The 72089-nt window shown below is 42.6% G+C and overlaps 3 protein-coding genes across 12 annotated transcripts in view; all 3 read left to right on the top strand.

Annotated features, from left to right (window-relative positions):
* The first annotated feature begins 34530 nt into the window (after positions 1–34530).
* On the top strand, positions 34531–39924 carry LOC127906355 (putative protein FAM47C). Of its 3 annotated transcripts, XM_052458184.1 has the most exons (3): positions 34531–34937; positions 37992–38679; positions 38817–39924. In XM_052458184.1, the coding sequence occupies exons 2-3, from the start codon at positions 38019–38021 to the stop codon at positions 39401–39403; spliced, it is 1248 nt and encodes a 415-aa protein (XP_052314144.1). In that variant the 5' UTR covers positions 34531–34937; positions 37992–38018; the 3' UTR covers positions 39404–39924. The 3 variants fall into 3 exon arrangements, with proteins under 3 accessions (XP_052314144.1, XP_052314143.1, XP_052314142.1); XM_052458183.1 differs by having other exon boundaries at positions 37992–39924; XM_052458182.1 differs by having other exon boundaries at positions 34920–35038; positions 37992–39924.
* A 516-nt stretch (positions 39925–40440) lies between these two features.
* On the top strand, positions 40441–62401 carry sh3bp2 (SH3-domain binding protein 2). Of its 5 annotated transcripts, none has more exons than XM_035782884.2 (13): positions 40441–40557; positions 45655–45794; positions 46208–46310; positions 49847–49964; positions 53863–53930; positions 54207–54292; positions 54397–54468; positions 54728–55412; positions 55577–55697; positions 60658–60713; positions 60922–60997; positions 61339–61398; positions 61531–62401. In XM_035782884.2, the coding sequence occupies exons 2-13, from the start codon at positions 45659–45661 to the stop codon at positions 61666–61668; spliced, it is 1719 nt and encodes a 572-aa protein (XP_035638777.1). In that variant the 5' UTR covers positions 40441–40557; positions 45655–45658; the 3' UTR covers positions 61669–62401. The 5 variants fall into 5 exon arrangements, with proteins under 5 accessions (XP_035638777.1, XP_035638775.1, XP_035638774.1 ...); XM_035782882.2 differs by lacking the exon at positions 40441–40557 and adding an exon at positions 40571–41487 and having other exon boundaries at positions 55580–55697; XM_035782881.2 differs by lacking the exon at positions 40441–40557 and adding an exon at positions 40571–41487.
* A 5702-nt stretch (positions 62402–68103) lies between these two features.
* Positions 68104–72089, top strand: part of LOC118391458 (very low-density lipoprotein receptor-like) — a 41219-nt gene continuing 37233 nt past the window's right edge. For 2 of the 4 annotated variants that reach the window (XM_035782876.2, XM_035782880.2), the window contains exon 1: positions 68105–68446. In XM_035782876.2, coding sequence (XP_035638769.1) covers positions 68380–68446 — 67 coding nt within the window. In that variant the 5' untranslated portion in view covers positions 68105–68379. Of the gene's footprint in view, positions 68447–72089 lie in introns of all 4 variants that reach the window. The other 2 variants (XM_035782879.2, XM_035782878.2) reach the window with 2 other exon arrangements.

The raw sequence follows: 72089 nt of genomic DNA, 5'->3' as shown, positions 1-72089 counted from the left end.
TGCAGAGAAGAATGGTAGAAACTCTCCAAATGCAGGGATAGTTAAGGGGTCTGAAGATTTTCTGAATGCAAGGTACATTCTTTTTAACTCTGTGTCTTCCCTACGCAAGGCAATCAAACAAGCAAAGCGTCAGTATAGAGACAAAGAAGAGTCGCAATTCAATGACTCAAACACTAGACTTATGTGGCAGGGTCTACAGTAAATCATGGATTACTAAAAGAAAACCAACCCCGTCACAGATATCGACGTCTTGCCCCGCCCTGTGCAACTGGGTCCTGGACTTTCTGATGGGCCGCCCCCAGGTGGTGAGGGTAGGAAACAACATCTCCACCCCTCTGATCCACAACACTGGGGCCCCACAAGGGTGTGTTCTCAGCCCACAAGGTTGCGTTCTGTCTCTTGTGCTCCCTGTTCACCCATGACTGCGTGGCCATGCACACCTCCAACTCAATCATCAAGTTTGCAGACGACACTACAGTGGTACGCTTTGTTAACAACAATGACGAGGCGGCCTATAGGGAGGAGGTGAGGGTCCTCGGAGAGTGGTGTCTCACTCAACGTCAACGTCAACAAAACAAAGGAGATGATCGTGGACTTCAGGAAACAGCAGAGGGAGCACCCCCCATCCACATCGACAGGACACTAGTGGAGAAGGTGGAAAGTTTTAAGTTCCTCGGCGTACACATCACGGACAAACTGAAATGGTCCACCCACACAGACAACATGGTGAAGAAGGCGCAACAGCACTAGTCACTTTTTAAATAATGCCACTTTAATAATGTAAACATATCCCACATTACTCATCTCATATGTCTATACTGTATTCTATACCATCTACTGCATCTTACGTCCATCTTACATCCATATATATTCATATATACATATTCTAATTCATCCCCTTACATTTGTGTATAGTCATTGGTAGTCATTGTGAATTTGTTAGATTACTTGTTAGATATTACTGCACTGCCGGAACTAGAAGCACAAGCATTTCGCTACACTCACATGAACATCTGCTAACCATGTGAATGTGACCAATACATTTAGATTTGATTTGTACAAAACATTAGGAATACATTGCTAATATTTAGTTGCACCTCCCCCTTTTCCACTCAAAACAGCCTCAATTAGTCGGGGCATGAACTCTACAAGGTGTCGAAGCGTTCCACAGGCATGCTGGCCCATGTCGATTCCAAAGCTTTCCACAGTTGTGTCTGTCAAGTTGGCTGGATGTCCTTTAGGTGGTGGACCATTCTTGGTACACACGGGAAACTGTTGAGCATGAAAACCCCAGCTGTAGTTCTTGACACACTCAAACCGGTGCACCTGGCACCGACTACCATACCCCGTTCAAAGGCACTTAAATATTTTGTCTTGCCCATTCACTCGCTGAATGTCACACACACACAATCCTTGTTTCAATTGTCTCAAGGCTTAAAAAACCTTCTTTAACCTGTCTCCTCCCCTTCATCTACACACATTGAAGCGAATTTAACAAGTGACATCAATAATTGATCATAGCTTTCACCTTGAATCACCTGGTCAGTCTACGTCATGGAAAGAGCAGGTGTTGTAATGTTTTGTACACATAGTCTATGGGGGTCTTCACAGGGTTATTCATAAGGGAAAGTCTGTAGCAACCGTACACAGTACAACCACATCTACTAGTAGCTAGCTCTCTTAGAGACCTAGCTCACTCTGCCACGTGCTCCACTCTGCTGCTGGCTCTGGACATTTTTACTGAGACTGTGGGAGAAGGGGAAGAAACTCTGTGTTCAAGGCCTGGGGTCTAAGAAGATGAGTTATAAAACATTATAGCCACCTCAAAAGAGTATTTAAGGTTTATGTGAAAGTAGTGCATACATTAGTTTGTTTATGTGTTTGTGTGCATGCATGTGTATGTGTATGTGTGCATACGTGCACATAAATGTGTATATTATAAAATCTCAACATCGCTAGAGGCTGAAGTGGGTTTTTTTTCTAAGAAAAATAGGTGACTGCTGCAATAAAAAAATCAAACACAGCTACTGTGCTTTACCATTTTGTATGTCCACAATAAGCTATCCCCCACAGACATTCTTCTCAAAGCTCATCCCTTAATACTGACCAGATGGCTGAAGAGGATTTATATTTATGTATGTGGCCACTGGTCGTGCAGTCTCTGCCCCACCACCGCCACAAGGCTACTAATACTACACCATCATTTTATAGAGACACTCCAGGCATGGAATTGTTTTTTGTCTATTTGCATTGTTATACACTGAGAGTACAAAACATTAAGAACACCTTCCTCATATTGAGATGCACGTAGGGCTGTTACGGTTACCATAGATGGTGATTAGTAGCCTACCAAACTTGCTAAGTGCCTGGTACTCAGCAACCTATTTATTGACCCTCTAATCACTGACATCAATGCTAATGTAATCAAAAATAAAATAATTAGTTAGCGCCCATGAGCTCAGGTTGCGCAACATTTCTATAGGTTATGCAATTGCGTGAGAAAACAGAGTTTTGATGGCCTCTATTACAAAGAGGAGAATCCCATCAGCTTTTTATAGGCCTACTATATTTATTTCACAACTTTCCTAATATTAAATACATTGCTTCTCTTTACAACAAGAGTATAACCTTCCTCGCTGGCATGAAAATAAACCACGGGAAAAGTGTACTCCATTCGCTATTTAAGTGCATAAATGACATGTCTTTTTTTTGCTTGCCCCTGTTATGAGATAGGTGCATGATAATGGTCCATTTACATATATTATTTAGTATATGTAAAGATAAGATTAAATCAAAAAGAGTCTGATGGGTGACAGTAATCTGATGAGTGACACTTGTGAATGATATATTATCACTTGTGGATGATTCCCAGTGTAACATAGACAGTGGGAGTTGAGAAGCAGGTCGTAAGTTTAATACAACAAAGACCATGGAACGATGCAAGTAGCATCTTGACATGAAACACAGAAGTGATACTTGGGAAGGAACCTTGGGAGTGCCAGATAAAGGGGAGGTAATAAGTGAGGTAATGGAGTACAGATGTGACTCATGATGAAGCGGAGGTTTGCGTAATGATGGTTGCCAGGTGTGCGTAATGATGGTTGCCAGGACCGGTTGTTAGTAACCCGGCGATGTTGAACGCTGGAGGTGGGGAGTGGGAGTAGATGTGACATGCAACTTGCAACTTGTGTGCAGTAAGGCAAGAAACAGCGCGTCTTTTTTTTTGACTTTTCCAAATCATAGTCACACACCTCATGTAGCCTAGCCCATAGGCCTAAATGCTTTGATAAGGTTTGTATCACAACTAAAGTGTCCAAATAACTTCTTAAAATTAAGCACATTAATCCGCTTTCCAACAGGGTGTTGGAGCCTAACTGGCATACATACCCAATGGGTGAGTTTCAAGTTTGGGGAAGATAATTTTTGTCACGACTTCCGCCGAAGTCGGTTCCTCTCCTTATTCGGGCGGTGTTCAGCGGTAGACCTTACCGACCTTCTAGCCATCTGTCACGATTCCTACCGAAGGTGGCTCCCCTTCCTGTTCGGGTGGAGCTCGACGCTCGTCGTCACCGGCCTACTAGCAGCCACTGATCCTTTTTTCCCCTTTCTGTTTATTGGTTTCACCTGTTTGTGTTTTAGGCTGATTAGTCGGGCTTTATTTACCAGTAGGCCCACCTGCTCTTTGTGCGGGATTGTTTTGTGTAATTTGTGTGCACGTCTGTGGGTTACGTGTTTCCCATTTCGTGGGTTTTGCTGGACAGTTTAAGTCCCTGTGTTTGGGGCGTTTGTTTTGTTGTGCGCCCTGTGTTTTCGTGGGGTTGGCTTATGTTCGCCGTTTTGTGCATTAAATATAGCACTACCCTGAACTCTCTGCTTCCTGCGTCTGACTTCTCACCCACTACACCCAGTACGTTACACCATCACTGATCCATTTTTCATTTTCCATTGGTTTTGTCTTGTCTTCCTTCACACCTGGTTCCAATCCCATCAATTACATGTTGTGTATTTAACCCTCTGTTTCCCATCATGTCCTTGTCGGAGATTGTTTGATTGTATGTTTTGTGTATTATGTGTTGGTGCGCGATGGGTTCTTGTGCCCACTTTTATTTATTTGCAATTTTGGTTTTAGAGTTTTGTGAAGTCTTATTAAGCGACTCAATTTGACCAAGTTCGATTGGCCTGCGCCTGAATTCGCTGCCACCTACACACACGACATTACAATTTTCACCATAAAAATGTGCCTTTATAATTAAAGCATTACATGCATAATCCCATTTTGAAGGTCACTTTTGAGAATGGTGTTTTCCCACTAATTGATTGCATTTTTGAACATTTGCTCTTAGCTTACTGCCATGTGGGCATTGTTGAGCTTAGAATGTGAAGAAATAGCCTAATAGTTTATCAACATTTTAAGCTAAATGTTCGGATCTGGTGTGTAAGCCTCATTGCTTTTAAAATGTATTTTATTTATGCTAGTGGATAATTTGGGATCTATCACATCCCACAACTGTCCCAGACTATGTTTGAAATATTTATTTCTCACACAGAATATGTGAACTTTTGTACTATGGGGTATAGTAGATTGACATAGGCTAGTGTTTTTGCTGCTCGTTAGGTCTACTCATGTTGTTGGCTGACTAAAAGTAAATGTGGACCGTTTTCCAACATCTTCAATACGCGCCGCAGAATTCAACAAAGACGCGCACGGTTGCATCCCCATTGTGTCGGTCTTCACTTGTAGCCTGTGGGAAGGACCAGATCCCATGATGGGCATTGGCCACTAAAAATGAAGATATCGGAGAGAGCCATGTGAGTGAGAGGCGCTTCGGAGCATGCAGCCGGAAGAATGGAATAATAATAATTATATTCAGCCCAAGCACACAACTAGGAAATCCAAGGCAGGTAGCCTAGTGGTTAGAGCGTTGGACCAGTATTCGAAAGGTTGCTAGATCAAATCCCTGAGCTGAGGAGGTAGAAATTTGTCTCCCTGAACAATGCAGTCAACCCACTTTTTCTAGGCCGTCATTGCAAATAAGAATTTCTTCTTAACTGACTTGCCTAGATAAACAAAGGTTCAATAAAATTTAAAAAATGTTTTTATCAAGAGCTCGTCAAATTGGGGATGAGACACTGATGAGGTGTGTGCAGCTTGTGCCAAAAACAAAGCAGCGAACATGCCTTCCATGCAACTTTTTTCAAATCATCATTAGTCACATCATGTAACCTCAGAATGTATTAAAAATCAAAACATATAGACCAACATTTCATCACAAATAAAGTTACATAAATAACTCTGCTCAACACAGAATAGCCACGTGCGCACTCCCTCAAATCGTTTGGAGAAAATATCCATATCCAATATATATAATATTTGTATTTGTCACGCCTTGGTCTTAGTATTTTGTGTTTTCTTTCATTATTTGTTCAGGCCAGGGTGTGACATGGGGGTTATTGTAATTTCGTATTGGGGTTTGTAGTATTTGGGATCGCGGCTGAGTAGGGGTGTTGTATAGGCTTGGCTGCCTGAGGCGGTTCTCAATCAGAGTCAGGTGATTCTCGTTGTCTCTGATTGGGAACCGTATTTAGGTAGCCGGGGTTTCACTGTGTATTTCGTGGGTAATTGTTCCTGTCTCTGGGTAGTTTCACCAGATAGGCTGTAATTAGGTTTTCACGTTCCGTTTGTTGTTTTGCTTTTGTATAAGTTATTTCATGTATCGCTCTTCATTTATTAAAGACATGAGTAACCACCACGCTGCATTTCGGTCCGACTCTCTTTCTACAAACGAAGACTGACGTTACAGTATTTTATTCAGCTTTGTTCAATTGTATTCTTATAATGCCAAGGAATTCTAAGTTAATCTTGTCTGCTAAATGAACTAGTGTAGCCCACAGCCATACGGCATAGCCAGATCAGGACCTAACATAAGGACAACTCAGAGTATGCTTTGCATATCTTCTGAAAATAGATTTTCTTCATATCATGTTTCTTTATACCTGTCTAAAATAAACTATGGATTTATTGTGATGGTGTAGGCTATATTACATGCATTTATAAGACTTGTAAGATGTAGAAGTTCCAAAGTTCTGCATCAGTAGCTTGTAGGTGGAAGCCAGGAGATGCTAAATGTGTTTATGTTAATTAACGGTCAATTACTGTGAGACCGGCAGTTATTTGCTTGACAATCACTGGCTGACAAAATTTCATGACCGCCACAGCCCTAGTTGCAATCCCCCTTTTGCCCTCCAAACAGCCTTGATTTGTCGGTGCATGGACTCCACAAAGTGGCGAAAGTGTTCCACAGGGATGCTGGCCCATGTTGACTCCAATGCTTCCCACAGTTGTGTCAAGTTGTCTGGATGTCTTTTGGGTGGTAGACCATTCTTTATATCATTTTTATTTATTTAACTAGGCAAGAACAAATTCTTATTTACAATGACGGCCTACCCCAGCCAAACCCTAACCTGGACGACGCTGGGCCAATTGTGCGCCGCCCTATGGGACTCCCAATCACAGCCGGTTTTGATACATCCTGGAATCAAACCAGGGTCTGTAGCAACACCTCTATTTTTTACTTTTATTTTAATTTTACCTTTATTTAACTAGGCAAGTCAGTTAAGAACAAATTCTTATTTTCAATGACGGCCTAGGAACAGTGGGTTAACTGCCTGTTCAGGGGCAGAACGACAGATTTGTACCTTGTCAGCTCGGGGGTTTGAACTTGCAACCTTCCGGTTACTAGTCCAACACTAACCACTAGGCTACCCTGCCGCAGTGACTTAGACTGAGATGCAGTGCCTTAGACTGCTGCGACACTCAGGAATCCTTGATACACACGGGAAACTGTTGAGCAAACCCAGCCACCTTGCAGTTCTTGACACAAACCGGTGCGCCCGGCACCTACCACCATACCCCGTTTGAGCCTATTCACCCTCTGAATGGCACACATACGCAATCCATGTGTCAATTGTCTCAAGGCTTAAAAATCTCTCTTTATCCCGTTTACTCCCCTTCATCTACACTGATTTAAGTGGATTTAACAAGTGACATCAATAAGGGATCTTAGCTCCTCCTTGATTCAGTCTATTGGTCAGTCTATGTCATGGAAAGAGCAGGTGTTCTTAATGTTTTCTACACTCACTATATACTGAGATGTATTTTGACCGGAAGACAAAGAACAGTGTAAGTCAAAATAAATGAGTGTGGTGCAGGCATGCATGTCCCAATGCATATCTCATATCTCGTTTTAACAACTAGCTTTAAAGGCTTGGTTGAGAGCTATTGTACTGAAACGGAAAGCCCATGAGATCCAGTATTGTGCCCCAAACAGAACAAAATAAAACATAACAAAACTGAGAAAACCAGAGTATGTATATAGTTACTTGAAATAAAACCAAAAGGTTTCTATCACTAGGTTGACATTGATGAAGTGAGTTGGTCTTCAGCATCTCAAACACAAATGAGAAGACAGGAACAAACAAGTCTGCTGAAATGTAAGCAAGAAAGTCAGTAACCTATCTACAGGCTGTGGCCATTTAGCTCAGGCTACTCTTTCCTTTGTTGCATCGTCCTCTCCCTCATCCTGTCATAGCCACTGGAGAGGGATTGACCAATGTGGTAATGGTGAGATGCATGGTCTCAGCTACTTCACCACAGACCCCGATGAGACTGCAGATGAGACTGCAGATGAGACTGCATTTGAAACATAGACATAGTTAGAGGATGCAACATTTTATCTGTCACATTATGATGGGCAGCGCCATTGAGGCCATCTCCATATTGAAGTAGTCAATTTCCTTCCTCTACTACTTCTGTGAGTTTGTAAACAAACTGAATGGGTGCGTACTGCCACCTGGAGTGTGTTGGTTGAACAGGTAAAAAGTCAAGGTTGGCAATTTACTGCCACCTACAGTTATGTAACGTTGGCTCACGAATAAAATGAATTGTCTGATCCCTCCTGATAACCTGAATAGAATTTTGTGATCCTTTCTTAACCCATAGGAAGTCCAACCTAGTTGACTGCTTAAAAATGGTGAAAGTCCTTCATGGCGCTCACCATGCTAAAATGGGATTTTGGACACGAGAGTCCTCTATCTATCTCTATGATTTGAACTGTAGGGCGACCCAGCCCCCGAAGTGACTCTTATCAACACGCTATGCAAAAGGTTTTATTGTCTTCTGAGGAATTCAGCATTCACTGTGTTACTCTTACCAACCACTATTGTCAAACCTCTGAGAAGCAGAGGTTATGTTGTCTTTACAGGTCTCTAGGTATGATATCTGATTGGAGGTTAACTGTACAGTGATGCTATTGGTCAACAACTGAGATTTGGAATAAAAACACTCAGATGTTATAATTTATGATGTTGTTACATGTATTGTCTCTTTCTCTTTTTTGTTTATAAACTGAGCTGGTGAGTAATGTTTTTTGTCTCTCTCAACCTCTCTGATCATGCTTAGATTAATGCTGTGTATTGCTTGTTAATGCTTTGTACGTCAGGATTTCGTTAATGAAGCCCTTTATCTACCTCCCCAGAGTCAGAAGAACATACCATTTTTATGTATTGAAGGAAGCTGCTAACTGGCGTTAGCGCAATGACTGGAAGTCTATGGGTCAAATACATCATGTTAAATATTTTGTCTGGTACAATAAAACCAACAGAATTGTCTCAAAAGAGCAAACTCTAAACTAAATCAAGCACACATTTAATACAGTATTTTGCCCAGGTCTGAGAGGCAGAAAGGAGGTCTGGGCAGGAAGTTCCATTTGTACGTATGTATGTATGTATGCCCTTACATGGGCAACCCTGGAGAAAGCCCAGAACAGTGACCTGGCATGACAGAAAAATGTGTGGGGAAATGTTGATGCTGTTGTGGATTTTCCTTTCTAAACATGTTGTTTAGAGTCTTGTCCTGGACAGTAATTCTATATTTTTCAGGACATCCTCCATATTTTGCCCTTTACCTCAAACTTTGTAGTGCACATTCATGTGCAGCCTATGATCCTTTCCATAAGCATATGCTTATTCGTACTCTGTCACCTTAGTCTTCTAATGGGTGTTGATAGTAGGCTACTGTGCATTACAGATGCTATTTGAGTGCTTCATTCTTTATTTGAGTGCCCAGCTATATCTGTCTGTCTGTCTGTACCTTACTGTGCCAGAGTACGTGAGTGTCTCACCTCCACCAAACTTGTTCCAAATGACACCTAGAAAGGTCCTCTCAAGTGTTTCAGTTATAGAAACTGCCAAACCCACATAACGTAGTCCAACTGCCAACAATAATATTTTGATAACATACATGCTAGAATGGTTTAGATTGCAGATAAATCATATTTTTATGTAAACAAGTGATTTGATTGGACATGATGTCAGCTTCCTGACTGTGTAGTCATATAGAACTCCATACAGAGTCACTGGAAATAATATTTGATACGTGAATATATCAACATTTTATAAAATAGGGAATACTACATTTGACCATAATAACTGATATGATTGAGAAGAAACCGTACCAGTGTGTTTCAGCTGTAATATATTCATTGATATATTTCTGTGCATCTATTTATTAATCTTGTTAATACATTCCTCATTAAATTCCATATTGTGACATGTACATTTCTGTTTTATAAGTATATTATTTAATTCTACTAATGTCTTGTCATCCTAAAGTGATGACCCAAAGCATTGCAAGACTTTGTAGAAGGTCCTAATAAATACAATATGCAATTCACCGTTTTTTGGTACGCTGTTACAGTCATAAAAACTAAACTTAGAATGTTAAAGTTCAAGTATTGGAACTTCTGTCCTTTCTTTGGATTTTATAGTTTATGTTGTATTTTATTTGATGCTATACTGGTTTCACAAAGTAACTATTTTCAATGGCACTGGTTTCCAACAGCATTTTATTCCATTTCCTGACAAGTTTGCGGATCTCATAAAACGTCTGTTTCAGAGTGTTTATTAGACTTGAGAGTGGGAGGAAAGAGATGGGGTTTTAAAAACTACAAAAAAACAGCTGTACAATACAGATTCATTCCCTATTCTATACACTCCATCTTAACTGTTTATATACTGTGGAGTGAGGGTCCTGGTGATTATTTATTGCAGCCCAAAAACTCAATGAAATAGAATTGCAAGCCCCGGGCCACCATTTCACCCCCTCCTTAAAGGGGCAATCTGCATTTGCTACATCCATTTTTGGATTTATAAATTAATGATTTATACCCATTGATTCTTGAAGAATATAGCACATAAATGCCTCATGAGCTTAGATGACCTGCCATACCCCATCAGAACCCAAAATATAAGCTTGCTTTACTCCGATGTTCGTAAACAATGTAAATGTAAACTAACATTGTATAGCCTCAAATGGTTAGTCATTGCATCCATAGCTCTTTCTATTAATTTGAGAGGGTGGTTACATTTCTCCAGGCCCATCCCTCAGATTTTTACCAAAACATAGCCGGGAGTCCGCTTTGTTATAGTTTCAACTGAGGATTGCCCCAGGAAAAAACATTTTCGGTCACTTTTCATGCACTGTACACAAACAACCATAGAAATGACCCTAAACATGATATATATTTGACAATACAGTGCCACCAAGCAAAAATACGATAGAACATTGAACATGGTCTGTATCTATGTGGTGACAGTAGCTTTAGAACCAATACATCCATGCTGATTGCAAGCTCTGACATGGATTTTAGCTATTACTAGGTCTGTACCATCAGATGTCAACGTTCTTCCCTGTTGCATGCAATGTGCATAGTAGAGTGTATGACAATTAGGCTGGATGCCATTATTATTTAGTCCCTCTAGAGAGCAGTGTTTGTCCATGCTGTGTGGCTTGGGATTGTTTAGCCCTTCAAAAGAGAACAGTGTGTGTTCATGTTGTGTGGCTTGGGATTGTTTAGATCCTCTAGAGAGCAGTGTTTGTCCATGTTGTGTGGCTTGGGATTGTTTAGCTCCTCTAGAGAGCAGTGTGTGTTCATGTTGTGTGGCTTGGGATTGTTTAGCCCCTCTAGAGAGCAGTGTGTGTTCATGCTGTGTGGCTTGGGCTTGTTTAGCTCCTCTAGAGAGCAGTGTGTGTTCATGCTGTGTGGCTTGGGATTGTTTAGCCCCTCTAGAGAGCAGTGTGTGTTCATGTTGTGTGGCTTGGGCTTGTTTAGCTCCTCTAGAGAGCAGTGTGTGTTCATGTTGTGTGGCTTGGGATTGTTTAGCTCCTCTAGAGAGCAGTGTGTGTCCATGTTGTGTGGCTTGGGATTGTTTAGATCCTCTAGAGAGCAGTGTGTGTTCATGCTGTGTGGCTTGGGATTGTTTAGCCCCTCTAGAGAGCAGTGTGTGTTCATGTTGTGTGGCTTGGGATTGTTTAGCTCCTCTAGAGAGCAGTGTGTGTTCATGTTGTGTGGCATGGGATTGTTTAGCTCCTCTAGAGAGTAGTGTGTGTCCATGTTGTGTGGCTTGGGATTGTTAAACCCCTCTAGAGAGCAGTGTGTGTTCATGTTGTGTGGCTTGGGATTGTTTAGATCCTCTAGAGAGCAGTATGTGTCCATGTTGTGTGGTTTGGGATTGTTAAGCCCCTCTAGAGAGCAGTGTGTGTCCATGTTGTGTGGTTTGGGATTGTTAAGCCCCTCTAGAGAGCAGTGTGTGTTCATGTTGTGTGGCTTGGGATTGTTAAGCCCCTCTAGAGAGCAGTGTGTGTCCATGTTGTGTGGTTTGGGATTGTTAAGCCCCTCTAGAGAGCAGTGTGTGTTCATGTTGTGTGGCTTTGGATTGTTTAGATCCTCTAGAGAGCAGTGTGTGTCCATGTTGTGTGGCTTGGGATTGTTAAGCCCCTCTAGAGAGCAGTGTGTGTCCATGTTGTGTGGCTTGGGATTGTTAAACCCCTCTAGAGAGCAGTGTGTGTTCATGTTGTGTGGCTTGGGATTGTTTAGCTCCTCTAGAGAGCAGTGTGTGTCCATGTTGTGTGGCTTGGGATTGTTAAGCCCCTCTAGAGAGCAGTGTGTGTTCATGTTGTGTGGCTTGGGAATGTTTAGCCCCTCTAGAGAGCAGTGTGTGTTCATGTTGTGTGGCTTGGGATTGTTTAGATCCTCTAGAGAGCAGTGTGTGTTCATGTTGTGTGGCTTAGGATTGTTTAGCTCCTCTAGAGAGCAGTGTGTGTTCATGTTGTGTGGCTTGGGATTGTTTAGCTCCTCTAGAGAGCAGTGTGTGTCCATGTTGTGTGGCTTGGGATTGTTAAGCCCCTCTAGAGAGCAGTGTGTGTTCATGTTGTGTGGTTTGGGATTGTTAAGCCCCTCTAGAGAGCAGTGTGTGTTCATGTTGTGTAGCTTGGGATTGTTTAGCTCCTCCAGAGAGCAGTGTGTGTTCATGTTGTGTGGCTTGGGATTGTTTAGATCCTCTAGAGAGCAGTGTGTGTTCATGTTGTGTGGCTTGGGATTGTTTAGATCCTCTAGAGAGCAGTGTGTGTTCATGTTGTGTGGCTTGGGATTGTTTAACTCCTCTAGAGAGCAGTGTGTGTTCATGTTGTGTGGCTTGGGATTGTTTAGATCCTCTAGAGAGCAGTGTGTGTTCATGTTGTGTGGCTTGGGGTTGTTTAGCTCCTCTAGAGAGCAGTGTGTGTTCATGTTGTGTGGCATGGGATTGTTTAGCTCCTCTAGAGAGCAGTGTGTGTCCATGTTGTGTGGCTTGGGATTGTTAAACCCCTCTAGAGAGCAGTGTGTGTTCATGTTGTTTGGCTTGGGATTGTTTAGATCCTCTAGAGAGCAGTGTGTGTCCATGTTGTGTGGTTTGGGATTGTTAAGCCCCTCTAGAGAGCAGTGTGTGTTCATGTTGTGTGGCTTGGGATTGTTTAGATCCTCTAGAGAGCAGTGTGTGTTCATGTTGTGTGGCTTAGGATTGTTTAGCTCCTCTAGAGAGCAGTGTGTGTTCATGTTGTGTGGCTTGGGATTGTTTAGCTCCTCTAGAGAGCAGTGTGTGTCCATGTTGTGTTGCTTGGGATTGTTAAGCCCCTCTAGAGAGCAGTGTGTGTTCATGTTGTGTGGTTTGGGATTGTTAAGCCCCTCTAGAGAGCAGTGTGTGTTCATGTTGTGTGGCTTGGGATTGTTTAGCTCCTCTAGAGAGCAGTGTGTGTTCATGTTGTGTGGCATGGGATTGTTTAGCTCCTCTAGAGAGTAGTGTGTGTCCATGTTGTGTGGCTTGGGATTGTTAAACCCCTCTAGAGAGCAGTGTGTGTTCATGTTGTGTGGCTTGGGATTGTTTAGATCCTCTAGAGAGCAGTATGTGTCCATGTTGTGTGGTTTGGGATTGTTAAGCCCCTCTAGAGAGCAGTGTGTGTTCATGTTGTGTGGCTTGGGATTGTTAAGCCCCTCTAGAGAGCAGTGTGTGTCCATGTTGTGTGGCTTGGGATTGTTTAGATCCTCTAGAGAGCAGTGTGTGTCCATGTTGTGTGGTTTGGGATTGTTAAGCCCCTCTAGAGAGCAGTGTGTGTTCATGTTGTGTGGCTTGGGATTGTTAAGCCCCTCTAGAGAGCAGTGTGTGTCCATGTTGTGTGGTTTGGGATTGTTAAGCCCCTCTAGAGAGCAGTGTGTGTTCATGTTGTGTGGCTTTGGATTGTTTAGATCCTCTAGAGAGCAGTGTGTGTCCATGTTGTGTGGCTTGGGATTGTTAAGCCCCTCTAGAGAGCAGTGTGTGTCCATGTTGTGTGGCTTGGGATTGTTAAACCCCTCTAGAGAGCAGTGTGTGTTCATGTTGTGTGGCTTGGGATTGTTTAGCTCCTCTAGAGAGCAGTGTGTGTCCATGTTGTGTGGCTTGGGATTGTTAAGCCCCTCTAGAGAGCAGTGTGTGTTCATGTTGTGTGGCTTGGGAATGTTTAGCCCCTCTAGAGAGCAGTGTGTGTTCATGTTGTGTGGCTTGGGATTGTTTAGATCCTCTAGAGAGCAGTGTGTGTTCATGTTGTGTGGCTTAGGATTGTTTAGCTCCTCTAGAGAGCAGTGTGTGTTCATGTTGTGTGGCTTGGGATTGTTTAGCTCCTCTAGAGAGCAGTGTGTGTCCATGTTGTGTGGCTTGGGATTGTTAAGCCCCTCTAGAGAGCAGTGTGTGTTCATGTTGTGTGGTTTGGGATTGTTAAGCCCCTCTAGAGAGCAGTGTGTGTTCATGTTGTGTAGCTTGGGATTGTTTAGCTCCTCCAGAGAGCAGTGTGTGTTCATGTTGTGTGGCTTGGGATTGTTTAGATCCTCTAGAGAGCAGTGTGTGTTCATGTTGTGTGGCTTGGGATTGTTTAGATCCTCTAGAGAGCAGTGTGTGTTCATGTTGTGTGGCTTGGGATTGTTTAACTCCTCTAGAGAGCAGTGTGTGTTCATGTTGTGTGGCTTGGGATTGTTTAGATCCTCTAGAGAGCAGTGTGTGTTCATGTTGTGTGGCTTGGGATTGTTTAGCTCCTCTAGAGAGCAGTGTGTGTTCATGTTGTGTGGCATGGGATTGTTTAGCTCCTCTAGAGAGCAGTGTGTGTCCATGTTGTGTGGCTTGGGATTGTTAAACCCCTCTAGAGAGCAGTGTGTGTTCATGTTGTTTGGCTTGGGATTGTTTAGATCCTCTAGAGAGCAGTGTGTGTCCATGTTGTGTGGTTTGGGATTGTTAAGCCCCTCTAGAGAGCAGTGTGTGTTCATGTTGTGTGGCTTGGGATTGTTTAGATCCTCTAGAGAGCAGTGTGTGTTCATGTTGTGTGGCTTAGGATTGTTTAGCTCCTCTAGAGAGCAGTGTGTGTTCATGTTGTGTGGCTTGGGATTGTTTAGCTCCTCTAGAGAGCAGTGTGTGTCCATGTTGTGTGGCTTGGGATTGTTAAGCCCCTCTAGAGAGCAGTGTGTGTTCATGTTGTGTGGTTTGGGATTGTTAAGCCCCTCTAGAGAGCAGTGTGTGTTCATGTTGTGTAGCTTGGGATTGTTTAGCTCCTCCAGAGAGCAGTGTGTGTTCATGTTGTGTGGCTTGGGATTGTTTAGATCCTCTAGAGAGCAGTGTGTGTTCATGTTGTGTGGCTTGGGATTGTTTAACTCCTCTAGAGAGCAGTGTGTGTTCATGTTGTGTGGCTTGGGATTGTTTAGATCCTCTAGAGAGCAGTGTGTGTTCATGTTGTGTGGCTTGGGATTGTTTAGCTCCTCTAGAGAGCAGTGTGTGTTCATGTTGTGTGGCATGGGATTGTTTAGCTCCTCTAGAGAGCAGTGTGTGTCCATGTTGTGTGGCTTGGGATTGTTAAACCCCTCTAGAGAGCAGTGTGTGTTCATGTTGTTTGGCTTGGGATTGTTTAGATCCTCTAGAGAGCAGTGTGTGTCCATGTTGTGTGGTTTGGGATTGTTAAGCCCCTCTAGAGAGCAGTGTGTGTTCATGTTGTGTGGCTTGGGATTGTTAAGCCCCTCTAGAGAGCAGTGTGTGTCCATGTTGTGTGGCTTGGGATTGTTTAGCCCCTCTAGAGAGCAGTGTGTGTTCATGTTGTGTGGCTTGGGATTGTTTAGATCCTCTAGAGAGCAGTGTTTGTCCATGTTGTGTGGCTTGGGATTGTTTAGCTCCTCTAGAGAGCAGTGTGTGTCCATGTTGTGTGGTTTGGGATTGTTAAGCCCCTCTAGAGAGCAGTGTGTGTTCATGTTGTGTGGCTTGGGATTGTTAAGCCCCTCTAGAGAGCAGTGTGTGTCCATGTTGTGTGGCTTGGGATTGTTTAGCCCCTCTAGAGAGCAGTGTGTGTTCATGTTGTGTGGCTTGGGATTGTTTAGATCCTCTAGAGAGCAGTGTTTGTCCATGTTATGTGGCTTGGGATTGTTAAGCCCCTCTAGAGAGCAGTGTGTGTTCATGTTGTGTGGCTTGGGATTGTTTAGATCCTCTAGAGAGCAGTATGTGTCCATGTTGTGTGGCTTGGGATTGTTAAGCCCCTCTAGAGAGCAGTGTGTGTTCATGTTGTGTTGCTTGGGATTGTTTAGATCCTCTAGAGAGCAGTGTGTGTCCATGTTGTGTGGCTTGGGATTGTTTAGCCCCTCTAGAGAGCAGTGTGTGTTCATGTTGTGTGGCTTGGGATTGTTTAGATCCTCTAGAGAGCAGTGTTTGTCCATGTTATGTGGCTTGGGATTGTTAAGCCCCTCTAGAGAGCAGTGTGTGTTCATGTTGTGTGGCTTGGGATTGTTTAGATCCTCTAGAGAGCAGTATGTGTCCATGTTGTGTGGCTTGGGATTGTTAAGCCCCTCTAGAGAGCAGTGTGTGTTCATGTTGTGTGGCTTGGGATTGTTTAGATCCTCTAGAGAGCAGTGTGTGTCCATGTTGTGTGGCTTGGGCTTGTTTAGCTCCTCTAGAGAGCAGTGTGTGTTCATGTTGTGTGGCTTGGGCTTGTTTAGCTCCTCCAGAGAGCAGTGTTTGTCCATGTTGTGTGGCTTGGGATTGTTTAACTCCTCTTGAGAGCAGTGTGTGTTCATGTTGTGTGGCTTGGGATTGTTAAGCCCCTCTAGAGAGCAGTGTGTGTCCATGTTGTGTGGCTTGGGATTGTTAAGCCCCTCTAGAGAGCAGTGTGTGTTCATGTTGTGTTGTTTGGGATTGTTAAGCCCCTCTAGAGAGCAGTGTGTGTTCATGTTGTGTGGCTTTGGATTGTTTAGATCCTCTAGAGAGCAGTGTGTGTCCATGTTGTGTGGCTTGGGATTGTTAAGCCCCTCTAGAGAGCAGTGTGTGTGCATGTTGTATGGCTTGGGATTGTTAAACCCCTCTAGAGAGCAGTGTGTGTTCATGTTGTGTGGCTTGGGATTGTTTAGCTCCTCTAGAGAGCAGTGTGTGTCCATGTTGTGTGGCTTGGGATTGTTAAGCCCCTCTAGAGAGCAGTGTGTGTTCATGTTGTGTGGCTTGGGAATGTTTAGCCCCTCTAGAGAGCAGTGTGTGTTCATGTTGTGTGGCTTGGGATTGTTTAGATCCTCTAGAGAGCAGTGTGTGTTCATGTTGTGTGGCTTGGGATTGTTTAGCTCCTCTAGAGAGCAGTGTGTGTCCATGTTGTGTGGCTTGGGATTGTTAAGCCCCTCTAGAGAGCAGTGTGTGTCCATGTTGTGTGGCTTGGGATTGTTAAGCCCCTCTAGAGAGCAGTGTGTGTCCATGTTGTGTGGCTTGGGATTGTTTAGATCCTCTAGAGAGCAGTGTTTGTCCATGTTGTGTGGCTTGGGATTGTTTAGCTCCTCTAGAGAGCAGTGTGTGTTCATGTTGTGTAGCTTGGGATTGTTTAGCCCCTCTAGAGAGCAGTGTGTGTTCATGTTGTGTGGCTTGGGATTGTTAAGCCCCTCTAGAGAGCAGTGTGTGTCCATGTTGTGTGGCTTGGGATTGTTTAGCCCATCTAGAGAGCAGTGTGTGTTCATGTTGTGTGGCTTGGGATTGTTTAGATCCTCTAGAGAGCAGTGTTTGTCCATGTTGTGTAGCTTGGGATTGTTTAGCTCCTCTAGAGAGCAGTGTGTGTCCATGTTGTGTGGCTTGGGATTGTTAAGCCCCTCTAGAGAGCAGTGTGTGTTCATGTTGTGCGGCTTGGGCTTGTTTAGCTCCTCTAGAGAGCAGTGTGTGTTCATGTTGTGTGGCTTGGGCTTGTTTAGCTCCTCCAGAGAGCAGTGTTTGTCCATGTTGTGTGGCTTGGGATTGTTTAGATCCTCTAGAGAGCAGTGTGTGTTCATGTTGTGTGGCTTGGGATTGTTTAACTCCTCTAGAGAGCAGTGTGTGTTCATGTTGTGTGGCTTGGGATTGTTTAGCTCCTCTAGAGAGAAGTGTGTGTCCATGTTGTGTGGCTTGGGATTGTTAAGCCCCTCTAGAGAGCAGTGTGTGTTCATGTTGTGTGGCTTTGGGATTGTTAAGCCCCTCTAGAGAGCAGTGTGTGTTCATGTTGTGTGGCTTGGGATTGTTAAGCCCCTCTAGAGAGCAGTGTGTGTGCATGTTGTGTGGCTTGGGATTGTTAAACCCCTCTAGAGAGCAGTGTGTCCATGTTGTGTGGCTTGGGATTGTTTAGATCCTCTAGAGAGCAGTGTGTGTTCATGTTGTGTGGCTTGGGATTGTTTAGATCCTCTAGAGAGCAGTGTGTGTTCATGTCGTGTGGCTTGGGATTGTTTAGCCCCTCTAGAGAGCAGTGTGTGTCCATGTTGTGTGGCTTGGGATTGTTAAACCCCTCTAGAGAGCAGTGTGTGTTCATGTCATGTGGCTTGGGATTGTTTAGATCCTCTAGAGAGCAGTGTGTGTTCATGTTGTGTGGTTTGGGATTGTTTAGATCCTCTAGAGAGCAGTGTGTGTTCATGTCGTGTGGCTTGGGATTGTTTAGATCCTCTAGAGAGCAGTGTGTGTTCATGTTGTGTGGCTTGGGATTGTTTAACTCCTCTAGAGAGCAGTGTGTGTTCATGTTGTGTGGCTTGGGATTGTTTAGCTCCTCTAGAGAGAAGTGTGTGTCCATGTTGTGTGGCTTGGGATTGTTAAGCCCCTCTAGAGAGCAGTGTGTGTTCATGTTGTGTGGCTTTGGGATTGTTAAGCCCCTCTAGAGAGCAGTGTGTGTTCATGTTGTGTGGCTTGGGATTGTTAAGCCCCTCTAGAGAGCAGTGTGTGTGCATGTTGTGTGGCTTGGGATTGTTAAACCCCTCTAGAGAGCAGTGTGTGTCCATGTTGTGTGGCTTGGGATTGTTTAGATCCTCTAGAGAGCAGTGTGTGTTCATGTTGTGTGGCTTGGGATTGTTTAGATCCTCTAGAGAGCAGTGTGTGTTCATGTCGTGTGGCTTGGGATTGTTTAGCCCCTCTAGAGAGCAGTGTGTGTCCATGTTGTGTGGCTTGGGATTGTTAAACCCCTCTAGAGAGCAGTGTGTGTTCATGTCATGTGGCTTGGGATTGTTTAGATCCTCTAGAGAGCAGTGTGTGTTCATGTTGTGTGGTTTGGGATTGTTTAGATCCTCTAGAGAGCAGTGTGTGTTCATGTCGTGTGGCTTGGGATTGTTTAGATCCTCTAGAGAGCAGTGTGTGTTCATGTTGTGTGGCTTGGGATTGTTAAGCCCCTCTAGAGAGCAGTGTGTGTTCATGTCGTGTGGCTTGGGATTGTTTAGCCCCTCTAGAGAGCAGTGTTTTTTTATTTTTTTTATTTCACCTTTATTTAACCAGGTAGGCTAGTTGAGAACAAGTTCTCATTTGCAACTGCGACCTGGCCAAGATTGCATAGCAGTGTGAACAGACAACACAGAGTTACACATGGTGTAAACAATTAGCAAGTCAATAACACAGTAGAAAAAAATGGGCAGTCTATATACAATGTTGTGCAAAAGGCATGAGGAGGTAGCTCCTCTAATACAAGTTTTGCAGATTAACACTGGAGTGATAAATGATCAGATGGGCATGTACAGGTAGAGATATTTGTGTGCAAAAGAGCAGAAAAGTAAATAAATAAAAACAGTATAAAAACAGTATGGGAATGAGGTAGGTGAAAAAGGGTGAGCTATTTACCCTCTAGACTATGTACAGCTGCAGTTGTGTGGCTTCGGTTAGCTAACCCCTCGGATAGCTGATGTTTGAAGTTGGTGAGGGCTTGGGATTGTTTAGATCGTTCCAGTCACAGGCAGCAGAGTACTGGAATGAAAGGTGGCCAAATGAGGTGATTGGCTTTAGGGATGATCAGTGAGACACCTGCTGGAGCATGTCGTGTGGATGGGTGTTTGCCATCTAGTGACCAGTGAACTGAGATAAGGCGGAGCTTTACCTAGCATGGACTTGTAAATGACCTGGAGCCAGTGGGTCTGGTTCATGTCATGTGGTGAGGGCCAGCCTCTAGAGCATACAAGTCGTTCAGTGGTGGGTGGTATAAGATTGTTTAGAGTGACAAAACGGATGGCACTGTGTAGACTGCATCCAGTTTGCGTGTGTTGGGCCATTTTTAGATGACATCGAGAGCAGTCGAGGATCATGTTGTGTGGATAGTCAGTTTTACTAGGGTAAGCTTGGCAGCGTGAGTGAAGGAGGCTTTGTTGCGGAATAGTGTGTGTTCATGTTGTGTGGCTTGGGATTGTTAAGCCTCTCTAGAGAGCAGTGTGTGTTCATGTTGTGTGGCTTGGGATTGTTTAGATCCTCTAGAGAGCAGTGTGTGTTCATGTTGTGTGGCTTGGGATTGTTTAGATCCTCTAGAGAGCAGTGTGTGTTCATGTTGTGGGCCTGTGTCCTTTAACCTTCGCCACTGCCCTTCTAGGCCTCTTATCTGCATGAATACCTTAGAGGTATAGCTGGGCGATATGGTGAAACATCTATATCACGATACATTGACAAAATTATCACAATAATTATAAATTGAACGATAAGTTTATAACATAAGTGTGCACCAGTTAGTTTTTTATATTACCTTTAAAACTACTACTATTACTTTTTATATTACCCTTAAAACTACTACTATTACTTTTTATATTACCTTTAAAACTACTACTATTACTTTTTATATTACCTTTAAAACTACTACTATTACTTTTTATATTACCCTTAAAACTACTACTATTACTTTTTATATTACCTTTAAAACTACTACTATTACTTTTTATATTACCCTTAAAACTACTACTATTACTTTTTATATTACCTTTAAAACTACTACTATTACTTTGAATGTTGTAGCTATCAATTGTCCCATTAGCAGACTTATTTAATATCTAACTCTAATATCTAATAATTCCTCTAGTAAAAGCTATTTATCATTATTGTTGATATCAGTAATAAGTTCTCGATAAATGATCAAATCCGTCTGTATCAGTTCAGCCCAGCGCACCCCACACCAACAGGACTGAGCATCAATTGGAAAACAAATATTACTGATGTTACACATCTTGTAGTGATGAAGGCATTTGGCCAACGCAATGTCTCAAAGGTGACCTCTGTAGCCATACTTAAGCTTTCATCTCCTGTGGTGGCATTTCTGAATGACATGAATCAACACAGATCTACATAGCAAAACAAACATGAATGTTTTTTGATAAACACCTGTTTCTCTTCTTCACACACACATATGCAGACACACACACAATTTGTATTGCTATCCTTGTGGGGACCAAAGAATAGATTCCCATCCAAAATCCTATGTTCCCTAACACCTAAACCTAAATCTAACCCTGAACCTAACCATAAACCGTACCTTAGCCCTAAGCCTAACCTTAACCCCAGGGCCATACTAAACCCTAACTCCTAACCCTAACCTTAATTATAACCCTAATTGTAACCCTAACCCTAACCCCTAAGCCTAAGATAGCATTTTTCCTTGTAGGGACCGGAAAAATGTCCCCACTTGTCCAAATGTTCCTTGTTTTACTATCCTTGTGAGGACTTCTGGTACCAACAAGGATAGTTAAACAAGAACACACAAACAACAGTTGTTTGACTACAGTTTTTCTCAGTCACTTTGGTGCATTTTTCACTTCATCCATAACATGTGCAAAATAATAAGTGCATTTCTCAGAACTATTTGTACAAACTGCAATATACAATAGATATGTTTCTAAAGCTAGTCAGTCACTAAAAATCCTTAGTACATCACTCCAAAGTAAATATTCATGCCAATGATCATGTCAGTGTCATCAGAATGATAAGTCATCGAGTCATTGTTCACGAACAAGGTCGTCAAAATGTTTAGGCATGTTGTCAATGTAACTGTGTACTTTGACAGTATTACCTGATGTAAACTTAGGCTACAGTTTGGATGAAAGTTACTGTATTGAAAAAGCACATGGCTGCACTTCTATGGCATATATCAATTTCAACAGTACTATTTACATATTACTGTATGTGGGTTATTGATTGAAAGAGACTAGACAAACCAAGGGGCACAAAGGAAAAAAAACGAAATTAGAAAGAAACACAGGAAACCACCCCTAAGGCACAACTTTGCCCGCAGCACTGTTGTGCTCTCTTCACATCCAGACGTTCCTGTCTGTCGGCCCACATATTCTCATCCACATCACACCGGATATTTTCCCTTCCAATGCAACGTGGAAAGAATCTTTTGGAGTGCCTTATCCATCCTCTGCAGGCGTCTACTGTGATGTCCTCACATGCTGCATCCATTGCAGCCAGCAGGGTCATCTGTGTGTGTGGCTGACGATCGTACACCTTCCACCTCCATGCTGAAAATAACTCCTCAATTGGGTTAAGGAATGGTGAATAAGGTGGGAGGAATTCTATGAGCATCCTCGGGTGGGTCACAAACCATTGCCTTATGATGTTTGATCGATGGAAACTGACATTATCACAAATGACCACATACTTTGGCAAATCCTCTCTAAACAGACCCCTCTCATCATCAGGGATGAGAGCCCTGTAGAGAGTCTAAAAAGTTGAGTAGATGCTGGGTGTTGTATGGCCCTATAAGGGGGATATGGGTTAGGACACCATGCTCCGAAATAGCAGCACACATGGTGAGAATTCCTCCCCGTTGGCCTGGCAAATCCACAGTAGCTCTGTGACCGATGATATTCCGACCCCGCCTTCTGCATTTGGTCAGGTTGAAGCCAGCCTCATCCACGTATACAAAGTTGTGAGAGGGTTCACTTGATTCCAACTCCATTATACGCTATAACCCAGAACACACAGTTGTATTTATGTTGGTAAGGAAGAGTGACATAAAATGTACATATATTGCATGTTCCTTCCACAGCAATGGAAATGTGTGCAGTTTATGCTTACCGTACTATGTATTACTATAAAATGTTGCTGTAAAGTAGTTACATAGATATATGTTTTACCTGTACATACTGGTACCGTAGCTCCTTAACTCTGTCCTCATTCCTTTGGAATGGTACACGGTACAGCTGTTTCATACTCATCTGGTTTTTATGCAGCACCCTGTCGATGGTTGAGATGCTAACCGTATGGATGTTTTCAAAGACATCGTTGTCTTCTATAATGGTCCTTTGTATTTCCCTGAGTCTCATGGCATTGTTTGCTCGGACCATGGTGCAAATAGCTTCCTCCTGTTGAGGTGTGAAAAGGCGTCCTCTGCCACCGGTTTGAGGTAATCTTGCAGTCCTATGTGGGGAAAAATGCAGTGATGCATTGCACACTTTCACATAGACAAAAACTATGCGAACACACATTTTACTGTAAAACATACAGGTGGGTGCATGTAAGGTGCAGTATGTATCTGTATAGAGTATATTTCTGTATGCTGTGAAATACAAGTGGACTACTGTAATATGAAGCATTGTAGGAAGTATACAGTATACTGCTTATATACAGTAACAGTGCACTGTACATTGGTGGACATACCTGTTCTCTCTTCGAAACGTTTGAACTATTGAGGACACGGTTGATCTCCCAATATTCGGCTGCACCCTTTGACCCGCCTCAGCCATTGTAAGGCCATGATTGACAACATGGTCTACAATAGTGGCCCTTATGTCATCAGATATGCGCCCATGTCCTCTTCTGCCTCTTCCTCTGTTTTTGCCTTCCACCACGCATCCTTGATCCTCTTCTTCCTCCTCTTGGCTGTTTACCCTGTTCGTTTCCTGGTCCATCCATTATTGGAAAATTGCAACTCTGAGTTGTGGTCTGTCTATATATGCTTGCCAATTGATTCTTCATGAGATGCACATGTTGTCAACCAGTCAACTGGTTGATTGTTGGTTGAACTAACACTTTACTACATTCCTTCATGAGTGAGGGTCAATTTCACCTGCACAATTCATCAATTCACATTTTTGTACAAAAGGTCTAATAGAAATGTGTAAAACTATGCTTGACAGTTTATGACAAATAGTTCAAAAATGTAGCATGTAATGGCTTATGCAAGGAACTAATGACATGAGCAATTGATAATGTGGAAAAAAGCTGACACTTGTACATTATCAATTGCAATTTGTTCAAAGGAATAAGAAATTGCTTTAATGATGAGCACAAGTGACTAGATTATTTGGAATTTGTACAAGTAGTATCAAGAATTGCACTTTTGATCTAAGAAATGCACCAAAGTGACTGAGAAAAACTGTAACACCTGTTCCTCTTCTTCTTAGATGTTGCACTTGCAAAGAGGGCCTTATAGGTACAAATTGCAAAGCAGGTTATAAACTACAGTTGGAGAGAAGAGATTCCATTTCCTTTTTTAAACTTTCACCGTTTGGTTATTTTGTTGTCTGGTCTGGTCTGTCTACACATCTTGTTCCACTGAAATATCTGTGTGGCTTTTTCATTATAGCTATAGTTGCACTTTCCCCACTCTCTGTTACTTTCACACTCGTTGCTCGCTGAGGACGGTACTGTTTGGTGAAAGTTAGATAAGTCTCCGTAGAAGTCTGGCTTCCGTCTCTATGTGTAAATATAGTCTCTGCTCTCTGAGATGCGGGGGAAGATTGAAGCAGAGTCAGAGTTGCCATCACAACATGTGGGAGTTTCACTGTTAGGGAAGCATCACACCCCCTCTCTATCACAAAACGACATATCACTTTAGCTGAGTGTAAGTATTGCTAAATGTAGTAAGTTCGATAAACTGGGCATGTTTGCTTTAACTTAATTACTTTCAATTAGCAATGCAGAAAAAAAGTTGCAATGCAAAAAACTCAAAGTGAAAAAACAAAGAGTATTCAGCCAGTGCTATTAATAGACTGATACATGAGATATCTGGTCTGAACATTTTGAAATAAACATTGACAGACCACTGCATATAGCTGACGTGGTCTTTTATTCTAGAGCTAAAAAGGGAACTGAGCAGCTACTGCTGTTGTACACTCAAGCATCTAGGGAAAGGAAACAGACCATAGAGACACTACTGCTTTAGGCAAATGTAGCTGTCTATATATTTCAAGAGCACTGGAAGTACAGTAGACAAAATATTGTAGTATGGTGCATCTTGGAAATGCAGCAGTTTGCCCATTTTGCATGCTCTGGTCACTAAGTAGTCATCTCAGGATTGTCAGTAGCTAGACTTTTCTGTTTAGTTTCTTGGATCTCACTCAACCGAAGCAGTTGGCATATCTTACAGTATATACAATGTAACAACAATTTAACAGCAGAGATATGGCCCTGTGACAGCCAAAAATGTTCCTTCCACTTTGGGACTAGTTTATGCTACAAACATTAGCAATGCCTAAGAGATCTGAGCTGAGAGACCTGAGCCAGCCATATAAACTATACAGCTTGAAAGCTTGAATTTGACCTTTGAATGTACAATGTGCAAGTGCCTGTTTGCATGCTTGCATAAACTAACCACAGGGTAATTTACCTTAAAGACAACAGCATGCTTGCGCTCAGAGTCACAGTATGTCACATAGGAAGTGTAAAGGGTGGGTGTCTGTGTCCCATTTGCCCTGGTGGAAACATTTCTGGCTGTGTGACGTCCCCCACCCACCAGAATGATCTTCATTCAGTCTAGTTCAGTTTAAAAATAGGTAATAATTTACCAGCATAACTCTGACAGTGTGTCACTCAGAGTTATGCTGGTAAAATGGCTGAGTGGGATAATGACCACAAAAGCAAACTCTTCACTCATCTTGTGTCATCTTCAGGAAAGGCAAACAAAACATGGAATAACAATACTCAGTTCAGGAGGAAGGTATTGTTGTGATCCTCACAATGAAATGAAACTCATGAAGTTGGGCCATAATGTGCTTATAATAATAGCCTTAGTGTTAAATGAGGTGAGGAAAGATTACATAACTTAATACATTAGTGAGATTGTGATTGTTTGATGAAGAGAGAACATATTTTTGACAAAACTTAACAACTTAAATAGAGAAATCCTATTTTCAAACTCTAAACTTTGAGAGAAACCCAGATATTATTTCAAGACCAGGTTGAGATATGTACAGTATTTAGCTCAGCATGGCACTTGTAACACCAGGATAATGGGTTCATATCCCAGGACCACACGTAAAATGTATGCACACATGACTGTAAGTTGCTTTGGATAAAAGCATTTTCTACACGGCATATATTATTATTATTTATGATTTATTATTATTTATTATAATGCGCTGCTTAGAAAAAAGGTTGAAGCTTATTATTTTGTCTGCCTCTATGTAAGAGTAATGTCTGATTACATGTTACAAGGCCTTCTCTGGTTACATCCCACAGGGCAAAAACTGTTTGAATCAACATTGTTTCCACGTCATTTCAAACCCCCAAAATCGATGTCATGACATTGAGGAAAACTGATTGGATTTGCAAAAAGTCATCAACAGAAGGGCATTTCATCTTTTTTTCACCCAATTTTTAATCTAAATCCAATGACATGATGACATTTGTGGTTGATTTCACGTTGAATTCACGTTAGTTGACAACTCAACTAAATGTAAATCAAACTAGAGCTTGAACTGACGTCTGTGCCCAGTGGGATGTTACAAGGCCCTTTTCAAGTATGCCTTTGTGGACATAAGTATGACCTATTTTGGGCCACCACCTCTCTGTAGTCCTCTGGGCCCAGTTTTTCTAAATGTATCTAACGGGATTTTGGCTATCAATTATGATTAAATGCATAGAAATAGAATGAATAGAACAGACAATCATTGACTTGAATGGGGACTTTCATTCTATTCATTCTATTTCTATGCATTTAAACCTATTCAATAGCCTGAAATCCGGATACATGACTTTTGAAAAACTGGGCCCTGATGTTCCAGCTTAATACGTTACCATTTTAAACATGCTCTTCAAATGCCAACCACAGTGCCCACACAGCCACATTGTTTCAATCATGCATGTCATATTGTGGGCATTTCAGTGAAGGGACAGGCAATGCTTCGCAATGATTGTCATTCATTTTTATCATAGGATACTCTAACGATAAATACAATTATATGCAGGAGCAATTTATTGAAATAATCAAAGGAGCTGCTGGTACTTTCCTGCTTCTCTGTGATGGACTATATATACTAACTGAAACCAGGAACTAAAATAATCATGAAAAACAAACCCTGACGCAAAAGAGATGTTGGTCCCACTCTCTCCCAACCCGCAAGTGGATAGCTAGTGGATACTGTTACTGTTAAAGTTATAGCATTAGAATTATCAACAGCGAGAATGAATGGTGTTAGTCAAAGAACAATTGAGGCCCGGACAAATATATTTCACTCTGTAAAGAATAGATTGATGCATTTTTTGACGAATATTGCCTGTCTGATTTGAACCCATTTCACAGATACAAAACGAAAGAACATCAGAATGATGTTAGGAACACTAATATTTACACACGTTGCTAGAGATTAGCTTGCAAAAAAAGGAATAGTCCAACGGAAGACAGAAGTGAAATATAATACATTTGATCTTACTCAATTGTAGAACATAAATTAAACAGACTTTCCAAACGTGAGTCTGTTGTAGACTAACTTCCACTCTGCTTACCTCAGAATAAAAGTTAACTTGTGGGGGACTTTTATTTTTACATAACGTAAGCATAGAGGAAATAAACTCGTTGAGGAGCTACATGGGTCTACAGACACCCATTTAGAAATCCTTTTTAATTCAATCTTCCATTAGATGTTTTTTGTCCTCAAATCCCCCCCTGCATAATGACCAATCCTATAATTTGATTAAAATTCTGGCTTTCGGCAGACTATTCAGTTTTTTAAAAAGCTAATTCCCAGCGATGCTAGTAAATAAATAGTAGCATTGATAAAAGTAGCTAGTAATCTCCCATTGCAATTCAACGGCTCAGACCCGAGAGGTATGTGGCAGGGTCTACAGTCAATCACGGACTACAAAAAGAAAACCAGCCCCGTCACTGACCCCAATGTCTTGCTCCCAGACAAGCTAAACAACGTCTTTGCTCGCTTTGAGGACAATATAGTGCCACTGACATGGCCCGCTACCAAAACCTGTGGGCTCTCCTTCACTGCAGCCAACGTGAGTAAAACATTAAACATTACCCCTCGCAAGGCTGCCCGCCCAGACGGCATCCCCAGCCGCGTCCTCAGAGCATCCGCAGACCAGCTGGCTGGTGTGTTTACGGACATATTCAATCAATCCCTACCTATCCCCGTCTGTTGTCCCCACATGCTTCAAGAGGGCCACAATTGTTCCTGTTCCCAAGAAAGCTAAGGTAACTGAGCTAAACGACTACCGCCCTGTAGCACTCACTTCCGTCATCATAAAATACTTTGAGAGACTAGTCAAGGATCATATCACCTCCACCCTACCCGACACCCTAGACCCACTCCAATTTTCTTACCACCCGAATAGGTCCACAGACGACGCAATCGCAATCACACTGCACACTACCCTAACCCATCTGGACAAGAGGAATACCTATGTACGAATACTGTTCATCGACAACAGCTCAGCATTTAACACCATAGTACCCTACAAACCCGTCATTAAGCTCGAGACCCTGGGTCTCGACCCCGCCCTGTGCAACTGGGTCCTGGACTTTCTGACGGGCCGCCCCCAGGTGGTGAGGGTTGGAAACAACATCTCCACCACGCTGATCCTCAACACTGGGGCCCCACAATGGTGCATTCTCAGCCCTCTCCTGTACTCCCTGTTCACCCTTGACTGCATGGCCATGGACGCCTCCAACTCAATCATCAAGTTTGCAGACAAGACTACAGTGGTAGACATGAGAACCAACAACGACGAGACAGCCTACAGGGAGGAGGTGAGGGCCCTTGGAGTGTGGTGTCAGGAAAATAACCTCACACTCAACGTCAACAAAACTAAGGAGATGATCGTGGACTTCAGGAAACTACCTGCCTTCCAGGACACTTACACCCCCCAATGTCACAGGAAGGCCATAAAGATCATCAAGGACAACAACCACCCGAGCCACTGCCTGTTCACCCCGCTATCATCCAGAAGGCGAGGTCAGTACAGGTGCATCAAAGCATGGACCAAAAGACTGAAAAGCAGCTTCTATCTCAAGGCCATCAGACTGTTAAACAGCCATCATTAACATTGAGTGGCTGCCTCCAATGGCTCAAATCTCGAGCCACGTTAATAATGAAAAATTGGATGTAACAAATGTATCTCTAGTCACTTTAAACTATGTCACTTTATATAATGTTTACATACCCTACTCATCTCATATGTATATACTGTATTCTATACCATCTACTGCATCTTGTCTATGCCGCACGGCCATCACTCATCCATATATTTATATTCACATATTCTTATTAATTCCTTTACACTTGTGTGTAAAAGGTAGTTGTTGTGAAATTGTTAGATATTGCTGCACAGCCAGAATTAGAAGCACAAGCATTTCGCTACACTCGCACTAACATCTGTTGAGACCAATAACATTTGATTTGATTTACACCAGAGCAGAGGTCAGTGTTCAGGACTGTAAATAAATGCAGAGTTGCAGACATTGCAATACATTTTTTACTTGGAGATGGTGTGACATGATACATGTACAGTACAACAAGTAAGACATTAATTTGAGACTATATTCAACTTCTCCATTCTCACAGCTCTATCTCACCCTGCACAGTATGTGTGTGTGGCACATATCGCCCTTCCTAGTTTTTCCCCCAATTGGAGACCAAACTTTTTTGTGTGTATTGAATTTTTATTTAGAGTTTGCAGTAACTTTTCATTTAGAAATTGCATGCTTTTTTACTTTGTATGGTTTACCTTGGTTTGCTGTGTTTCTCTTCCTTTTTTGCATGATTTATTTTAGACTCCTCTCCCTTGGCTGGTCTCCTTAGAGACTAAGATTGGCCCAGGTCTGCAACACCTGGGCCTCATTGACCTAAAGAGCTACCTGCTTAGTTAAAGTGGAGCTCCCCGCTCACTTCTGGACCGCTGGGAGTACAGGGCTTAGCATGTCTGTTGAGGAGGTGGAAAGAAGCTTTTTGCTTGGAAAAGTTTCATATTTTTGCAAGTTGGGTAATTGCATATGGGAGAACAATTGGAGGGAAAGAGAGAGGGGGTTGGAAAGACTGAGGGAGGCAGAGGATAGGTTTTTAATCTGTTGAAGCTAGCAATAACAAGGAACAGAGTATGTTGAGGAACATTGGTGTCAAGCTCAAACAGAGGGATCTGGATGCAAGTTTGAGGTGAAATGGAAGGGTAGGAAGGTGTTGAGCTCGGAACCCGAGCCTTGCATTGATGGACATGGTAATGATAAAGAAACGTTTTTAGTCCAGTGGGAGTGAAGTTTTGAAGGGGATGTAAACCAGGCCTTTGGCTGATCCATGGGTGGTTTCAGGTTGGGTGGAAAAGATGGTGGTTGCTGTTGAGGCGGTGAAGGTAACCTGAATTGAACTTGTGATGTTTGTTTCTTCATATCATAAGGTACACACGCTCTGTGTGATGCAACTTGGGGAAAGATCTGTATCTTTCTTAGTTACTAGGCACCATTTTGAAGAGTGATCTCTGGGTTAGCGTTTAAGTGTGGAGCAATTTAAGTTGACAATTCCTAGTGTTTGTGACGCTCGCCGTTTGGTGCGACTTTGCACGTTATCTGATAAAGTAATGTTAGGATATGAGTTATGCTGTTAGAGCGTTTGTGCAGGATACACTGGTGTTATAGGTTTCGTGCAGTGGTGTGTGTCGTGCTTTAAATTATTATTACTTAAGTAGTTTTTGGGGGTATCTGTAATTTACATATTTTGTACAACTTTTACTTCACTACATTCCTCAAGAAAACAATTTACTCTTTACTCCATATATTTCCCCGACACCTAAGTCCTTGTTACATTTGGAATGTTTAGCAGGACAAGAAAATGGTCCAATTCACACACTTATCAAGAGAACATCCCTGGTCATCTCTACTGCTCCTCCTCAATTCTTCGGTTGTAAATGATGTTGGCGTGTCGCTGGCTATCCCATGAATATTTTTTTTTTAAATTGTGCTGTCTGGTTTGCTTAATATATGGAATTTGAAGTGATTGTTACTTTGTCATTTTAAATATATTTAAGACTTTTAATCGTGTTTTACTGGGTGACTCACTTTTACTTGAGTCATTTTCTATTAAAGTATCTTTCTTTACTCAACTATGACAGTTGGGTGCTTTTTCCACCACCGGTGTCATGTTTATGGGCATGTAGGAGGGAGATTCCAGGATTTGGATAGTGTGAAGGAGGACATGGGACAAAGGAATGTGTCGTGTTACTGGGAATTGGCAATGTGCGATTTGAGTGGCAGGTTAAGGTGGTCGGAGTAATGCAGACGTCGTATGAGGGTCGATCAAGGGTGAGGGATGGAGAGGATCCCTGTGAGTAGATCTGTCCCAGAACAGAGGGATAGGCTAATGAGTATACTGTATGTTTCAGTAAGGTTTGCTTCGTAGTGTTCATAGCAATGGTTATGAACTGTACTGCAGAGATGGAAAATATATGTTGTGGTGGCAGCTGCAGCAGGGTAGAGATTTGACTTCAGAAGAGTTACAGGGTGTGTTGAGTGGTAGTGTCCTGTCCTCTCAGGTCGTTGGCCTGGGGTAGGACCGGATAGCGTTAAAGTAGTGGAATAAGGTGCTGGGTTTTAATTAGTATAGAGTTAGTCGGAAGGGTAATTAAAAATGTTATTTTTCCCATTTCCCCTTTTTCCATTTTGTGTCACAAAGTGTAATGGATTTATACTATAGTTTAGTTTGGGGCGGTATTGCAACATAATGGATGCCAACCACTGTTAAACTCCACAGAAGAAGACGACTTCTGGACTGCTGCAGAAGGATTAAGTGTTATGTATGGTACGACGTGCGCACACCCAAGCAAAGCAGGCAGTCACCAGGCACCAAAGAGCAATAAAACAACGCTTTGACAAGGCACACACAGTGAAGAAGCAGATCATCCAAGTGTCCAAGTGTCAGACTGGGTCCGAGCCCATCGGCCTCAGTGGTCAACAATCTGCTTGGACCCCCGCCAGCTGCATCAGGAAAGTCACTGCCCTTCATGGAATATAAATGCCCACTCCGTTCTCATGTGCCAGTACAACATAGACATACATGCCAGAGACATGATAGACCTCCTCCACCACTACCACCTGTGTCCCAGCCTCTGTGAGCTCCCAAAGGGCCAGAGCCACAAGCGGTGGCAGCAGAAGATTGGCATATGAGGGCACAGACTTGCCCTGCTCATCTGGAAGACTTCCTAACCTCCTTTTGTACTTAGGCTCCATTAGGTGTTTTAGCCCAGGGTTTCCAAAACTCACATCTCTTCCCTTTTACCACATTTTTCACATTTTTCACATTCTTTTAAAAAATCAATCATAATCAATCTACACACAATACCCCATTAAAAATGATGGGGTATTGTGTGTAGATTGATGAGGGAAAACAACTATTTCATTACTTTTAGAATAAGGCTGTAACATAACAAAATGTGGAAACAGTCAAGGGGTCTGAATACTTTCCAAATGCACAGTATGGTACCAGTCCATGGTTTTGGAAATGGAGAGGTGGGGGGATGCTATGTATGGATGTGCTGTACTTCCTACTGTACGCTATGGAGAGTGTGCTGCTTTACATACGAATGGGTGATCAGAATGAATGGTGCATGTAATTAAATGTCAGAGTTATGTACAATGTGAAACCGGGCAAATTTGCTTTCTCCTACAGTAGGACTACGGCTGAACTGCCTCAACCGTCACCTGGATCACGTCACACCCAGCCGCCGATTACCTTGCAGCCAGAGAGGGACCAAACATGTGCGGTTGAATACGTCTGTTCAGAATGGCTCCTTGCTCATACATGTTTTCCTCTCCCCCCTCTGTTGCCTGCACTGGACCGGAACACGGGCTGGGTGCCACAGACGTAAAAAAATATATATACAGTGCCTTGCGAAAGTATTTGGCCCCCTTGAACTTTGCAACCTTTTGCCACATTTCAGGCTTCAAACATAAAGATATAAAACTGTATTTTTTTGTGAAGAATCAACAACAAGTGGGACACAATCATGAAGTGGAACGACATTTATTGGATATTTCAAACTTTTTTAACAAATCAAAAACTGAAAAATTGGGCGTGCAAAATTATTCAGCCCCCTTAAGTTAATACTTTGTAGCGCCACCTTTTGCTGCGATTACAGCTGTAAGTCGCTTGGGGTATGTCTCTATCAGTTTTGCACATCGAGAGACTGAATTTTTTCCCATTCCTCCTTGCAAAACAGCTCGAGCTCAGTGAGGTTGGATGGAGAGCATTTGTGAACAGCAGTTTTCAGTTCTTTCCACAGATTCTCGATTGGATTCAGGTCTGGACTTTGACTTGGCCATTCTAACACCTGGATATGTTTATTTTTGAACCATTCCATTGTAGATTTTGCTTTATGTTTTGGATCATTGTCTTCTTGGAAGACAAATCTCTGTCCCAGTCTCAGGTCTTTTGCAGACTCCATCAGGTTTTCTTCCAGAATGGTCCTGTATTTGGCTCCATCCATCTTCCCATCAATCCCATCAATTTTAACCATCTTCCCTGTCCCTGCTGAAGAAAAGCAGGCCCAAACCATGATGCTGCCACCACCATGTTTGACAGTGGGGATTGTGTGTTCAGGGTGATGAGCTGTGTTGCTTTTACGCCAAACATAACGTTTTGCATTGTTGCCAAAAAGTTCAATTTTGGTTTCATCTGACCAGAGCACCTTCTTCCACATGCTTGGTGTGTCTCCCAGGTGGCTTGTGGCAAACTTAAAACGACACTTTTTATGGATATCTTTAAGAAATGGCTTTCTTCTTGCCACTCTTCCATAAAGGCCAGATTTGTGCAATATATGACTGATTGTTGTCCTATGGACAGAGTGTCCCACCTCAGCTGTAGATCTCTGCAGTTCATCCAGAGTGATCATGGGCCTCTTGGCTGCATCTCTGATCAGTCTTCTCCTTGTATGAGCTGAAAGTTTAGAGGGACGGCCAGGTCTTGGTAGATTTGCAGTGGTCTGATACTCCTTTCATTTCAATATTATCGCTTGCACAGTGCTCCTTGGGATGTTTAAAGCTTGGGAAATCTTTTTGTATCCAAATCCGGCTTTAAACTTCTTCACAACAGTATCTCGGACCTGCCTGGTGTGTTCCTTGTTCTTCATGATGCTCTATGCGCTTTTTACGGACCTCTGAGACTATCACAGTGCAGGTGCATTTATACGGAGACTTGATTACACACAGGATAAATTAAAGGATAAATTGTATTTATCATCATTAGTCATTTAGGTCAACATTGGATCATTCAGAGATCCTCACTGAACTTCTGGAGAGAGTTTGCTGCACTGAAAGTAAAGGGGCTGAATAATTTGGCACGCCCAATTTTTCAGTTTTTGATTTGTTAAAAAAGTTTGAAATATCCAATAAATGTCGTTCCACTTCATGATTGTGTCCCACTTGTTGATGATTCTTCAAAAGAAAATACAGTTTTATATCGTTATGTTTGAAGCCTGTAATGTGGCAAAAGGTCACAAAGTTCAAGGGGGCCGAATACTTTCGCAAGGCACTGTATATATATATATATATATATATATATTAAACGTTTATTTAACTAGGCAAGTACACGCTTGATGACAATGGATGACGAGGAGCGACTGCCAAATGATTCTCAACAAAAGGAGGAACCAACGGCAGATGAGCAACCGACAAAGGGTGGTGGCAGTGACTATCTTGGACAATCCTCCAGTAGCATGGATATTATCGCTGGGACTGAGTGTGGTTTGTGATTGTGTACACCTGAGATTTTGGAAGTAAAAATCCGCCAACATTTTAAGCCTTGTCTTGAACATGAACTAAAGAGCAATGCAAGTCACTTTCTCTTCCTACCTGACAGTTAAGAAGAAACATTTTGTTAAGTATTTTGTGTGTGCAGACTGTCTCCCATTATGTTCTTTCTTCCTTATTTCAGTGGCATTTCTGTTTCCCAACTCTCCCCAGTGAGACATGTCTTGGTGGGCGTGGATGATTGGCTTGTGTGGTTTGATTGTCAGGGGGTGTAAAAAGCCACCAGGAGAAGTCAGTCAGTCAGTGATACAGAAACTACATGAGGACGCATCGGCTGTTTGAGACAACACAAACTGGAAGTTGCCCAACTGACAAGGTAGTCCATGTAGTTCCTCTCAGGTCTGTCTGGTGACGTGATACACATGAATCTGTTTTCCATGCTAGTGCTCCTGTTCTGTTCTAGCGGGAGTCACCACGGTGAGTCTCACCCTCTTTCACTTTCACAAGCAGCTTTCTCTCAGCGTTGTCTCAGACGACAACTAAAAGCAAATGGGGGAGATAGTAACAGCAAAGCTACTGCCATATACAGTGGGTGTCATAAGTATTTTGATCACGTTTTGTTTGTCCAAAGTGGGATTGAAATGAATTTAACTGTGATTATTGCACACCTGGATTCTGCAAGATTTGCCCATTATTCTTTTCAAAATTCTTTAAGCTTTGTCAAGGTGTTGGGGATCATGGCTACACAGCAATTTAAGTCTTGACATAGATTTAAGTCAAAACTGTGATTTGGCCACTCTGGAAATTAGCTGTCTTCTTGGTAAGCAACTCCGGTGTAGATTTGGCCTTGTGTTGTAGGTTATTCTAATTCCTCTCCCAGTGTCTGGTGTAAAGCAGACTGAATCAGGTTTTCCTCTAGGATTTTGCCTGTGCTTGGTGTATCTTTTTATTCTGAAAAACTCCCCAGGCTTTGCCGATGTCAAGCATACCCATACCATGATGCAGCCACCACCATGCTTGAAAATACGGAGGCAGTTACTCAGTGAAGTGTTGTGTTGGATTGCCCCAAATATAAGGCTTTGCATTTAGGCCAAAATGTTTACTTCAGTGCCTTGTTGCATACAGAATGCATGTTTTGGAATATTGTATATATATTTTTTCACTCTGTCATTTAGGTCATTATTGTGGAATAACTACAATGCTGTTGATCCATCCTCAGTTAATTCCCTTCACAGCCATTGAACTCTGTAGCTGTTTTAAAATCACCAATGACCTCATGGTGACATTCCTGAGCAGTTTCCTTCCTATTCTGCAACTCAGTTAAGAAGGATGACTGCCTTTGTGGTGTCTGGGTGGTTTAGTACATCATCCACAGCATCATTATTAATTTGACTATGCTTAAAGAGATATTCATTGTCTGATTTGTTATTGTTACCCATCTACCAATACTGCCCTTCTTTGAGGCTTTCGAAAAGCTGCCCTAGTTAGCGAGGTAACTTTGGTCAACTCTGAGTAACTCGGGATAACCGGTCATAAGAAAGTGACTGACCTTTTAGACAGATACATTTCTATGGCAATGAATCCTTCAGAACTAACCTGCTCCGGGACAGGCAAACTTACAGCTAACTCCACATACCCTGAATGAAATGACTTGGCCGTGAGTTGAGGACCAATTAAATCAGACTCCAAATATTGTGTCATCATCCCCTTCATTTGAAGAAAACGACTTATCAAATATTTTATTTATCAAATGATGTTTTGTGTTAAAAAATAGTAATGTAAAAATATATCACACATTTATTAACGACAGAATGCATTTTAAACTTCACACAATGTAAACACTTCTGCTGAATTTGCAAGATAACTTTTCTTTCATTAAAATGTGTCACTGACTCGTCCATGGATTGATGTTTCAGCATTGTCTCAATGAAGAGTCAGCGTTCGACTAGCCATGTACGCACAGTTACACGGCTGCTAGAGTTAGCAGCAGGCAGATTAGCAATATCCCCCTTCATAGTACGGATGAAGCCTAACCTGGAATGTGAAGTTAACTGAAGTTGGTTAGCTTTAGAAACCCTTGTGTTGATCTAGCTTGCTTTGCAGGATACCCCTCAGGTCTTTGTCGTTTAATCTGTTGTATGGGGGACAGAGCAAGGGGTACTCATTCAAAATGGACGGTCAGTCCATGTCACGTATGTGATTTGTTAAGATAAATGTTACTCCTGAACTAGATTAGGCTTGCCTCAACGAAAGGTTGAATACTTTTGCAACAACTATATTTTAGTTATTACATTTTTATTAATTTGTTAATGTTTGTAGAATTTTCTTTTCACTTTGACATTCAAGTATTTTGTGTAGCTCAATAACAAAAAAATCACAACTAAATCCATTTCAATCACACTTTGTCGCACAAATACTTATGATACCCACTGTATGGGGACAGCTGACTGGGGTTATTCATTCTGTTGTTCAGGTTGCTTTCAGTTTTGATTGGACTAGGACATTTTTTAGGAATTCAGTCGAGGTCTCAACTTACTGTTGAGAGTTGGAATAGTAGAATTCACAAGATACCATTTTTTAATTTGATTGTGCATCAGCAGTTTTTATCTTGTCAGTCACTGACAGCCCATGTCAGCAATTATTTTTTAGATTGGTAAATTAGTCTAGCCAGCTATCTAAACTTGTAGTAATCATGGTGGAATTACCGACCCAGGGGACCCATTGATTTTGTTAGTCACTCTCACTTAGATATGTTATAAAACGAACTGCAAACATTTCTCTCCACCCTATGGCAAAATGTGTAGGATGGTAGGCTTTAAAACTGAAAATGTTTCTCTCCGCCCCATGACCAAACGAGTAGAACTGCATGAAATAATTCATAAAATTGCCAAATCTTCTCTTCGCCCCCTGGTAAAATGTGTTGAATTGCTTCCATCTTTCTTTATAAAAGTACAACATTTTCTCTACGCCCCATTGCAAAATGTGTAGAATTGCAGGAAATTCTCTAAAAGGTCCAGCTCTGATTGCATGTGTGGGTATGCAGACCCGCAAGCTACTGCGGCCCCTCATGATGAGTTCACATATTTTGTGGCCCCCGCCCCATCAAAGTTTCAAATCCCTGACTTAGCTAGACTATATCTGTCACGTTCTGACCATAGTTCTGTTATTTTATTCTTTGTTTTAGTATGGTCAGGGCGTGAGTTGGGGTGGGTAGTCTATGTTTGTTTTTCTATGTTGGTTCTTGTGTTCGGCCTAGTATGGTTCTCAATCAGAGGCAGGTGTCGTTAGTTGTCTCTGATTGAGAATCATACTTAGGTAGCCTGGGTTTCACTTTTGGTTTGTGGGTGTTTGTTTCTGTGTGAGTGTTTGGGCCACACGGTACTGTTTAGATTTTCGTTTTGTTCACATTGTTTATTGTTTTGTATTTCAGTGTTCAGTTCGTTTTGAATAAATCATCATGAACACTTACCACGCTGCGCTTTGGTCCGATCCTTCTTCCACCTCTGAATGCCGTTACAGAAACACCCACCACCAGAGGACCAAGCAGCGTGGTAATGGGCAGGAGCAGGAGAGGCAGCGATATTTGGAGAACTGGACTTGGGAGGAGATTCTGGACGGCAAAGGACCCTGGGCACAGCCAGGGGAATATTGCCGCCCCAAAGCAGAGCTGGAGGCAGCGAAAGCAGAGAGGCGCCGGTATGAGAAGGCAGCATGGCAGCGCGGCTGGAAGCCCGAGAGGCAGCCTCAAATATTTTGGGGGGGAAGGTACACGAGGAGTGTGGCTAAGTCAAGTAGGAGACCTGAGCCAACTCCCCATGCTTATCGGAGAGCGAGAGGGACCGGGCAGGCACCGTGTTATGCGGTGGAGCGCATGGTGTCCCCGGTGCGTGTGCATAGCCCGGTGCGGTACATTCCAGGTCCTCGTATTGGCCGGGATAGAGTGGGCATCGAGCCAGGTGCCATGAAACCGGCTCTACGCATCTGGTCTCCAGTGCATCTCCTCGGGCCGGCGTACATGGCACCAGCCTTACGCATGGTGTCCCAGGTTCGCCAGCACAGCCCAGTGCGGGCTATTCCACCTCGCCTCACTGGCCTGGCTACGGGAAGCATTCAACCAGGTAAGGTTGGGCAGGCTCGGTGCTCAAGAGCTCCAGTGCACCTGCACGGTCCGGTCTATCCGGTGCCACCTCCACGCACCAGCCCTCCGGTGGTAGCCCCCCCCGCACCAAGCTGTCTCTCCATCTTCTCCCTTCAGGTGCTCCCGCCTGTCCAGCGCTGCCAGAGCCTTCCTCCTGCCCAGCGCTGTCAGACTCTCCCGTCTGTCCTGAGCCGCCAGAGTCTCCCGTCTGTCCTGAGCTGCCAGAGTCTGCCGTCTGTCCTGAGCCGCCAGAGTCTCCCATCTGTCCTGAGCCGCAAGAGTCTCCCATCTGTCCTGAGCCGCCAGAGTCTCCCGTCTGTCCTGAGCCGCCAGAGTCTCCTGTCTGTCCTGAGCCGCCAGAGCCGCCCATCTTTCCTGAGCCGCCAGAGCCGCCAGTCTGTCCTGAGCCGCCAGTCAGCCAGGAGCCACCAGAGCAGCCAGTCAGCCAGGAGCCGCCAGAGCTGCCAGCCAGCCAGGAGCCGCCAGAGCCGCCAGCCAGCCAGGAGCCGCCAGGAGCCGCCAGAGCCGTCAGCCAGCCAAGAGCCGCCAGAGCTGTCAGTCAGTCAGGCGATGCCAGAATTTCCCTTCACTCCGGAGCTGCCGGAGTCGCCCGCCTGTCCGCCGCTGCCGGAATCTCCCGTCCATTCGGGACCCGTGGCGAGGGTCCCCAGTCCGAGGTCGGCGGCGAGGGTCGCCGCTCATAAGAGGCCACGGGGGCGGTTGAGGAGGCGGACAACAACTATGGTGAAGTGGGGTCCACGTCCAGCGCCAGAGCCGCCACCGCGGACAGACGCCCACCCAGACCCTCCCCTATAGGTTCAGGTTTTGCGGCCGGAGTCTGCACCTTTGTGGCGGGGGTACTGTCACGTTCTGACCATAGTTCTGTTATTTTATTCTTTGTTTTAGTATGGTCAGGGTGTGAGTTGGGGTGGGCAGTCTATGTTTGTTTTTCTATGTTGGTTTTTGTGTTCGGCCTAGTATGGTTCTCAATCAGAGGCAGGTGTCGTTAGTTGTCTCTGATTGAGAATCATACTTAGGTAGCCTGGATTTCACTTTTGGTTTGTGGGTGTTTGTTTCCGTGTGAGTGTTTGGGCCACACGGTACTGTTTCGGTTTTCGTTTTGTTCACATCATTTATTATTTTGTATTTCAGTGTTCAGTTCGTTTTGAATAAATCATCATGAACACTTACCACGCTGCGCTTTGGTCCGATCCTTCTTCCACCTCTGAATGCCGTTACAATATCTTATCTAATATGAAAAAAGTTGATATATCAAATTAGATAGTTGACTTCAAAGTCATAGTTGTTTGTGGAGTTTGGTGACAAAAGAACGACCACACCAAATGAACTTGATTGTATAATAAATAATAATACATTTTGTTTATGCCTTTCAAGATACCAAAGGACACTTACAGAGTAAGAAATAGAATAAAAAGTAACAAGCTTAAACATGACATTTCTAAAAGCAAAGTACAATAGAAAAAGTACCATGGCACCCATATTTTCTTTTTAATAGCTTAATTAGAGTATAGGCCTATCACAGCATTTGATTTTTAATCTAATGTATCCAAATGTGGAGCACTTATCTACATTTTAAGAGAAGTTGATTCTGTGCATATTTCTCTTCAATGGCGCATGAAGCTTGGACTAAATGATATTTAGTAAATGATCTAAAGACATGGGCGTGACAAGTTGTTTCAAGTGTTCTGGCTTGTGTACATGCTTAGCCTTCAAGTTGTAAATGGGAGGGTACCAGTGTACTTGATGGTTCTAAATAAGTGCAGGAAGTGGCCTTGTGTTCACTGCAAATCATTAATGTTAAGAAGAGAGAGCAGTTTACTTCTGCAGGACTCAATGGGTAAGCACAATATTCAAATAAACACAATTTAGCTGCTGATAGTGTTAATAGTCTGTTTAATGGATAGATCTATGAACAGGGTTTTTTTCTTGTGCTGTATATTTCAAATCTGTGAATTGTTATTGTTTAGTACTCATGGATCATTTATGAGAGGCCATGCTAATACCATACGCTAACCTCCTGTGCTACCAGCTATGTCCTTTAGCAAGCTTTGATATTTGGTCTACACATAGGATGTTGATCAAAGGACACTAGAAAGTAAGAAAGTAGTTTGTGGTATTAATGTGTAATAACCATTTTTTATGTATTACACATGGTTGATATACTGTATTACTCTCAGATGCACGTGATTTGGATGCACATTGTAGAATACAGAATACATGTAGAATGTAGAATACATGGTGTTCTGCCTATAGGTCATAGTGGCACTCTTGGGATATTTGTCCGTGACGGTGTGATCCTTTTCATTGTTCCATGGTACTGGAGGGTGGAAAGTCCCTCCAACAGCCAGCACACTGTCTGTGGCCCTGTGGGCTGAGAGGCTGAATGTATGAGGGCGTCGTCCAATCAGCCGCTCCGCCTCAGAGAGCAGGAAGTAGCTTCTCAGTCACGTCAGCCAATATGGATAGTGGGCCGCAAGACGAGGCCCTCCGGAAATGTGCCGCTGGGTCTCAGCATTCAGGCAGCACCTCAGACGGACAGCCCCACCAGGCTCTACCAGGAGTATCTATCTCTATTTATCAGTACAGTAGCACACTCTGTCTATCTGTCCCTGTCTTCTGTACGTCCGTCTGTCTGCTCAACCTGTCGGAAATAACATGGTAGCGAGGACTGCCTTGCACCACCCATGGCTGTGTCAGTGAGAAAAAAGAAGTTGTTTGCCATTGGGAGCAAGCCCAGCGTGAGAATGTGTTGGGAACGGGATTTCATGTAAGTATGAGGCATAAGACTTTCCTACTTACTCAGTTTTTGTATATTTGGTGATGCAGTGAAAGAGAAAGACTTGAAGTCAGGTGCCAGTGAGATCATTCATGACAAGTAGCCCTACCAGTGTGGAAGAGGATGGCTATCATGGTTTCAACTATCAATCTTTCTCACCAATGACTGTATGATGGTCAACAAACACTGATATGTCATCAATTGAACTGCTGAACAGCTTATTTTATTGGGAGTTATAAAGCAAAGGTGTTTGCAACTGTTTAAATACAGTCATATTGAAAATCCTGTTTACAGGAAACTAATTTGCGCTCAAGGGCACTCCCATTCGTGAACACACACTTTTACTTGATCACTGTGTTACTCTCTGATTGTGATGAACATATTCAGGAAAGTAAAAGGGACGCATCCCCTAAACTAAAGCTCTTAGTCCAGAATCTAAACTAAAGCTCTTAGTCCAGAATCTAAACTGAAGCTCTTAGTCCTGAATCTAAACTAAAGCTCTTAGTCCTGAATCTAAACTAAAGCTCTTAGTCCTGAATCTAAACTAAAGTTCTTAGTTCTAAATCTAAACTAAAGCTCTTAGTCCTGAATCTCTAATGAGAGGAGCTGGTGCTTGTTTTGTCATGTTGATGCTTTTCTACAGTATTTATTATTTTGGGCACGCACTGCCTCCCTCTTTCTTTCCTCATATTATTCAACTGTGTGAAGTCCTGTCTACTTCCTGTAGAGAGGCCATGCTCATATTAGGTGACAGGAAGTGATGCGGGGGAAAGCCAAGCTCCCCCAAAAAGCAGAATGAGGTTGTTGCTGCTACTGGGTGGCCTACCATGAGTGAATGCTGAAAGAAATGCACATACTATGTTTAGTCGGAAACTTTGTTGACCAGGGGAACAGAAACCCATTCACCTGTGAATTTTTATATTTTTAAAGGCCCAGTGTTGTCAATGTAATTGTCCTTTGTTTTATATATATTTCCACACTATGAGGTTGGAATAATACTGTGAAAATGATGATAATGCCCTTTTAGTGTAAGATCTGTTTTGAAAAGACCGCCTGAAAGTTCAACCTGTTTTGGTGGGATGGAATTTCAGGCCTGCCTGGTGTCCTCACCAATAAGAAAGAGTTCCAAACGTCTCTGCCAATAACAGTATTTTCTTCTGTTTTCCCCTCCCCACTCAGAACATTCCCAGACGGTCCTAGCAATATTATTGTTTATATTTTAGTTTCTTTTTGACCATTTCATTTGAAAACAATCACAGTAAAGTACTTAATAGTTACCCAAAAATTATTTGATATTGAGATAAAAACACCTTCATTGGATCCTTTAGAACAGAAAGTCATCATGTTCCCTACATGGCCTTGCTTATTCCACTTCCTCTGTGGAGAAGGCCTACACCTTTAGACTGTCCAACAGCTGTGAGTGTTGTACACCTGTGAGACTATGCTCATCAACGTTCTTCCGACTGTGGTGGAACCAACTGCTATTAGTTTTTTCACTAACAACTGAGCAGACATCTGCAAATCAAGAGATATAATCATGAGGTTGAACTTGGCAATATTGTGATGGGAAATGTATGTCAAAGGTTATGACATTTACATTTACATTTAAGTAATTTAGCAGACGCTCTTATCCAGAGCGACTTACAAATTGGTGCATTCACCAATACAGCTAATGATGCTGATCTTTCGCTCGCTGTCCCTGTTATGCTGAGTAGTCATTCAGAGAATGTGTTTTCCCAACACCTTTGTGGTTGTTTCCATTTGAATGTGTAGATCAGGAAGGAAGGAGTAGTGTAAAGTCTACCAAACACTTTCATGAAAAGGGCAAAATCATAGTTGCATGGGTGAGAGCACACTGTGAATCGTTCACACTGTATTTTTTAAAAACAGTTTCATTTCTTTTTTCCTCTAGAAACAGGGGTTGTGTTGAGTAGTTTGTCGGTAGATTATTCCAGGCAGCAGTAGGAAGTAGGTTTGAATAATTACCTGGTATTTTATACTTGCCACTCCTGTTTACATCTGAGTTCCTGGCAAAAAAAGAGTTCTCTAATCCTAATTAGCATTTCTGTCTCACTAAGCAGTGAGGTTAGAGAGTTCAGAACCCATTCAAGGTGACTGTGGATTTGGACCCTATAAAGGGATACTTTGAGATTTTCCCCCAGAGTCAGATGAACTTGTGGATACCATTTTTATGTATCTGTGTCCAGTATGAAGGAAGCCAAAGGTAGTTTTGCGAGCCAATGCTTACAAGCATTAGCGCATTGACTGAAAGTCTATGGGTATCTGCTAGCATGCTAAAGTATCCCTTTTATTAAGTTTGTTTTGTTGATTATTACTGACGACAAATACATCTGAATATTGTAATACGCCATAGCTCTGATAATGCATTTCTTCACTTATTATATATAAGATGTGGTTAACTGCAATGAGTTAGGTGTAATGGAAATTATTCTTCACACAAAGAGACCATTCTGTTCATGCAGTCCTCCATTGTTAATCAGAGAGTAAAGTTCCTAATTGAATCTCTCTTTCCCCTTTAAAACCACAAGTATCCCAACACCAAAAATAGCCAGAACATGCAGTTAGGTTGGTGGAATGAATCTGTCCGTCGGTCCCACACCATGCATGCCTTTTGAACAGTGGTTATCGCTTCCCAGTGGAAACAACACAAACATCAAAAGGTGGCTGCAGGACAGATAAATGCTGCCGTTGTCCTTTCAAGTCCCCTTGAAGCAGAGGCCACAAACAGGTCAGAAATGACCAAGCCACCCAACTGAGTCCACCCAACTGAGTCCACCCAACTGAGTCCACCCAACTGAGTCCAACGTCAATCTGCTTGCCTCGTCACAGTTCAATTTAGATGCTTAAGATACGTTGCATAAACACATTTAAACATGAAAGCAGTTGCAGAAATAGTTCATACTTTTCTTCTCTGGCCTAATCCACAAATCAGACTAAACTACATTCCTGCATCCTTATTGAATCTCCCTGCCTGGCTGTTTCCTCCTGTAGAGAGTTAAATTACCCCTGACTGACTCTGGGGAGAGATGCAGATTACCCCTGACTGACTCTGGGGAGAGATGCAGATTCCCCATGCCTCATTTCCATCCTTATCTAACAGTCAGATCTTGCGCCCCTGCACCCGTCCCTTGGATGTCAACGGAAGCCCCTCTCCCCTCCTCTGGTGCTCCCTTGCTAGTATATTTGTCCTTGTGGGTCTGGAGGCTGCTGGTTTCCCTGTACTCCCTCCCAGAAGGCAGGCAGACATCGTCAGGGCAAGGAAAGGCAAGGAAGGCACAGTGGGCGGCAAGGCAGGAAGCACACAACACAGGGTGCAATCAACAGCTCTGAAAGGGCATGAGGCACATTCCAGGGGAAACGTCTAGTTTCCTGTCCGTTTGTCCGGTTCAGGGTCAAGATTTGAGACTGTAGGTTTTCCGTCTGTATTAGGGTTTTAGAGATTTAGAGGAGAGTGTGGTGTGTGTCTCTCTGAGTCTGCCTTAGCGCGCCCTCTCTCTGTCTCAGTCTGATTTAGAAGTTAACAGAGTCAGAGTGGTGTGGTTCTCTCATTGGGTTTATTCATGGATCTCCTCAGGAAGAGCTCAGCAGTTCAGACCATCAGGAGACGAATGAGCAGGAGGTAAGCTGCTGATGGGGCACGTTTCCCAGGCATTATGACTATGGTTTAGATTGGGTGGCAGACCTATTGGCTGGGGTGCTTGTTTCTTTGTTTCTATATCTATGTAGGATTGATGTGGTGTCATGGTTGATGGAACTTAATGAATACAAATTGCAGTGAAATGTTTGCTGTCTTGTGAGTTTGAAGTGGAGAGAAAGTTGCTGGGTCAGGATATGTAAGATGTTTTCTAGGACTGAGCCGTTATGATATGTTTATTTTATGTTTGTGTTGATATGGTCTGAATCCTCAAGTTTTCAAGTGCTTCTTGCTCATGATGTGTTGCTGTTTTTGTACAATCAGATTCAGAGTTCACTCTGGTCTTATTGAACAATGCAGCTGCTGAGAGAATAATTTAGCGTTGCATCTCAGAAATGTCCATTTAAATTAACATCTACGAACCCATACGTTCAGCCCACTACCAGCTCTGTGATATGTACTGTGGTGTATGATGTGTTATTTCTCCCTCTTTGTACCCTCAGAAACATGACTTCAGCAGAGATCTCCTGGCCCATCCCCATGAGGGCCATCGGGGCCCAGAACCTGCTCACCATGCCAGGGGGTGTGTGCCACTCTGGGTATGTGCACAAGAAAGGAGGGAGCCAGTTCAGCCTTATGAAGTGTGAGTAGCCCTACAGTACATAACATTACATACATACATACAAACATTACATACATGCAGACATGCATACATACATACATACATACATACATACATACATACATACATACATACATACATACATACATACATACATACATACATACATACATACATACATACATACATACATACATACATACATACATACATACATACATTACATGGCTCATTAATGTTTACTGTACCAAGGGACTCTGACAAAAGGTCTGAGATGAGTGGCATTGCATACTTTCATCTCAACACAACATTTATTTCACCAGTCCTGGAGCAGGGTTGGAGATTCATCAAATTAGGAAGAACATATTTGCTTTTACGCCTGGCTTATTTGTGAGACCTTTCTTTGTGTTTTCTTTCCTTCTGCAATCTTACAGGGCCTCTTCGCTACTTAATCATCCACAAGGGATGTGTGTATTACTTCAAGAGCAGCACCAGTCCTGCACCGCAAGGAGCTTTCTCTCTCAATGGCTACAACAGGTCAGTGTTCACTATTGTGTCCGTCTTTATGCACAAAAGTACATGAATTTGAATAGGCTCGGCAAAACATGTTGGCATTCTCACATAGGCCTACATGTGATTATTCATGTTTAAATACAGCTGGTATTGTCAGTTGCAATTAGTTTGTTATGCTGAGAAATCCTGATGAGATGAGAAAGTCTGCTGATAATGAAAGCATTTCTCAATGTGCTGTTCTTTCCCACCTGGACAAAAGGAACACCTACGTCAGAATGCTGTTCATTGACTATAGCTCAGCATTCAATATCATAGTGCCCTCCAAGCTCATAACTAAGCGAAGGACCCTGGGACTGAACAGCTCCCTCTGCCACTGGATCCTGGACTTCATGACAGGCCGACACCCCAGGTGGTGAGGGTAAGCAACAACACATCCGCAACGCTGACCCTCAACACGGGTACCCCCCATGGGTGCGTGCTTAGTCCTCTCCTGTACTCCCTGTTTACCCTTTGACTGCGTGGCTACGCACGACTCCAACACCATCATTAAGTTTGCAGAGGACACAATGGTGGTAGGCCTGATCACCGACGACGATGAGACAGCCTATAGGGAGGAGGTCAGAGACTTGGCAGTGGTGCCAGGACAACAACCTCTCCCTCAACGTCAGCAAGACAAAGGAGCTGATCGTGAACTAGGGGCCGAGCACGTCCCCATTCACATCGATAGGGCTGTAGTGGAGCGGGCCGAGAGCTTCTAATTCCTCGGTGTCCACATCACTAAGGTCCTATCATGGTCCAAACACACCAACACAGTCGTGAAGAGGGCACAACAACATCTCTTCCCCCTCAAGAGGCTGAAAAGATTTGGCATGGGCCCTCAGATCCTACAAAAGTTCTACAGCTGCACCATTGAGAGCATCTTGACTGGCTGCATTACTGCTTGGTATGGCAACTGCTTGGCATCAGACCTCAAGGCGCTACAGAGGCGCTACAGACCTCAAGGCGCAACATCACTGGGCTCCCTGCCATCCAGGACTTCTATACAAGGCGGTGTCAGAGGAAGGCCCTAAGAATTTTAAAAGACTCCAGCCACCCAGGTCATAGACTGGAGCACCACATCTGGGACCAAATGGTTCCTGAACAGCTTCTACCCCCAAGCCATAAGACTGCTGAACAGTTAATCACATGGTTACCCTGAGTATTTGCATTGACCCCCTTATTATTTGCACTGACTCTGTTGCACCGGCTCTATGCACACTTACTCGACTCTACCCACACACTTACTGGACTCTACCCACATACTCACTGGACTCTACCCACACACTCACTGGACTCTACCCACACACTTACTGGACTCTACCCACATACTCACTGGACTCTACCCACATACTCACTGGACTCTACCCACACACTCACTGGACTCTACCCACACACTTACTGGACTCTACTCACATACTAACTGGACTCTACCCACATACTCACTGGACTCTACCCACACACTCACTGGACTCTACCCACACACTTACTGGACTCTACCCACACACTCACTGGACTCTACCCACATACTCACTGGACTCTACCCACATACTCACTGGACTCTACCCACACACTCACTGGACTCTACCCACACACTCACTGGACTCTACCCACACAATCCCTGGTCTCTACCCACACACTCACTGGACTCTACCCACACACTCACTGGACTCTACCCACACACTCACTGGACTCTACTCACATACTTACTGGACTCTACCCACACACTCACTGGACTCTACCCACATACTTACTGGACTCTACCCACACACTCACTGGACTCTACTCACATACTCACTGGACTCTACCCACGTACTTAATGGACTCTACCGACACACTCACTGGAATCTACTCACATACTCACTGGACTCTACCCACACACTCACTGGACTCTACCCACATACTCACTGGACTCTACTCACATACTTACTGGACTCTACCCACACACTCACTGGACTCTACCCACACACTCACTGGACTCTACCCACACACTCACTGGACTCTACTCACATACTTACTGGACTCTACCCACACACTCACTGGACTCTACCCACACATTCACTGGACTCTACCCACACACTCACTGGATCCTACCCACATACTCACTGGACTCTACCCACACACTCACTGGACTCTACTCACATACTCACTGGACTCTACCCACACACTCACTGGACTCTACCCACACACTCACTGGACTCTACTCACATACTCACTGGACTCTACCCACACACTCACTGGACTCTACCCACACACTCACTGGACTCTACCCACACACTCACTGGACTCTACTCACATACTTACTGGACTCTACCCACACACTCACTGGACTCTACCCACACACTCACTGGACTCTACCCACACACTCACTGGATCCTACCCACATACTCACTGGACTCTACTCACATACTAACTGGACTCTTGATGTGCCACTTCCTGTAGAATGAGATCATCTCTATAAAGGTTTTAGAGGTTTTGCTTACGATTACCAAACACTCGTCATATCAATTCATACATCAAGTCACAAGACAATAATGGAGACGGCAATGTTCAACCATCTCTTTTCCATATTTGTTTGACATTTGGAAAGTTAAAGTGGCTATTGAAGTAGGCTCTATCATACCCTGTGGTGTTTTCATTGAGTTCCTCCCTCGAACGAGTCCTTCCCTATAGAGGTATGCTGCAATTCCATGGTGGTAACTGTGTAACTGTGTAATTACATGTCTGGAGTCTCCTCTCCCTGCTGAGGCTGAGTATAAATAGAGCTTTAATACAGCTGTGCAGCTCTAGCACACTGAAACATGGCCAGGCCTGTTCAGCTCACACAGCATACTGTATGTGACATAGGAGGCATGATGTTATTACAGCAATTATGTGATGAAAACGGTAATACATTAATAAACCAATGACACAGTTGCCAGAAGGTTTCACCGACAAAATGTGAAAATTGGATTGGTCAGAGTGAGGGGGCTTGTACTTTATGTATATACCCTGAGTGTACAAAACATTAAGAACACCTTTCTAATATTGAGTTGCAGCCCCCCCACTCCGATGCGTCCCACAGTTGCCAAGTTTGCTGGATGTCCTTTGGGTGGTGAACCATTATTTATACACACGGGAAACTATTGAACATGAAAAATGGAGGAGTGTTGCAGTTATTTACACAAACAGGCTGGCACCTACTACCATACCTCATTCAAAGGCACTTAAATCTTTTGTCTTGCCCATTCACTCTCTGAACGGCCCACTTACACGATCCATGTCTCAGTTGTCTCAAGGCTTAAGAAACCATCTTTAACCTGTCTCTTCCCCTTCATCTACACTGATTGAAGTGGATTTAACAAATGGCATCAATAAGAGATCATAGCTTTCACCTGGATTCACCTGGTCAGTCTGTCATGGAAAGAGCAGGTGTTCTTAATGTTTTGTGCACTCAGTGTATACTGTATTTGTTTCATAAATGTAAGCTACTTATGTAGTGTTCTTTAATGTGTGGTTTCAGTTTCTATTCCTCTCGTTGGCAGGGTGATGAGGGCAGCAGAAGAGACCACCTCCAGTAACGTGTTTCCCTTCAAAATTGTCCACTTCAGTAAGAAGCACCGTACCTGGTACTTCTCAGCAGCCAGTGAGGATGAGAGAAGGGTGAGGGGCACTACATACAGATTAAGAACCTTTCACATTCCTAGTAACAGTACATATATAATTAATTATTTACACACACATAAATATATATATATATATGTGTGTGTGTGTGTACCAGTCAAAAGTTTGGACACACCTACTCATTCAAGGGTTTTCTTTATTTGTATTATTTTCTACATTGCAGAATAATAGTGAAGACATCAAAACTATGAAATAACACATGGAATCATGTAGTAACCAAAAAAGTGTTAAACAAATCAAAATATATTTGAGATTTGAGATTCTTCAAAGTAGACACCCTTTGCCTTGATGACAGCTTTCACACTCTTGGCATTCTCTCAACCAGCTTCACGAGGTAGTCACCTGGAATGCATTTAAATTAACAGGTGTGCCTTATTAAAAGTTCATTTGTGGAATTTCTTTCCTTCTTAATGCTTTGGAGCCAATCAGTTGTGTTGTGACAAGGTAGGGGTGGTATACAGAAGACAGACCCATTTGGTAAAAGACCAAGTACATATTATGTCAAAAACAGCTCAAATAAGCAACGAGAAACAACATCATTACTTTAAGACATGAAGGTCAGTCAATCGGGAGAATGTCAAGAACTTTGAAAGTTTCTTCAAGTGCAGTCGCGAAAACCATCAAGCGCTATGATGAAACCGTCTCTCACGAGGACCGCCACAGGAATGGAAGATCCAGAGTTACCTCTGCTGTAGAGAATACGTTCATTAGAGTTAACTGCACCTCAGATTGCAGCCCAAATAAATACTTCACAGAGTTTAAGTAACAGGCACATCGCAACATCAAATGTTCAGAGGAGACTGCGAGAATCAGGCCTTCATGGTGGAATTGCTGCAAAGAAACCACTACTAAAGGACACCAATAATAAGAAGAGACTTGGCCCAAAGAACACGAGCAATGGACAATGGAAATCTGTCCTGGGGTCTGATGAGTCCAAATATAATTTTTTTGGGTTACAACTGCCATGTACTTTGAAGAATCTAAAATATATTTTGATTTGTTTAACGCTTTTTTGCTTTCTACATGATTCCATATGTGTTATTTCATAGTTTTGAGGTCTTCACTATTATTCTACAATCTAGAAAAGAGTAAAAATGAGACTTAAAAGCCTTGAATAAGTAGATGTGTTCAAACTTTTGACTGGTACTGTATATATATATATGTGTGTGTGTGTGTGTGTGTGTGTGTGTGTGTGTGTGTGTGTGTGTGTGTGTGTGTGTGTGTGTGTGTGTGTGTGTGTGTGTGTGTGTGTGTGTGTGTGTGTGTGTGTGTGTTTATATATATATATATATATATATATATATATATACAGTGGGGAGAACAAGTATTTGATACACTGCCGATTTTGCAGGTTTTCCTACTTACAAAGCATGTAGAGGTCTGTAATTTTAATTATAGGTACACTTCAAATGTGAGAGACGGAATCTAAAACAAAAATTCAGAAAATAACATTTTATGATTTTTAAGTAATTAATTTGCCTTTTATTGCATGACATAAGTATTTGATCACCTACCAACCAGTAAGAAGTTTTTCTTTAAGAAGCGATCCTGTTCTCCACTCGTTACCGGTATCAACTGCACCTGTTTGAACTCGTTACTTGTATAAAAGACACATGTCCACATACTCAATCAAACAGACTCCAACCTCTCCACAATGGCCAAGACCAGAGATCTGTGTAAGGACATCAGGGATAAAATTGTAGACCTGCACAAGGCTGGGATGGGCTACAGGACAATAGGCAAGCAGCTTGGTGAGAAGGCAACAACTGTTGGCACAATTATTAGAAAATGGAAGAAGTTCAAGATGACGGTCAATCACCCTCGGTCTGGGGCTCCATACAAGTTCTCAATTCGTGGGGCATCAATGATCATGAGGAAGGTGAGGGATCAGCCCAGAACTACACGGCAGGACCTGGTCAATGACCTGAAGAGAGCTGGGACCACAGTCTCAAAGAAAACCATTAGTAACACACTACGCCGTCATTGATTAAAATCCTGCAGCGCACGCAAGGTCCCCCTGCTCAAGCCAGCGCATGTCCTGGCCCGTCTGAAGTTTGCCAATGACCATCTGCATGATCCAGAGGAGGAATGGGAGGTCATGTGGTCTGATGAGACAAAAAAATATATTTTTGGTCTAAATTCCACTCGCCGTGTTTGGAGGAAGAAAAAGGATTGAGTACAACCCCAGGAACACCATCCCAACCGTGAAGCATGGAGGTGGAAACATCATTCTTTGGGGATGCTTTTCTGTAAAGGGGACAGGACGACTGCACCGTATTGAGGGGAGGATGGATGGGGCCATGTAACGCGAGATCTTGGCCAACAACCTCCTTCCCTGAGTAAGAGCATTGGAGATGGGTCGTGGCTGGGTGTTCCAGCATGACAACAACCCGAAACACACAGCCAGGGCAACTAAGGAGTGGCTCCGTAAGAAGCATCTCAAGGTCCTGGAGTCGCCTAGCCAGTCTCCAGACCTGAACCCAATAGAAAATCTTTGGAGGGAGCTGAAAGTCCGTATTGCCCAGCGATAGCCCCGAAACCTGAAGGATCTGGAGAAGGTCTGTATGGAGGAGTGGGCCAAAATCCCTGCTGCAGTGTGTGCAAACCTGGTCAAGAACTACAGGAAACGTATGATCTCTGTAATTGCAAACAAAGGTTTCTGTACCAAATATTAAGGTCTGCTTTTCTGATGTATCAAATAGTTATGTCATGCAATAAAATGAAAATTAATTACTAAAAAATACAATGTGATTTTCTGGATTTTTGTTTTAGATTCCGTCTCTCACAGTTGAAGTGTAACCTATGATAAAAATGACAGACCTCTACATGCTTTGTAAGTAGGAAACACTGCCGATTTTGCAGGTTATCAAATACTTGTTCTCCCCACTGTATATACACACTACATGACCAAAAGTATGTGGACAGCTGCTAGTCGAACATCTCATTCCAAATAATGGGCATTAATATGGAGTTGGTCCCCCCTTCAATGGGGTTGAGGTAAGTTATTTATTCATCAGGCAAGTCAAGTTATTCATCACTGATCTCAACAAACCATTTCTGTATGGACCTCGAATTGTGCACGTGGCCATTGTCATGCTGAAACAGGAAAGGGCCTTCCCCAAACTATTGCCACAAAGTTGGAATTGCAGAATTGTTTTGAATGTCATTGTACCCTGTAGCGTGAAGATTTCCCTTCACTAGAACTAAGGGGCCTAGCCTGAAACATAAACAGCCCCAGACCATTATTCCTCCTCCACCAAACTTTATAGTTGGCACTATGCATTGGGGCATGTAGCGTTCTCCTGGCATCCGCCAAACACAGATTTGTCCGTCGGATTGCCAGATGGTGAAGCGTGAGTCATCACTATATATATTCCATGGCTGCTTGGCCATGGAAATCCATTTCATGAAGCTCCCAAAGAACAGTTGTGCTGACACTGCTTCCAGAGGCAGTTTGGAACCCAGTTGTGAGTGTTACAACTGAGGACAGGTTGAGCTTGTGTGAGCTTGTGTGGCCTACCACTTTGCGGCTGAGCCGTTGTTGCTCCTAGATGTTTCACTTCACAATAACAGCACTTACAGTTGTCCGGGGGGCAGCTCTAGCAGTTCAGAAATTAGATGAACTGAGGTGGCATCTAATGATGGTGCCACATTGAAAGTCACTGAGCTCTTCAGCGAGGCTATTCTAATGCCAATATTTGTCTATGGAGATTGCATGGTTGTGTGCTCGATTTTATACACCTTTCAGCAACTGATCTGGTGAAATAGCCGAATCCACTCATTTGCTCTGGATAAGAGCATCTGTGAAATGAATAAAATGTCAAATGTAAATGTATTAATCACAATGTAATACCGATTTATTTTTGTCTACTGAAAGAAATGGATGCGAAATCTGCGGAAAGAAATTGATCACTACAATGACAGAAGGGATTCACATGTTTCAAGGTAAGTCAACACAACCCTTCCTTCACACAATCATATCATCTGTGGTTACTTCCTTTTTCTGATAAATAGTAGACAGTTTGGCTGCATGCTCTGATTGACTTTCTGAGCCTGTAGGTTTTATCTTCTAGATTAATATACAGTGTAAGCTCTTGCTGTGTTATAACAAGTATGCATGGAGTCAGTGAATACATGATTAGTGAATGTATTAAATGCAAGGTGATTAATTTAGTCCTCCCTTTGTCCTTAGTAGACAATAATAATACTCTGTTGCCATAGTGACTCCGAATCTGATGCAGACAGCTTCTATGGATCGATCGAGCGCCCCATGGACATAACCCATACCATAGATGACCCAGAAGGCAGTAAGACATACTACTCACTTCTGAAGCAATATGGCTCAGTTTCACAACACTTGTTTCATACAATTAACTCTGTGCACTAACAATGATGTAATTTTCATGTCTAGATTACATGTTAGAGGATGAAGACGACGATGAGGATGACTATGAAAAACCAGATAGCCCACCAACACCTACAGGTAGGCCAACAGAGTAGTACATGTCTTTGAGTTTGATGCTGTCTTTGATGTGGCTGGTGCTATAACTGTGATAAACTGCCCTTGATGGGATTGGCATGTCATCACAATTCAAACTAATGGCCCCATCTTTTATGGCTAAATGATAACTATGCTGAAATCATTTAGAATCATATATTTTTGTCAGTGATTTACTGTATGACAAATGCCCGTTTTCCAGTTTTTTTCTGTCTCTGACTATCGTATTATGCTGCTATTGAAGGAAGGCCAACCGTTCCACCACCATCCTACCCACCTCCTCCAGTCCCATGCCAGCTCAGACAAGAGTCCATGTCAGGATTCTGCAAAGGTCTCCCCCCTCCTGTGCTCGGCCCCGTCAGGAGCCCCACCAGCCCCCTTCCAAAGAAACCGCCAGCGCCCTTACCTCCACCCAAGCTCGGTGAGGTCAGCCACAACCACCATGGACACAAGAACATCCCAAATAAGGGCCCCCCTCAACTTCCCCCCATCCACCTCAAGCCTAGCCCAGAGAGGAGTGCATGGAGTCCTAAGAGCCCGATCCCCCCTCCCCCTCCCATGGCCAACCTAAAGAAGCAGGCAATGATGGGGCAGATGTCAATCTCCACCATAGCTGGGGGGAAACATAAAGACAGGATGCCCCCTGTTCCAGTGACCATGCAGTCTCCCGCCACCCTGATCATCTGCAGCGACCTGGAAAGGAAGATGGTGCTGCACTCCAGCCCTAGTCCACCGGGTTTTCGTGGCAACAAACCCAGTCAAATTCCAGGCATGCCAAACTACTGCCTCAGCTCCAGACCAACTCCAGATCTCCCACCACAGGCCTTGCCAGCACTGAACCACACCAAGCCTGGACTGTACAAACCACCCCTGGTACCCAAACTTCCATGTCCTGCGGCCAAGCCTAAACCACCTGGAGGGTCAGCACAGTAAGTGTCTCCTTTCAGTTTCCTACAGATACAGGTAATCCCTGTTTCCTTTCATAGACGAAAACTTTACTTTTTGCTCTGTTGAACTATAATTTGATTTCAAGATTGTTATATTTTACAACACACAAATGCAGCACAGTTTAAAACACCCTCTTTCTTCTCAGAAGATCTTCTCCAGATGGACAAAGCTTCCGGACCCCAGTGGACGAGGTGCCTGTCTCTTTAAGAAAGAGCAGGGATCCATCCAAGGACACTAACTATGACTCTGATGAAGACTATGAGAATGTAAGCACCCTCTCTCTATATTCTCATTTACATTTTTGCATACAAGTAATTTAGTAGACACTTTTAACCAGAACGACTAGGTTTAAGTACATTGCTCAAGGGCACAGACACATTTTTCACCCAGTCGATTCGAACCAGCGACCTTTCAATTACTGGCCCAACCATGCCACTTTTGTTTACATACTCTACATTACTCATCTCATGTGTATATACTGTACTCGATACAATCTACTGCATCTTGCCTATGCCGTTCTGTACCATCACTCATTCATAAATCTTTATGTACATATTCTTTATCCCTTTACACTTGTGTATATAAGGTAGTAGTTTTGGAATTGTTAGGTTAGATTACTCGTTGGTTATTACTGCATTGTGGGAACTAGAAGCACAAGCATTTCGCTACACTCGCATTAACATCTGCTAACCATGTGTATGTGACAAATACATTTGATTTGATTTGATTTAACCGCTAGACTACCTGCCACCAGGTTCTCCATCGTCTACAACTCTAGTAGTCTCATTGATCAGTGTACTACAGATTAGTCTCATTGATCAGTGTACTACAGATTAGTTTCATTGATCAGTGTACTACAGATTAGTCTCATTGATCAGTGTACTACAGATTAGTCTCATTGATCAGTGTACTACAGATTAGTTTCATTGATCAGTGTACTACAGATTAGTCTCATTGATCAGTGTACTACAGATTAGTCTCATTGATCAGTGTACTACAGATTAGTTTCATTGATCAGTGTACTACAGATTAGTCTCATTGATCAGTGTACTACAGATTAGTCTCATTGATCAGTGTACTACAGATTAGTCTCATTGATCAGTGTACTACAGATTAGTCTCATTGATCAGTGTACTACAGATTAGTCTCATTGATCAGTGTACTACAGATTAGTCTCATTGATCAGTGTACTACAGATTAGTCTCATTGATCAGTGTACTACAGATTAGTCTCATTGATCAGTGTACTACAGATTAGTCTCATTGATCAGTGTACTACAGATTAGTCTCATTGATCAGTGTACTACAGATTAGTCTCATTGATCAGTGTACTACAGATTAGTCTCATTGATCAGTGTACTATAGATTAGTCTCATTGATCAGTGTACTACAGATTAGTCTCATTGATCAGTGTACTACAGATTAGTTTCATTGATCTGTTTACTATATATTAGCTCATTGATCAGTGTACTATAGATTAGTCTCATTGATCAGTGTACTACAGATTAGTCTCATTGATCAGTGTACTACAGATTAGTCTCATTGATCAGTGTACTACAGATTAGTCTCATTGATCAGTGTACTACAGATTAGTCTCATTGATCAGTGTACTACAGATTAGTCTCATTGATCAGTGTACTACAGATTAGTCTCATTGATCAGTGTACTATAGATTAGTCTCATTGATCAGTGTCAGATTAGTCTCATTGATCAGTGTACTACAGATTAGTTTCATTGATCTGTTTACTATATATTAGCTCATTGATCAGTGTACTATAGATTAGTCTCATTGATCAGTGTACTACAGATTAGTCTCATTGATCAGTGTACTACAGATTAGTCTCATTGATCAGTGTACTACAGATTAGTCTCATTGATCAGTGTACTACAGATTAGTCTCATTGATCAGTGTAGTCTCACAGATTAGTCTCATTGATCAGTGTACTACAGATTAGTCTCATTGATCAGTGTACTACAGATTAGTCTCATTGATCAGTGTACTACAGATTAGTCTCATTGATCAGTGTACTACAGATTAGTCTCATTGATCAGTGTACTACAGATTAGTCTCATTGATCAGTGTACTACAGATTAGTCTCATTGATCAGTGTACTACAGATTAGTCTCATTGATCAGTGTACTACAGATTAGTCTCATTGATCAGTGTACTATAGATTAGTCTCATTGATCAGTGTACTACAGATTAGTCTCATTGATCAGTGTACTACAGATTAGTTTCATTGATCTGTTTACTATATATTAGCTCATTGATCAGTGTACTATAGATTAGTCTCATTGATCAGTGTACTACAGATTAGTCTCATTGATCAGTGTACTACAGATTAGTCTCATTGATCAGTGTACTACAGATTAGTCTCATTGATCAGTGTACTACAGATTAGTCTCATTGATCAGTGTACTACAGATTAGTCTCATTGATCAGTGTACTACAGATTAGTCTCATTGATCAGTGTACTATAGATTAGTCTCATTGATCAGTGTACTACAGATTAGTCTCATTGATCAGTGTACTACAGATTAGTTTCATTGATCAGTTTACTATAGATTAGTCTCATTGATCAGTGTACTATAGATTAGTCTCATTGATCAGTGTACTACAGATTAGTCTCATTGATCAGTGTACTACAGATTAGTCTCATTGATCAGTGTACTACAGATTAGTCTCATTGATCAGTGTACTACAGATTAGTCTCATTGATCAGTGTACTACAGATTAGTCTCATTGATCAGTGTACTACAGATTAGTCTCATTGATCAGTGTAGATTAGTCTCATTGATCAGTGTACTACAGATTAGTCTCATTGATCAGTGTACTACAGATTAGTCTCATTGATCAGTGTACTACAGATTAGTCTCATTGATCAGTGTACTACAGATTAGTCTCATTGATCAGTGTACTACAGATTAGTCTCATTGATCAGTGTACTACAGATTAGTCTCATTGATCAGTGTACTACAGATTAGTCTCATTGATCAGTGTACTACAGATTAGTCTCATTGATCAGTGTACTACAGATTAGTCTCATTGATCAGTGTACTACAGATTAGTCTCATTGATCAGTGTACTACAGATTAGTCTCATTGATCAGTGTACTACAGATTAGTCTCATTGATCAGTGTACTACAGATTAGTCTCATTGATCAGTGTACTACAGATTAGTCTCATTGATCAGTGTACTACAGATTAGTCTCATTGATCAGTGTACTACAGATTAGTCTCATTGATCAGTGTACTACAGATTAGTCTCATTGATCAGTGTACTACAGATTAGTCTCATTGATCAGTGTACTACAGATTAGTCTCATTGATCATTGATCAGTGTACTACAGATTAGTCTCATTGATCAGTGTACTACAGATTAGTCTCATTGATCAGTGTACTACAGATTAGTCTCATTGATCAGTGTACTACAGATTAGTCTCATTGATCAGTGTACTACAGATTAGTCTCATTGATGAGTGTCTCATTGTCAGTGTACTACAGATTAGTCTCATTGATCAGTGTACTACAGATTAGTCTCATTGATCAGTGTACTACAGATTAGTCTCATTGATCAGTGTACTACAGATTAGTCTCATTGATCAGTGTACTACAGATTAGTCTCATTGATCAGTGTACTACAGATTAGTCTCATTGATCAGTGTACTACAGATTAGTCTCATTGATCAGTGTACTACAGATTAGTCTCATTGATCAGTGTACTACAGATTAGTCTCATTCATCAGTGTACTACAGATTAGTCTCATTCATCAGTGTACTACAGATTAGTCTCATTGATCAGTGTACTACAGATTAGTCTCATTGATCAGTGTACTACAGATTAGTCTCATTCATCAGTGTACTACAGATTAGTCTCATTCATCAGTGTACTACAGATTAGTCTCATTGATCAGTGTACTACAGATTAGTCTCATTGATCAGTGTACTACAGATTAGTCTCATTGATCAGTGTACTACAGATTAGTCTCATTGATCAGTGTACTACAGATTAGTCTCATTGATCAGTGTACTACAGATTAGTCTCATTGATCAGTGTACTACAGATTAGTCTCATTGATCAGTGTACTACAGATTAGTCTCATTGATCAGTGTACTACAGATTAGTCTCATTGATCAGTGTACTACAGATTAGTCTCATTGATCAGTGTACTACAGATTAGTCTCATTGATCAGTGTACTACAGATTAGTCTCATTGATCAGTGTACTACAGATTAGTCTCATTCATCAGTGTACTACAGATTAGTCTCATTCATCAGTGTACTACAGATTAGTCTCATTGATCAGTGTACTACAGATTAGTCTCATTGATCAGTGTACTACAGATTAGTCTCATTCATGTGTACTCAGATTAGTCTCATTTACAGTGTACTACAGATTAGTCTCATTGATCAGTGTACTACAGATTAGTCTCATTGATCAGTGTACTACAGATTAGTCTCATTGATCAGTGTACTACAGATTAGTCTCATTTATCAGTGTACTACAGATTAGTCTCATTGATCAGTGTACTACAGATTAGTCTCATTGATCAGTGTACTACAGATTAGTCTCATTGATCAGTGTACTACAGATTAGTCTCATTGATCAGTGTGATTAGTCTCATTGATCAGTGTACTACAGATTAGTCTCATTGATCAGTGTACTACAGATTAGTCTCATTCATTGTACTACAGATTAGTCTCATTGATCAGTGTACTACAGATTAGTCTCATTGATCAGTGTACTACAGATTAGTCTCATTCATCAGTGTACTACAGATTAGTCTCATTGATCAGTGTACTACAGATTAGTCTCATTGATCAGTGTACTACAGATTAGTCTCATTGATCAGTGTACTACAGATTAGTCTCATTCATCAGTGTACTACAGATTAGTCTCATTCATCAGTGTACTACAGATTAGTCTCATTGATCAGTGTACTACAGATTAGTCTCATTGATCAGTGTACTACAGATTAGTCTCATTCATCAGTGTACTACAGATTAGTCTCATTGATCAGTGTACTACAGATTAGTCTCATTGATCAGTGTACTACAGATTAGTCTCATTGATCAGTGTACTACAGATTAGTCTCATTGATCAGTGTACTACAGATTAGTCTCATTGATCAGTGTACTATAGAATAGTTTTGCCCTGCTGATGTAATTCTATCCTTCTAATGTGTTTGTTGTTGTTTTCTTTTCACACATTGTTCTTGACCTCAGATGCAATTACCAGATTCTGTGTTCCTGGACACAACAGAAACAAGCAGTGTTGAAAAGTAAGACACACTTAGTTATTTCTGTACTGAATTTTTGTTGAATACACTGTTCATTTTTGTGTAATGGTCTTAAGCGCCCACAAGTGTTTCATCACAGTGTGCTCGACCACTTCCTGAAAATCAGGTCTCTGTTTTCTCACGAGAGAAGAGCAGAACACATGTCTGACTGCAGTCTGACTGATGTATTATTAATGTGCTTTAATTGCAGGTTATTTAAGGAAAGCTCCAGAACACCGCAGGACGGTCTCTACTGCTTCAGGAACTCAGGAACAAAAACATCAAAGGTACACCATGCATTTACATTTACATTTTAGTCATTTAGCAGTAGCTCTTATCCCGAGTGACTTACTGTTAGTGCATTCATCTTAAGGTAGCTAGGTGGGACAGCTACATATCACCGGCATAGGGAATACACTTTCCTCAATAATGTAGCTATCAGCAAAGTCTGGGGTGTTGTGGTGAGGAGGGGATTGTTTAGATACTCTTTGAAGTGGTAGGGTTTCAGGTGCTTTTCGCACCAACACATGCTGTGATGCATAAACAATGCATTCACCACACATCACACAGTGATAATTGAAAGAAAACTGGTTTAGTGAATAATGTACATTTGTTCTCATTGAATCAGGTGCTGGTGGTGTGGGATGTGAGTGTGTGCAAGGCCAGAAACTACAGGCTCTTTGAGGAGGTCAGAACCACTGTCTTTACCTTCTCTGTCTACCAGGTCTATTGTCTGACAAAATCAATATTACAACGGAGGATTCCAGTACTATCTCTGTCTTGTTTGATGTTCATTTCATTGTGTTTGTTTATGGTTTAGGACTCCCGGCTGTTCCTGGAGTTAGAGATGACATTTCCCTCCCTGTCAGCCCTAGTGGAGCACTACCATAGCCACCCACTACCCAATCACGGCTCTCTGTGTCTGCAGAAGCCATATGGTTACATCGTACCAAGGTGACCTTGCCACGACCCCGTCCTGAGGTCACGGCCTCATCTGCTCATATGAAGTCTCTCCTCTTTGGCGTCGACCATGGTTCTGCCACTGTAATGAACTACAGTAGAAACTTACTACGGCTGAAACACAACCACAGTGCCCACTGTAAAGCAAGGCAGATTGTTGCATCTCTGTAACCGAGCCTGAGTAAATGTTGGAGCGGTTCTGGTGAATATCCTGGCATGGGCAGAGGTGCAACGAGTGCAGATGGTTGCAGTTGTTGAAGAAAATATGGCATCTGTGACAATGAGGGCAATGAGCTGTATAGGTCTTCCTGTATGCTCAACTGGAGTGCCACAGGTTTACAGAACACAGTTGTACTATGTGAGGACTACTGTAGGAATAGTCCTGTAAAGGTCTGTCATTACACTTGATAGCAGCAGGCAGGTGAACTGCTGTTGTGTTGTGAAGAATACATGTTGTAGCAAGCAAATGTTAAGATTTGTGGGTTGAATGCACATGAATGTCAGAATATTAAGCACTGCTTATGTATCATGCATTGAGGACCAACTTGTTCTACAAATCAACGTTGATGAAACGTATCATATTATCTTCAGAAAAAATGTATTATTCAGACCACAACGCAAACGCTCTACCTCCCTATTTACTCTTTTACCTCTCTGTCTGTCTCTTTCTCTCTACCTGTCTCTGTCCCTTAATCTTTCTCTCTTTACTTCACCATCTCTTTCCCTCCCTCCCTCCCCCTCCCTCCCTCCCTCCCTCCCTCCCTCCCTCCCTCCCTCCCTCCCTCCTCCTCCCTCCCTCCCTCCCTCCCTCCCTCCCTCCCTCCCCCTCCCTCCCTCCCTCCCTCCCTCCCTCCCTCCCTCCCTCCCTCCCTCCCTCTCTCTCTCTCTCCCTCTCTCCCTCACTCCCTCCCTCCCTCCCTCTCTCTCTCTCTCTCTCTCTCTCTCCTCTCTCTCTCTCCCTCCCTCCCTCCCTCTCCCTCCCTCTCTCTCTCTCTCTCTCTCTCTCTCTCTCTCTCTCTCTCTCTCTCTCCTCCCTCCCTCCCCTCCCTCGCTCTCTCTCTCTCTCTCCCTCCCTCCCTCCCTCCCTCCCTCCCTCCCTCCCTCCCTCCCTCCCTCCCTCCCCTCCCTCCCTCCCTCCCTCCCTCCCTCCCTCCCTCCCTCCCTCCCTCCCTCCCTCCCTCCCTCCCTCCCTCCCTCCCCCTCCCTCCCCCTCCCCTCCCTCTCTCTCCTCCCTCCCTCCCTCCTCCCTCCCTCCCTCCCTCCCTCTCCCTCCCTCCCTCCCTCCCTCCCTCACACAATGATAACTGTGACATATGGTGCACAAAACCAGTGCTATCTATGATCATGTAATCACACTTTAAATGAAACTGCCCACACGTGTAGTATTGCACTGTATAGAATTGTATGTATTGTAAAAATGATTTTGTAAAGTTGTAAATATATTATTTCTGATTATAAGAAAAATATTTTATAATGGATAACAGCAGAAGGCAGATACATATTCCATTGGGTGGCGCTGTTTGGTGACGCACCATGTAACCATGCCCATGCAACCATGCCCATGCAATAGTCTTGAGTGTGACTGCATTTATGTTGAAGATGCACTATGTTATTTATCTTTACCATAAACAAAAAATATTGTATTTTAAGCTGGTGTACAAAACCAACAGTAAAATATGCAAAAACGGAACCGAAAAACGGGAAGCATAGAAATAGTGCACATAAAACAGATTTACCGCTTCTTAGGCTTGATTTCAATGAGAATGAAAGATCTATGACTCTCGTGTCTATGTGAATTTGGTCAGTCACCCAAAAAGTTACATATTGTAGCTTTAAGTCACAAAAAAATAATGAACTGAAATGACATCCACATAATTACAATCAGACTTTTTTCAGTCGAGAGTATTTTAGGGGAAATCATGGCTACTATATATTTCTATGTTGTAATCTTGCCTCATCTGTGTGTTATTCTCCAGCCATGAGGACAAGTGCAAGAGATTCACACACTGGACACTCACTGATAGTGATGGGCAGATATTAGCTCAGATAAAATCGAATCCACAATTTTTCACCCTCATTTTCATGATCTCCAGCACAATACCAATGTCTACACATGTGAAAACGGTGCATTTCTACGTTTTGTAGAAAAAAATATATAAAGTTTTAAAATTCTCACTCTGGCTAGAGACTCATTGTTTTTCTAACTTTTAAACCTACCCTGTGATGATGTCACAGACAACCGTCTAAAAAAATATATAACAATAATACATGTATTTTGTATAGCGCTTTTCATTAGTGTTACCGCAAAGCTCTACATAGGCGAAAATAATTATAATAAAATAAATACAATTTAAACATCATACGTTTAGAATCAAGCCAGGAAATTGCAATTATAAATCCTAAAAAGATGAAGAAAGAGGGACTATAAGAAAGATGTGTTTTACGGCCCATTTTACAAGTTCAAATTTTAGTACCTTGTCATTTTAACCACAGGTCATAGATACACACTGTTTTAATATATATAGACACTGGTTTGGTGCAGAGATAATGAATATGAGGTTGAAAAGTGGCAGAATTGCACTTTAAGGAATGCTACAGCAGCAACACAAGCATCAGAGGAGCTGGTTCATTAAACATGCATACTAAATAAATCATAATGATATCGTGATTAATATTCAATGTTTTCACATCTTACTCAGTGAGGAGAATTGAGATAATATGACGTCTCTTTCAGACCTTGACAAGGAAGCCAGAGCAAATAGTCCTCTAAATCACTTCTTATGTCTGTCTCTCCTTCTCTCTCCCTCTCCTCTCCTCCTCTACTTTGCCACAGCCATATCCCCACCAGCATCACCACGTTAGCAGCACAGGATATTAGTGCACTGTTCTTTAACTAGTTCATTAAATGGGAGACAGCAAAGACAAAAACCAATGCAAATGAGAATTTCTGAAGGCAGGATTACTAAGATCCATCATTGTGAATTAATTAACACAGTCTAGAGACAGAACTGCCAGAGTTATAGTATCTAATATGTCAAAATCCATTAAATGGGACATTTTTAAAGCTATTTGACAGTGGTAAATTACTCAATAAAATTATATTTGATGTTGAAACTACAGATCTTTTGGTTATGTCTCGTAATTTTCTGGTAAAAAAAAAATATCACTGTTAGGGTTAGGTGATCATTAACTTGATTAAGAATTGTGCACACAACCATTTCAGTTTATTCAATCTTAGGTAGTACATCCTTTTCCAATCCATACTATTATAGTACTAAACCTGAGTTTACTTGTTTGCTGCATTGTAAATATATGTGTTGACATGTAAACATCAAATTCTGCAAACAACACTAAATCCTGGTTTTACGTTTGCAAACTGCTATAAATGATGGATTCGTCATTATAGAGAGAGACCCCATGACGATGCACAGTTGTACAGTTAAGTTTTGGGGTGCCTGCAGAATCTAGGACTGAAAGGCTGCATTTACACAGGCAAACCAATTCCAGCACCGTCACGGACCAGGATGTTTTGCTCCCAGGCAGACTAAATCACTTTTTTGCCCGCTTTGAGGACAATACAGTGCCACTGACACTGCCCGCAACTAAAACATGCGGACTGTCCTTCACTGCAGCCGACGTGAGGAAAACATTTAAACGTTTCAGCCCTCGCAAGGCTGCAGGCCCAGACGGCATTCCCAGCCGCGCCCTCAGAGCATGCGCAGACCAGCTGGCTGGTGTGTTTACGGACATATTAAATCAATCCCTCTCCCAGTCTGTTGTTCCCACATGCTTCAAGAGGGCCACCATTGTTCCTGTTCCCAAGAAAGCTAAGGTAACTGAGCTAAACGACTACCGCCCCGTAGCACTCACTTCCGTCATCATGAAGTGCGTTGAGAGACTAGTCAAGGACCATATCACCTCCACCCTACCTGACACCCTAGACCCACTCCAATTTGCTTACTGCCCAAATAGGTCCACAGACGATGCAATCTCAACCACACTGCACACTGCCCTAACCCATCTGGACAAGAGGAATACCTATGTGAGAATGCTGTTCATCGACTACAGCTCGGCATTTAACACCATAGTGCCCTCCAAGCTTGTCACCAAGCTCGAGACCCTGGGTCTCGACCCCACCCTGTGCAACTGGGTACTGGACTTCCTGACGGGCCGCCCCCAGGTGGTGAGGGTAGGCAACAACATCTCCACCCCGCTGATCCTCAACACTGGGGCCCCACAAGGGTGCGTTCTGAGCCCTCTCCTGTACTCCCTGTTCACCCACGACTGCGTGGCCACGCACGCCTCCAACTCAATCATCAAGTTTGCGGACGACACAACAGTGGTAGGCTTGATTACCAACAACGACGAGACGGCCTACAGGGAGGAGGTGAGGGCCCTCGGAGTGTGGTGTCAGGAAAATAACCTCACACTCAACGTCAACAAAACTAAGGAGATGATTGTGGACTTCAGGAAACAGCAGAGGGAACACCCCCCTATCCACATCGATGGAACAGTAGTGGAGAGGGTAGTACGTTTTAAGTTCCTCGGTGTACACATCACAGACAAACCGAATTGGTCCACCCACACAGACAGCATCGTGAAGAAGGCGCAGCAGCACCTCTTCAACCTCAGGAGGCTGAAGAAATTCGGCTTGTCACCAAAAGCACTCACAAACTTCTACAGATGCACAATCGAGAGTATCCTGTCGGGCTGTATCACCGCCTGGTACGGCAACTGCTCCGCCCACAACCGTAAGGCTCTCCAGAGGGTAGTGAGGTCTGCACAACGCATCACTGGGGGCAAACTACCTGCCCTCCAGGACACCTACACCACCCGATGTAACAGGAAGGCCATAAAGATCATCAAGGACAACAACCACCCGAGCCACTGCCTGTTCACCCCGCTATCATCCAGAAGGTGAGGTCAGTACAGGTGCATCAAAGCTGGGGCCGAGAGACCGAGAGACTGAAAAACAGCTTCTATCTCAAGGCTATCAGACTGTTAAACAGCCACCACTAACATTGAGTGGCTGCTGCCAACACACTGACTCAACTCCAGCCACTTTAATAATGGGAATTGATGGGAAATGATGTAAAATATATCACTAGCCACTTTAAACAATGCTACCTAATATAATGTTTACATACCCTACATTATTCATCTCATATGTATACGTATATACTGTACTCTATATCATCGACTGCATCCTTATGTAATACATGTATCACTAGCCACTTTAACTATGCCACTTTGTTTACATACTCATCTCATATGTATATACTGCACTCAATACCATCTACTGTATCTTGCCTATGCCGCTCTGTACCATCACTCATTCATATATCTTTATGTACATATTCTTTATCCCCTTACACTTGTGTCTATAAGGTAGTAGTTTTTTAATTGTTAGCTAGATTACTTGTTGGTTATTACTGCATTGTCGGAACTAGAAGCACAAGCATTTCGCTACACTCGCACTAACATCTGCTAACCATGTGTATGTGACAAATAAAATTGGATTTGATTTGATCTTTTCCCCTCTAATTGGTCTTTAGACCAAAGCACATGATATCCTTTCACAACAGATATTTTTCAGAGCTGACCTGATTGGTCAACAGACAAAATGTGTGAAAAAAATACCAGAATTGGGCTGCCTGTCTAAACGCAGCCAAAGTGCCTTCCGCAGTCTTACCAGTACAGCACTACTAGGTCACTAAAGAGCAGGCAAGGTGCAGGAAGATTACTCAGTAGCACACATTTGAGATTTTAGCAGACTATCTTATGCAGAGGGACTTACAGTAACAATTAAGGTTAAGTGCCTTGCTCAAGGGCACATTTTTCACCTAGCCGGCTTGGGGATCCAAACCAGCAACCTTTCGGTTACTGACCCTTAACTGCTAGGCTACTTGCCGCCCACTACTCATGTTAATAAGCAGATGGATAAGAAGCCTAAACTTGTAGCCTAAACACAAGCAGTATAATAGAAGTTGGTCCACATTGACCCCTGTAATGGCTTTCTTTGCACCCTTTCCCTACAGTATGTTCAATTGATCTGTTAATTAACTAATTATGTAAATATTGACATGTGGTCAACATTGTTATTGGAAACACTAGTGACCTGACATTTCTGCAATTATGTCCTGTAATTTGTTAGATTTTATATCCACAGTCCCATGAAGTCTGGCCAGTGAAATGTCCCAGTCACATTATATTGACAGAGTAATCAAACAATTAACCAAATAGTATAATATATATAGTATAATATATATGTTAATCAATCACTCAGCCAATCATCACCATTTTGACACTTGACAATCACATGAACATACGTTTTCATATTTGTTACAGTTATGAAATGTTATGTGAAACAAAACACTTCCCATCAGAATAGCATTACACATACATAGCCTGACGTTACTGGTGGACAAGGAATGTATGAAATTACATATTGAAAGCGGAAAAGCTGAGAAGCGCACACACAACTCTGCTGGCGCGGTTATTTGGTGCACGTTCACAGTAAATTAGGACATGGTTTGCAGCTCGATGACCAGTTTGAGAGGGGGGAGAGCGTGAATTGTGTTGCCTAAATGAGATTAAAAAAGCGGGTGGCTTCTGTTTGTTCCAAAAAGGCGTCGTATCGGCACTGACAGCAGTGTGAATATCGACGCAGAACGACGAGGCCAACTCTCACGCTCAGCTACACCGCGACATGTTGACGTCTATTCTGGAGATTCTTATCCTACGGATATGTCTTCAACAGTGCGGTTTTGTACACGGTAAGTAGCCTAATTTGAGGGCAAAGGTTTATTATAGTGGCATATCTCAACGTGACGGTACAACAATGCGTTTTGACCATTGCACCTGCCTATATGTTGTCTTTACACAGGAATGAACGCGGTAATGACTTGCTTTCGTTCAATGAAAATGGTCCAAGACGGACACTCGGGCAGCCTGTTTTGCATTGTGCGCTCACCGTATTTATTATTTCAGCAGTTGCCTATAAACGCCTACGTCTGCGTGAAAGAAACGCTTTAATAATTGCGTTTAGCCTTTAGAGGAGTCGGTCATAAATGCAGCCAGGCAAAAGGCCGTCGCCTGTGTTTTGTGTAGCCTACGCCATCGTTTATATGAAAAAGATTGCATACTATTTTTAACTGGTCAGTTTGGGTCATTGGTTTGGCTACAATGAACCTGAAATTGATATGACTGCGTAGGGCAAGTGTTTATTTGTAAACTTCTCCTCTCCGACATTCGCTCTCAGTACAGGATTGTCCCCCAGTGATTTGATTTATTCCTGAAGATGGGGGATTGGTATGGTGTCGACAACGCTGGGGCGGCGTAGCAAAACTGCATTCTCTGCTGGGGTGGTTACGTCCGTGATTTATTTGGGGGGTCAAATATTCGGACATGTTGCAGTAGAAGGGAGATCCCACGACGTGAGAAATGTGCATGAGGGCATAGTCTGAGGGATTGTACAGTTGGGATATAAAGTACTGTGGGGGGGCGCACAAGCAGCTGGGGATACGAAGTACCCTGCGAGAGAGAGACGGGTTGAGTTTCCTATGCTGAGGCAGTGAAGAGAGCAGATCTCCCAATGGTGATTGAGTCTCCCCCCCAATTGAATAGGCCTGAAGAGATGAGTTGAACTAAGGTCGATTTTTTTTTTTGCAATTATGGCCACGGTGATCAACTTCACTGATGGAGCGGAAATCACAGAAGAGGTTGTGGTAATTGCAGCAGCAGAAAAATATTTGGGTGTAAGATTTTAGTACAGAAGATATACAGGAAGTTTTAGGGGTTCGTTCTGTCCTCTCAGGCCGGTGGCCTGGTGTAGGGCCGGTCGTTTATGGCCAAAGTGGGATGGGGTGGTGTTTTGGGGGGATAGTCTATAGGTGCAGGTTTAGATGCTGGTGCAATTTAAGATTTTCCCATTACCCTTTATTTTTTTTGTGGCAATGTGCTATCCGCACTCCGTTCAAACGATGAAGGCCATGCAGACAGAAATGCGTCAGAGTTGTCAGTTTTTAATATTTCCATTGAACATGCCATACAAATAAAGACATTTTAATTAATTATATTAAGTGCCTTGATCCTGCTTATTGACAGCTTCTAGTCTACTGCAGTCACACACATAATATTTATTTGGGGATTCCTTTTGGATTGTGGTGAAGAGCAGTTAACTGCTCTGCTATATTACCCTATCCAGGACTTAACCCATTTGAAGTGTTTTCAGAGGTTTGTTATTGACCATGAAGGGGATAGATTTTTGCCCTAGCCCCTAGTATCTTCGGACTGGGGGAGTTAAGAGCCCTGACACTGAACATTAACACGCATTGCTTGCGGCACGTTTTTGGAAACATAAAGAATGTGTCTTTTAATATCAGTCAAATTGTATTTATGTGTTTCGATTACTACACACTAGAGGTCGACCGATTTATGATTTTTCAACACCGATACCTATTATTGGAGGACCAAAAAAGCCGATACCGATTAATACTGAATGAACACTTATTTTAACTTAATATAATACATCAATAAAATCAATTTAGCCTCAAGTAAATAATGAAACATGTTCAATTTGGTTTAAATAATGCAAAGCGAGGGACGTTTGAAACGCTATTAGCGCGCGCTAACTAGCTAGCCATTTCACTTCGGTTACACCAGCCTCGTCTCGGGAGTTGATAGGCTTGAAGTCATAAACAGCGCTTCTGCCTACCACCGCTAAGCAGGACATGCTAGATAATATCTAGTAATATCATCAACCATGTGTAGTTAACTAGTGATTATGATTGATTGTTTTTTTTAAATAAGATAAGTTTAATGCTAGGTAGTAACTTATCTTGGCTTACTGCATTCGCGTAACAGCAAGTCTCCTTGTGGAGTGCAACGAGAGAGAGGCAGGTCGTTATTGCGTTGGACTAGTTAACTGTAAGGTTGGATCCCGCGAGCTGACAAGGTGAAAATCTGTCGTTCTGCTCCTGAACGAGGCAGTTAACCCACCGTTCCTAGGCCGTCATTGAAAATAAGAATGTGTTCTTAACTGACTTACCTAGTTAAATAAAGGTATACAAATATATATATATTTAAAAAAATCGGCAAATCGGCGCCCAAAAATACAGATTGCCGATTGTTATGAAAACTTGAAATCGGCCCTAATTAAATCAGCCATTCCGATTAATCGGTCGACCTCTACTACACACCTATTATATGGTTAGTTTTCACACATGGCCATATCTCCACGTTACAGCGCTTGTTTACGGAAGACAAAGGCGGCCACCTGTGCTAATTAGCTATCAAACTGTTACACTGTACCCACACCGGCCGCACGCCATCGTGCGCAAATTGATATGCAGGTTGAAATCTCAAAACAAACTCTGAACCAATTATATTAATTTGGGGGACAGGTCGAAAAGCATTAAACATTTATGGCAATTTAGCTAGCTAGCTTTCGGTTGCTAGCTAATTTATCCTATTTAGCTAGCTTGCTGTTGCTAGCTAATTTGTCCTGGAATATAAATGTTATTTTACCTGAAATGCACAAGGTCCTCTACTCTGACAATTAATCCACACAAAACGGTCAACCGAATAGTTTTTTTTGTCATCTATTCTCCTTCCAGGCTTTTTCTTCTTTGGACTTTATATGGCAATTGGCATCTAACTTTTGTCATGATGTTGGCCTGGGGGGGTAGGTTTACATCAGAAGGTGGGGGAAATGAACTATATTCTGGTAATCCGACCAATGGAACATATGCGGTGGTACTTAATGAATATGATGTCAGTTCGGTTGTCATCTGAGACATTCTCATCAATGATAAGATGACATAAACTCTACAGTGGAAAGTCTACACATCAGAGTTATCGGATTCACATGGAATTGTTGTTCAATTTAAATGTTTGAATATGAAATTATTTGTGATGGGATGAAATGTGATTTTAGCTTCTAAAATGTGAGATTTCATAAGATGGGGCTCTACTCAATCAGTGGCCTGCCCCTGTGAAGGGACATGGGCTACAAAACTTTTCAAACACGCCCTCCTCTCCCTTCCTATATAATCCGTTGACAACAATATAACCATCTGTTCCGGGGATGTAGGACGACGGTCCTATGTCAGAATGGTTCAGATAATAACTACAGAACAAAGCCAACATCAGCGTGAGCTTTGGTTACGAATGGTATGAACTTTGAACTCTTATTCACTACAGAAGTGATACCTCCTAGCCGTTGAGTTAGCAACAGCAGATGCAACGAGGGTTAGGATGGAACAGACAGAGTATCCCGTCTATTACCCAATGACGTTACTACAACGTATCCAATTGACAACCAGAGACATTCTTCAAAGGACTCTGTTTGGCAACACGGCCTTCCATCTACCACCAACCTAGCGATGCGCAGCTCAGAGTAAATATTTATTGCATTTT

This window comes from Oncorhynchus keta, chromosome 12, assembly GCF_023373465.1.
Source record: "Oncorhynchus keta strain PuntledgeMale-10-30-2019 chromosome 12, Oket_V2, whole genome shotgun sequence".
Lineage (NCBI taxonomy): Eukaryota > Metazoa > Chordata > Actinopteri > Salmoniformes > Salmonidae > Oncorhynchus > Oncorhynchus keta.
This window is presented reverse-complemented; position numbering and strand designations above follow the sequence as displayed.

What these genes read in the sequence shown, in the direction of transcription:
- LOC127906355 (XM_052458183.1), top strand. Translation starts at nt 38,019, where the DNA reads ATGAACACTTACCACGCTGCGCTTTGGTCCGATCCTTCTTCCACCTCT.
- sh3bp2 (XM_035782881.2), top strand. Translation starts at nt 41,405, where the DNA reads ATGGCTGTGTCAGTGAGAAAAAAGAAGTTGTTTGCCATTGGGAGCAAG. An exon ending in TCTCTCAATGGCTACAACAG is followed by an intron (nt 46,311 to 49,846) that starts GTCAGTGTTCAC and finishes TCTCGTTGGCAG; the next exon opens with GGTGATGAGGGCAGCAGAAG. An exon ending in CCACCTGGAGGGTCAGCACA is followed by an intron (nt 55,413 to 55,576) that starts GTAAGTGTCTCC and finishes CTTTCTTCTCAG; the next exon opens with AAGATCTTCTCCAGATGGAC.